Source organism: Bacillus rossius, chromosome 16 (assembly GCF_032445375.1).
Source record: "Bacillus rossius redtenbacheri isolate Brsri chromosome 16, Brsri_v3, whole genome shotgun sequence".
In the NCBI taxonomy this organism is placed as follows: Eukaryota; Metazoa; Arthropoda; class Insecta; order Phasmatodea; family Bacillidae; genus Bacillus; species Bacillus rossius.
Window position 1 is genome coordinate 26,604,075 of NC_086343.1, and position 72,089 is coordinate 26,676,163.

The following is a 72,089-nucleotide window of genomic DNA, read 5'->3' on the forward strand; positions in this document are numbered from 1 at the left end:
CGGCAAGAAACCATCTGAGCATTTGAGTGGAGTGGGTTCAAGAAACAGAATCAAATTGGCCGTATATGGATTCAAGATGTAACACTTCTTCTTCTTCTTCTTCTTCTTCTTCTTCTTCTTCTTCTTATAACGTAAATAAACAGGACAGTAATTTAACTAGCAACCACATAAAAAAATGGTTAATCAAATAATGCAAAAAAAATTATTGTCAAAAATTTTTTCATATTTATTTTGTTGGGTAGAAGACTTTATTTTATTTTATTATGCTTATTAATGTGCTCGGTGCTGGAAAGTTATTCATGGAACGGCTTACAAATAACGTTAAATATTGTAGGTACTGAGACAAAACAAAATTTAAATGACCGTTTAATAATTCTAACCCGCTATTACTGCGTAAACTATTTTGTATTGATATAGTTGGAACAGAAATATTCATGTAAAATTAAAGATATTTGAAAATTTTGTATATTCACATTTTGTGTTGTCTTAGTGCCTCCAATAGTTAAAGTTATTTGTGAACCGTTTCCTGAATAACTTTCCAGTATTAACTGCGCACATTTATAAGCATAACAAAACAAAATGAAGTCCAATTATTGAAAATTTAAATATCATTTCCATTAATTTAAAACATATATGACTTACTTTAACATCAATAAAAATATAAAATTATGCGCTAATTTTTTTAAAGAGATTAAACGAAAAACGTATTTCATATATGCAAAAATAAAGATAGACATGTGTTTTAGAATATTACAATAGCTTTCTTGTGGTATTAGAAAGTTTGTAAAATTACAGATTTTTTTCTTCTTTGTATTTTGATGCAAGCGTGGTGCAGTACTGAAACATAGCCTCTTTCGGATGAAACATGCAGCACTGTATGGTTTTTTTTTTCTGGGAAAATTTCTCAGGAAACAGCTGTTGCTCTTGGACCCCCATGGGCTCAGGCAGGGGCTAAATATTCACGTGTTGCGATGCTTCGCTCAACCACGCCCGGCTGAACAACCAATCAGAACTCAGCCTCGTTTCCCGCATGAGCTGCGCCGAAAATTGAACAGACTCCCTAATTTACACCCGTTGCAACAGCATGCCCCAGACGATGCTACACTCTCGACGATTCACCGAGACCTGTTTGATTTTCTGAAGTATCGTAAAAATTCTAACTGAAGAAAAAATATTTAAACGGGTATTAATCTCTCACGATTATATTTTATTTACATATTAAATTAGTTGAATTTGTGGTGTAACCTGGTTCTATTAGCTCTACGTTGTGCATTTATTTTTGCACTACATTTGCAAAAATAATACAAATGTTTAATAAAGTTTTGGATGTTTACTGTGTTTTGCCTATGTTATAGATTTTACCAAGGTTATTTTAAAGTCTGCAAAATCACTACAAACTCCTATCAGATTTTAAACTGTGTTTATTGATACTGCAAAACTAAATTGTCACGTTATTTATCATCCATAGGTCTAGATGTAAAAGAAAATCATAGCTAGGTATAAAAATACTCAAAAAGTGATAATTTTTGCTACCACAGAAAACTGTGGATTATTATAAACATGTAACTTTTCATGTCACTAGTTTTGTTGGGATGAATATAATTAAAATTTTATATATAACAAATATTATAATAATAAAACTATTTAGTAAGTATAAATATTTTGTGGATTCTAAGAAACTTTTTTTTCAGTAAAGCTTTAATGTATGTACTCCGACATACTATGCATGTTTGACGTTATTTTAAATCACGTGAAAAAATATTGCTTTATTTGAAGGTAAAAGATTTATATTTCTTGGAAATATATAAACCGAGACATGTAGTTAAAGACTCGATGCCTTCATAAAGTACGTACTTTCCCTTTGTTTCAAGGGTATTTGTGCAGTTTATTATCTGATGTATTCTCAAGCAAACAGATGATCCATGATCGGTGATGTGCCTGTACTTTATTTAAATACTAATTTTTATTTAATTATATATCATTTATTCATGTAACAATGTTATAATTTATAATAATTTATACGTTTTTTTGTAAATTTATAAAAAGCTCATTTTAACTTTCATCCTTATATACCTAATATAAAATTTCTTAGGTTATATTTTATATATTTATTTCTCAGTTATTATTCATTTACAAATGTTTACAATCGTCAAAATACCGCATGTAATTTGAAGTGACTAGATCTAATCACATACAAGCTTGCTTTCGTGAGTGCTAAATTTCCTCGTTAATTAAGTGAATATTTTTAACAAAGTGTAAAAAAATGGGAAATAAATTATTATTATAATAATAATTATTATTATTATTAGTTGATATGCTCCTCGACGCAGAACATGCATCTGGTGGTGATGGAAGAAAAAATCACTACGAGGAGCCAGAATCTGGCGCAAAAAGGGGCAATTAACTCCAGAGTAGGTCAGGCCACTTTTTGAGCGTAATCACACTCAAGTCAGAACTAGTTAAAAAATTTTAATTTGACGTCAGCGAGGACGTCAAGAACTGAACTCGCATCGAAGCGTGCGAGTGCGTTCGGCGAACGGGCAAGTACACTCGGTCTCTCTCTCTCTCTCTCTCTTCACGTCCAAAAAATTTTCCCCGTCGCGGAGGTACGAAGTTAGTCTCTTCAGTCGAGTGCGCGATGAATTTTTTTTTTTTTTTTTCATATTTTCATTGTGTCGACAACGCTGACGTCACTAGTGACGGTCGCTGACAGCTCTTGGAGAGCGACATAGCTCGTGCATTAGTCAGCGAGTTAATCTGGTCATAGCTCCACACGTAATAAATGGTACACGGGAATGCTGTCTACCTCGCCGGTTTTGGGCATCAGAAAAAAAATTTTTTTTTTTTTCCACAGTACTTTTATAATACTCAATGTCCACGAAAGAACGTACCAGTTTCAATGGTATATTACAAAAGTTTAATTCTGACTGTTAACAAAAAATTAAATTAAAGGTAAACTAACTTAGTTTTCCTAAAAGAAATTATTAAAAATATGTGTACCTCTAGTTATACGGCACATATCCTACCTAAATTTCCAATTCTTCCCACACTTTAGTTAACATGTCCGGAGTAATGGAAGCAAATAGCCTCTTGAATTCTGTGTCTCAACTCCTGCGAATCATTTGGTAGCGGCGGAACGTAGGCTAAATCTTTTATGAAGCCCCAAAAGAAAACAAAAAAAAATCACGTTCTTCGTAATGGATTTCATGGTATTTTGCAGTTTGTGAAACTTTTCTGTAATGTCGGTTTACGGGCGATAGTTTAAAGTAACGTCATAACAAAACATTGATGAAATTATTGCATACTTTTATGAATAAAATTTAATGATTTCTATTGAATTATCACTATTTTGTATGGATACAAAGCAGGCGTGAAACGAAATCTACATTTTAATTGATAAATTTACTTTTATTTGCACTCATTAATTCAAATATGTTTATTACGTTAACGAACAGATTATTTTAAATATAACTTTTATACATGTTTGCTATTTTACTTCTTCCAATCTGTGTTATTCTGTTAAGGATAGGACGATGATAGGACAAGTAGGAAACGAATGGGAGTGTTTCAAGTTTAATGTGCCTCGAAAAAGTCAATTCGATGGTTGTTCCAATCGAGTGGAAGAGAGATAGATGCGGCGCAAGCATACAATGAGCGTAACGGGACAATGTGCGTAACGGGACAATGTACGTAACGGAACAATGAGTCATACTTTTTCGTGCGTGAAACCAGCGTTCATCGATTTATTAGACGTTGTCACGTCAAAAAAATACTCGCATGGCGTTATGTCAGGTGAAAGTGCAGGCAGGCGAACAAGAGCTCTGACGTCTCGAGGCCATTACGACCAATCCAACGGTCAGGGACTTGGACGTTCACCCACTCTCGTAAAAACGATACACACTTTGAACTGAAATTGCAGAATCAATCTTAGCGAATTGCAGAACACAAAACGCTCTACAATCAGGAGTCGCCGTATTGCATAGATGACACTGCAAGCAAGAAAACAACAAAAAAATAATTAGGTACTCACGAATGTGCTTATCTAAAACTGTTTGAGTTACTCTTTAATTGTGACCTTGAACCAAAATGCTTACAGTTGATATCATCAAAATTTATAACTGGGACATTTTTATTGACATACTGTATTGCGTGGCAACATGTTAAATAGTGAAAATTATTAATTTTTGTTTTACAAAGGAGTTTAATGGAATAAATTTCATAATAACGCTCAAATAATATATGATTTTAGTTCCAAAATAAATGATTGAATGAAATAATACTCAAACGAACTAATGTGGGGAGAACTGGGTTCGTAAGGGATAGCCAAATAAATATTATAGCCATTTTATTAATTACTAATATTTACATTACTAATGCAAGATTGTACTTAAAAATGTTTATGCGCAAGTCATTCAATGTCTATCAAGTTCCACAGTTCGCACTCCTCACTGGAGCTAGGCTCAACAGTGGTATGCCCCTTACCTCTCGCCTGTCCACACACACAGTCTCGCGCCACTCAGTCGCACTCTCACGGTCCCGTCGCTTCTCGTCGCGCCACTCTCGAGGGGGTCTCTCACTCTCTTCACCGATGTCGCACTTCCCTTTCACTCGCGAAAATGTCCGAACTCTGGGAAATCGTTTGGAACTCGCGGAACTCCCGCGGAGGCCGGCGTCGCTGCTTAAATACCAGAGGAGGTCTTCTCGAACCGACGAGAGCGGCAGTGACGAGTCGCGTCATCCCGGGCCGACCCCGCGCCCGAAACATCGAGAATTGCAACGCTTATTCACGCCAATCCACGCGGCGAACTCTGTAAGCCCGGAATTCCCAAGCTGATAAATGTGATAATAGCCTGTTGTGGGAGGGTGTGCGGGGAGCGGAGGTTTAATCCGGCCAGGCACGCGTGGCATGATTTACATCAATGGACGGCGCGTGACGTCATTGGCCGTGTGAGGCCGCCAGCCAGCTCCGAACCTGGCGCGCACCGCGGCCCTGTCTCTCGCGTTCATAACAATACTATACTTTGTGAATTTCTTTGTGGATCCCAACAAAAACTGTTAAATTTTCTTTAGTTTTAAATCACACTTGCTACCTAAGATACTCTGTCAAAATTGACGGTAATAAGAATGAATTGAATTGGCTTGAGCTTCGAATAAATAATGATTTTATCTACACAGTCAAAGGTTTTTAATGTACCATTGAAAAATTTAATTATTTTTGCATAAATTTAGGAATTTTTCTGAATTAAATTATAAAGTTTTATTGTTTGGAACAAAGCCAAGCTTGTTTATTGGATGAATATCAGTGACTAATCCATAAACAAGATTCACTACATTAATTTAATACACTTAATAAAGTATGTGAAAATTATTATCAATTAGAAAAATGTTTACGTGGTTAATCATCTTACATTTTCAGAAATCATTCAAAAGTGGTCCACATAATTTCTGAAAAATTTTTATTTACAGGCTAATAATACCTAATGAAGTAATGTTTACGATTTTACTTTGACGAGAGAAATGTTCTTTTAAAAAATTGAATTTACTGTGTTCATAAATCTATATATGGCACAGCCTAGATAAAAACCAAATAACCAGTGGCTAGCAATGTTGTTCAATGAGAAATTCACATAAAAATAAGAGCAACAGACACAAAATCAAAACCCACGTATGCGTGACTTATAATAATAAATTGGTATGAGTAGTATGTAAATGGGGCTACTAGATCTGGGTTCTGGGTGCGGATTGTGATTGTCGGTCCGCCATCTTGGATTTGTGACGTCACGGTGGCAAAAATTCCTCTAAATTCCTCAAAAATGACTCAAAATGACTCAAAAATTCCCGTTCGAGGGAAAATTTCCCGTTTTAGTCCGTAAAAATCCCAGCAGCTAGAAATGTCCTTAAAGAGGCTTAAGCATCCTTAACTCAAGCCTCAGTTAAGCCTCTATCAGGACTTGACCTTGACCTCGACGGCCATCTTTATCCGGGGACAGGCTTCAGGCTGTGGAGCCGAGAGCCGAGCCACATCTCTGACGTCACGCCCATCTGTAACGTCACGTCGGCCATCTAGGATAAGCGTAACGGGACACAGCGTAACGGGACATAACGTAACGGGACAAGTAGATCACGGCGGCCATCTTGGATCCGCCATCTTTAAATCGAGCGCCCCACACATTATGATGAAATTTTCGTCTCTGTCGTCATATTGATTTTTTTCTGTTCCGATGGAGGATGCCATATTGGATACCGTCGACTTTGTTTCAGCTGTTTGTTCCTAGATAGAGCCAGCGTCGCTCTTGACTTTTTTCTGTTCCACTGGAGGCCACCATCTTGGATACCGTCGACTTTGTTTTCTCGAACATTCCGGCATTGTGTTATCCGCCATTTTGAATTATGACGTCACCGTTGCAATTTCCGTTACGGCCGCCATCTTTAAATTTATTATCCGATTTTAATGAAAAAAAATTAAAAATTATAAAAAAATTAAATAATAAAATTTTTAATAAAATATTTAAAAAACAAACATTTACGACACGGAGCTCGGAGTCTTCGGTTCAAACCCGATGAGTGCAAAAAAATTAAAAATGGCGACCGATCCTTCCCCCGCGGTGGCTGCAGGCATGCTGACTCCCACCACTTTTTTTTCAAAGCATATATATCGTCAGGTAGTATGACGTCATGTCCGCCATCTTGTCTTCGTCTGCTGGAAGCCATCATCAGTGTATCGTCGGCGAGAGTGCGCTGACGCCATGTTAGTTTAATTCTTATCCGCTAGAGTGCAGTTATCATTTATTATTGCTGTGACACCCGCCATCTTGTCATTTGGCCGCCATCTTGAAAATCCATAATTATTTAGCTAGGAATTCGGGAAAAATTCCAAAATTCATTAAATAAATTTGTAATCTATATACTGATTGATTAGGTCGACTAAGGTCCTTGGTACGATCTAGGACGATGCAAAAAAATTAAATATAACATCAATTTAACATAATAGTAACAGGTTCGAGGAATTAAACACCACAAGTTCTTTTACAAACATAATATTTATTACATAATTTCTATTCTACTACAGGATCATTTGCGAAAGCCAGCAATCTTATAATCATTTAGTTCCGCAGCGGTGTGAAATGACTAATTCTTAGCTCCAATCGGTTTATACTAGACAGAGTCCAGCCAGAACTTTTACAGACATAGTCCACCTCTTCTTGACAGAGTTTCTGGATACCGTTTATAACAGTTTGCTTCACATCGTTAGAACTGTAAATTACTGCAGCCGATGTCTTGAATGCACACTTCTTCACTTTGTCATCGAACGGATATGGCTTTCCATATATACAGTCCAACCACAAGTTATATTTCAAAGGTCCGTTTGTTGCTACATCATCAGTAAGCTGATTGATTATGTCCTCTCTGATATCATCAAGAAAATTACAAATGTCTTTCGACTCACCTAACGTATTTAAATAATAGTAGTCCTTCAATGTTCCACGAAATGCAGACTGCGCTAAGTAGAAGCCATTATCGTTCAACCAACGTCATACCAATCGGTTGCTGCACATCGGTTTTCTTGCTTGTACGCTCACGAGCCTTCAACCTAAACCGAGGAGTCGAAATTTCTGCAGGTAGTTCAGCAGTAGGCACACGGACTTCACCTTTACAGTTTTTCGCATGCCGTCGCAAATTATCAATTCGAGTAAACCATTCATGACACTCATCACATCGAAACTTCATGCGAGATGGATTCTTCGTGCATTTGCTCCGCTCATGTCTTCGTGCATCATGAGCAAATGCGAACGACGTATCACAGTAGCTGCAAGGATACCGTCGTGATGAAGACGAACCTTTCAGACCCGATCCAGATACAGGCGTTGCAACAGTAGTACCATTTCCAGGCATTCTCTTATGCACATCGATGCATCGTTGTTGCGCCGAAACCTTTACTTTCTGCCGCACAGCAGGACCTTTGCCTTTGTCATTGACTCCAAATGTGCTTCATTTTCGTTGGTGGTGCTTCCTTTTCTTTGTCGGTGCTTCCAAATGTGCTTCCTTTTCGTTGGCGGTGCTGCCTTTTCGTTGTCGGTGCTTCCAAATGTGCTTCCTTTTCGTTGGCGGTGCGGCCTTTTCGTTGATGGTGCTTCCTTTTCGTTGTCGGTGCTTCCAAATGTGCTGTCTTTTCTTTGGCGGTGCTGCCTTTTCGTTGTCGGTGCTTCCAAATGTGCTTCCTTTTCGTTGGCGGTGCTGCCTTTTCTTTGTCGGTGCTTCCAAATGTGCTTCCTTTTCGTTGGCGGTGCTGCCTTTTCTTTGTCGGTGTTTCCAAATGTGCTGCCTTTTCGTTGTCGGTGCTGCCTTTTCGTTGTCGGTGCTTCCAAATGTGCTGCCTTTTCGTTGTCGGTGCTTCCAAATGTGCTGCCTTTTCGTTGATGGTCCTTCTTTTTTTAATGTTGTTTTGACTCTAGTATTATTGTAAATGATTCTTGATTTGACTAGCGTATTATTCCATCCGGTGCATGTATATAAGCGAGTCCTAGACAGCAGGTCGCTCAGTTTGTTACTGACGTCGGCGGTGTAAGGATCACCTAGATTATTTCATCTGGTGCATAAGTCGCGTAATTACCTGTTCTTGAGAACTCGATGGCATCTTTACCGACTTTAACGCCGAACTCGATGGACGTTGTACCATCGTCTACGGGAACCTTGACGTCAGCGACGACAATGGTGGAGCAGATCTCGTTGGCAACGACGACGACGTCAACATTGGAGGAGATTTCAACAGATGTGATACCACCAGCAGAAGATAGCTTAATGACTACTGAGCTGGATGTGCAGGAAACCACGACGATCGATGATACGACCTCGATGGAGACTTCAATGGATGCTGATTTGACAACTAGCGAACATCGGTGCTGTTACTGCGACAAGATTTTCTCAAACAACAGCAATGCTCGGCGACACGAGAGGAGCGAATGTGCCAAGAACCTATATCGTAAAATGTTTGTTTGTGAGAAATGTCATAAGCAATTTGCCAGAAAAGATAATATGAAAACGCACATGAAGGCATGCAAAGGTCCTGCTGTGCGGCAGAAAGTAAAGGTTTCGGCGCAACAACGATGCATCGATGTGCATAAGAGAATGCCTGGAAATGGTACTACTGTTGCAACGCCTGTATCTGGATCGGGTCTGAAAGGTTCGTCTTCATCACGACGGTATCCTTGCAGCTACTGTGATACGTCGTTCGCATTTGCTCATGATGCACGAAGACATGAGCGGAGCAAATGCACGAAGAATCCATCTCGCATGAAGTTTCGATGTGATGAGTGTCATGAATGGTTTACTCGAATTGATAATTTGCGACGGCATGCGAAAAACTGTAAAGGTGAAGTCCGTGTGCCTACTGCTGAACTACCTGCAGAAATTTCGACTCCTCGGTTTAGGTTGAAGGCTCGTGAGCGTACAAGCAAGAAAACCGATGTGCAGCAACCGATTGGTATGACGTCTGAACAGGAAAATAAACCTAAGACTGTGTTCGGCGCATTACAAGTGAACGATAATGGCTTCTACTTAGCGCAGTCTGCATTTCGTGGAACATTGAAGGACTACTATTATTTAAATACGTTAGGTGAGTCGAAAGACATTTGTAATTTTCTTGATGATATCAGAGAGGACATAATCAATCAGCTTACTGATGATGTAGCAACAAACGGACCTTTGAAATATAACTTGTGGTTGGACTGTATATATGGAAAGCCATATCCGTTCGATGACAAAGTGAAGAAGTGTGCATTCAAGACATCGGCTGCAGTAATTTACAGTTCTAACGATGTGAAGCAAACTGTTAAAAACGGTATCCAGAAACTCTGTCAAGAAGAGGTGGACTATGTCTGTAAAAGTTCTGGCTGGACTCTGTCTAGTATAAACCGATTGGAGCTAAGAATTAGTCATTTCACACCGCTGCGGAACTAAATGATTATAAGATTGCTGGCTTTCGCAAATGATCCTGTAGTAGAATAGAAATTATGTAATAAATATTATGTTTGTAAAAGAACTTGTGGTGTTTAATTCCTCGAACCTGTTACTATTATGTTAAATTGATGTTATATTTAATTTTTTTGCATCGTCCTAGATCGTACCAAGGACCTTAGTCGACCTAATCAATCAGTATATAGATTACAAATTTATTTAATGAATTTTGGAATTTTTCCCGAATTCCTAGCTAAATAATTATGGATTTTCAAGATGGCGGCCAAATGACAAGATGGCGGGTGTCACAGCAATAATAAATGATAACTGCACTCTAGCGGATAAGAATTAAACTAACATGGTGTCAGCGCACTCTCGCCGACGATACACTGATGATGGCTTCCAGCAGACGAAGACAAGATGGCGGACATGACGTCATACTACCTGACGATATATATGCTTTGAAAAAAAAGTGGTGGTAGTCAGCATGCCTGCAGCCACCGCGGGGGAAGGATCGGTCGCCATTTTTAATTTTTTTGCACTCATCGGGTTTGAACCGAGGACTCCGAGCTCCGTGTCGTAAATGTTTGTTTTTTAAATATTTTATTAAAAATTTTATTATTTAATTTTTTTATAATTTTTAATTTTTTTTCATTAAAATCGGATAATAAATTTAAAGATGGCGGCCGTAACGGAAATTGCAACGGTGACGTCATAATTCAAAATGGCGGATAACACAATGCCGGAATGTTCGAGAAAACAAAGTCGACGGTATCCAAGATGGTGGCCTCCAGTGGAACAGAAAAAAGTCAAGAGCGACGCTGGCTCTATCTAGGAACAAACAGCTGAAACAAAGTCGACGGTATGCAATATGGCAGCCTCCATCGGAACAGAAAAAAATCAATATGACGACAGAGACGAAAATTTCATCATAATGAGTGGGGCGCTCGATTTAAAGATGGCGGATCCAAGATGGCCGCCGTGATCTACTTGTCCCGTTACGTTATGTCCCGTTACGCTGTGTCCCGTTACGCTTATCCTAGATGGCCGACGTGACGTTACAGATGGGCGTGACGTCAGAGATGTGGCTCGGCTCTCGGCTCCACAGCCTGAAGCCTGTCCCCGGATAAAGATGGCCGTCGAGGTCAAGGTCAAGTCCTGATAGAGGCTTAACTGAGGCTTGAGTTAAGGATGCTTAAGCCTCTTTAAGGACATTTCTAGCTGCTGGGATTTTTACGGACTAAAACGGGAAATTTTCCCTCGAAACGGGAATTTTTCCCTCGAAAACGGGAAATTTTTCCTCAAAACGGGAATTTTTGAGTCATTTTGAGTCATTTTTGAGGAATTTTGAGGAATTTTTGCCGCCGTGACGTCACAAATCCAAGATGGCGGACCGACAATCACAATCCGCACCCAGAACCCAGATCTAGTAGCCCCATTTACATACTACTGGTATGTATTCACTCAACAGTTTTTTCATGTTGAATTAACGAGTTCTAAGTTTTTGGCAACAAAGAAAACTTCTCAGGTTCGTAGATCCCAGTTATAAGATTTATTTGCCTATCCCTTAACTGAAATTATATTTCCTTGGTAGACAAAAAATTTAAGATCATAGTTAATTCAAAAGACTGACAGTTGAAGAAATAACTTTTTTAGTTTAATTTACGGCTAACAGTATCCAATAAAAATTTTTGACACATCTTACACTATGACAAATTCTTGGCAATAACAGTCTTAATTCAAATACTTCCAATGTCAACTTCTTTTTACGTTCGAACACTTGAGATTGTAAAATGTTGTATATTTTTTCATCATGTGGGAGTGGCTTAACGTTGGACGGCTAGTTCACTAGTTTATTTTTGCAAAATTATTGTATGGCACCTTATCGAAAAAAATAGTATTATGTTACCTCCAAAACTAAAATAGTTTCTAAAACTAATTGAATATAGATTTGGATATCATTAAATCATTCAAGTCATAAGAATGAGGACAGATGTTTACCTGTCCATATGAGCTTGAAACCTAAGCAATCTTAACTGAAGACGCAAGAAATTTTAAAAAATCTTCTAGAGGTAGCAACGTGCATTTTTTTATAGACACGGTTTTTAATAATAATTGGCGGACGACATCTCAGATATTTACTTTTGAATTTCCACGAGTACACACATATATGCGTGTATTTTCTATATAACCATAGTAAAATAAATTAAATCTCACAGTGCACATGTTATAAAAAAATAAAATAATTAGCTCTTTATATGCAGAACGTCATCAGCAACTACTTAAGTGGTTTATTAATAACTACGAGTAATAAAATAGGTCAAGTAGTTTGTTTAGTTGTAAAGAATTTCAAAAGCCGCGCGTAAGGAACTGGGTTGGTTGGGAGTGTTGACAAAAGATTTGCCCCTGAGTTCTTGGCTTCTCCGTACTGCCCTGCTTGGGTCAACCAGAGAAGATCGTAGCACACTCAGGTTTTCATTTGGCTTCACGACAGCCTGTTCCCATTGTAGATGCTTCACGCTGTGGGACAGCTTCCGTGGGAAAAGAACACCAATCCATTTTTTATTTCAATTCGTTATGCCGGTGGTCATCTCTCCTTCCAGGTTTCCAAAGTTTCACACTTCTTCGCCCAGGTTTCGCACGTATGGCTGTGCCTCGGTCGGAATTACATTAAAATCCCTTCACCACCTCCATTTCCCTTATTTTTTTTTACTCTCTCTTCAAGTGAGGATTTATATTTGAATGAGATGGAAATAGGAGGGAGGGAAAAGAGAATGCGTGGGTGTTAAAAAAAAAGGAGGAAGGGAGAATTCGGCTGTCCGTGAAATACCGGGTGGCTAACAACGGGTGAAGCGATTGGATGGGGGATGGAGAGTGGCGCAGGTTCGGAATCACCCTTGTGACGGGGGAGGAAAGGGGAAGGGCGTTGGTGGTGTGGTGGTGGTGGTGGCGGTGGTGGGATGTTGGAGAAAAATCGGGAGCGTCGAGATTTATGCCCCATTTCCATCCGCTACCCCTTCTACACCACTCCCCACACTCAGCCCCAAAAGGCATCACCGGACCACCGGTAGCCGAGAGGGAGAGAAATGGCAACGTCGTAAATCGCTGCGCTTCCCTCGGTTGCCGCAGCGGTGAAGATGCCCCGCAACAGTTTTAACCGCTCCTGTTCTTAACGCCCGCTGCTTGCTTCCCTTGCAAGCCTGTAAAAACGGAGCCGTCATGGTCCTACCTACCCCCACCCCTCCCCTTTGAAGCGCCGAACTAAAGCCGGAGCTCTCGAATTAGGTGCAAACTACCCGTCAAACGTCCTCCCCACCGGCCGTCCCCACTTCCTAAATAGCTCTTCCTTGATGTTGTCCCCCCCCCCGATAGTAAAAAATACGGCCCTTGCCTCTACAAAGAAATAAAAAAAAACAGTAAGAGCTAGTATTTCGGTTCTCGCAAGAGACGTGTAACAACAAACTTCTTACAGAAGTAAATTTATGCGTCCTCACGTAGCACGTACACTTATGATGCGAAACTCGGACGCGAAATTTAAAATTATAATTATTTAAAATAAGGCCGAGCAAAATATGTTTTCAACTACATTTCTGTACGCGAATCACGCGTAGTTCCCGCGCCCGCCGCTAGAATGCGCTGCTGGAGAAAACCGAATTTTTAAACTATAATATGAAAACCGCTCCAAATAAAATCGAAAAAGACTTTGGACCTGATTTTCTATCAATTATTTTATTACAATACTAAGCATCATGTTAAAATTTACTAAACATTTAATACTATGAAGTTTACCTTTTGGTTTTGTGAACTTAGGTTAGCGCCATCCGCCACAGGGTTAAACATTTCTGTTCCATGCGACTTCCGTTTCATTCACATAATTAATCGTAACAAATACCGTATACCAATAGCTAAGATGTTACACATCAGGAAAAAATATAATAGATTATAAATACCTATTGGGGTCGAAATGTGATCATTAAAGCTAGTCTGTCTCATGTAACTTGTTTCAAATTTCACGGTTTTTTAAAGTATTGCCAATGGTCTAATTATACTTCTGCCAATGTTGTACTGTCAAACGTATTTGTGAAATAACTTCATGCAATTGTCAGTGTTAATAACTAACATCATGAGAAACTTTGCAAATGACGGTTTGAAAACGGGTACCCATGGTACATGCTAGAGGCGTGTCGGGAAAGTAAGTACCTACCGTTTGGTCATTAAAAAAACATAAACTCATGAATTAAATAGTTTTTTATTGTAAGTTTAATTTTACTAGATATATACATCACATTTTCACATAGTCGCCGTTCAGTTTCAAGCACTTTTCGCAAAGCTTTATCAGTTTATTTAACTTCTCTGCATATAAGTGCGCCGCCTGGAAATTAAACCAGTTTAAATTCGTTGTTTTGTACATTTAGCTATAATTGTTGACTCACGTTTCATTAAATCAACAAAAATGAAGCCCTTTTCTTCCCAGAAAAAACGGTAACCATCATTTTTCGACTCACGTACGGATAATGCGTAAACTTTTACCGGAGGTGTTCACTAAGCGCCTGCACTTAGGCTACACGCATTGCGTGTTCGAAGTCCATAATGCCTATGGCCAAAGCGTCTTAATTAGGTATTTCTGTAATTATATTTGCCATCATATAAAAGGCTAAATACGAATATTATGTGTGTTTCTGTGTGTGTGTATGTGCGTGTGTAACTTCACATGTATTAAGGTAACAATTTTTAGTATGTTAATTATTAAAATAAACACGAGGTGTTAAATATCTTTATTTAACCTTGTGAATCACGCCGTTACTGCTAGTTAAGAAGTATAGTTATCTGCATTTTATAAAAGGAGCGGAAAATTCGCGTGCTTTAACAGTTGCAATAAAAACAAGGTTTTTTTTATCTTCCTTTTGACGTGCAAGAATCAAAACAATAAATTTTTTATCAAACTGATATTTCTCAATCGAAGAAAATCGCCTGAATGTCAGTGTCTGTTGGGTCCGATTTTTCGTCTGGCAGCCGTGAGTTGGATTATATGATTTCTTATAAATTAATTTACTGCCGATATTATTCCACTAGTTCATGAAGCATCTTGGTACTCCTATGGGAAACTCTCAGAATTTATGATCGCGTCGATCACCATGCATAAGGTGGGATGCCACTTTGACAAGACCATATTTTCAAAACAAAATCGTGAAGTTTTACTTCTAAGTCACGTAGAAACTATGCACCCAATTTTTTAATTATTTTTTTTTAGTTTCGAAACTATTAAAGGTATGTGACGAAGCAGATGACACAAGTCAAAAACATTTTACTATAAAAAGTATTGTCTTAAAAAAAATTATTAGTTATTAATTCCAACGGAGAGTAAAGTTCTGTGAAATTAACTTTAAAATACGTTAAGCAAAAAAAAAGTATGAATTAAGGAAGGTGGTTATTTTTTTTCACAGTCCTGCATATTTTCTAATATTCTCTTTCTCGGTGACAGCGCCTGTCCTATTTTCCTTCCTCGCCGTGTCTCTGCAGGTCGCCAGACACGGGACGCTATAACTCAGTCACGTGATGTCGTCTGAACACGGAGAGAGAAAGAGAGAGAGAGAGAGAGAGAAAGAGAGAAGGGGAGATACAAATTAGAGCTCCAGAGGAGACGCGATGAAAAACGAGCATACTTCTCCCCGTTACGAGACACGAGAGCGCCCGGTGGCGGAAGCCGGTACTAGCATGCGGGAGACGGTCCGTTAAAGGCTTTGAGACACACTGTAAAAAAAATTTCAACCTATAATTTACGAAGATCGCTGGTTAAAAATCGTCGAGGGATCTTCGGAAACTTTTCAGTCGCCTTCGTGATTTTACGGTTGCTGATTTCATTTAATTTGAACATAAAACAATAATACTCATACTCTGTAGAAGAAATTAAAAACATGCTAAGTCTACTACGAAAATATTTTTATTTTATTTTACGTGTCCGTTTACCTGGTTTACGAATAAACACAGAACTCAGAATACAGTGAAATATCTACGAAGATCCAGTAATCTGAGATTACATATGTAGAATTATTCGTTGAAAAGTCGTTAAATTTACTCTTATTTATAACAGTGCACACGCAATTTTAGTTATTACATTTTATTGTCACTTTGATATTTTTAAAGGAGAATTCTATAAATGTATAAGATCATGTTTTTTAAAATTTATTTTTAATCACAAATTATGTCAAATGATTTTTAATAAGTTTATTATAATAGTAGTAAAACATTCAAGCAATTGTTTACAATCATTATCACTTGCGTGATATCCTACAGCTAAAAATTAACTTTTCGTGATTATATCGTGCCAAATAATTGCGTAAAAACATACCAAGAGAGCCATCCTCGTACATTTACAGAACAGGGCTTAAGAGGAAAGTCGTGTCAGAAAGGTATAATCATCAACATGCCACGCGATAACGAGTGGTAAGTATGCCGTCCAGGGTGTGAATATTTTTCGCGTTCGAAAGCTAAAAACACAAATTTGGCATTCGGGGTTTATACAAACCGGCCAAATGCGACGGTGCTTCCTGAACTACAAGTCCACAGCCACAGAAACGATGAGATATTAACTTCGCCACGGTCACACACATTGCTTGTGCGTTTGGTTTGCTTGTACCAACAATCGTAGTGAATCGTTCGATCATTTTTACTGGTCTTCACCAAATAAGTTAAACTGATTTTATAAAGTAGCAACTGTGTTTTGTCTGATTTTCGAACTAGTTAAAAATACGTAGCAATAAGGAGGCCTGAGAAGCTGGTGAAAGAGGCTTGGGGAAGGAGTGGTAGATACCGGTGATTTTTATTTGTAGTATTTAATTTTAGTTTAATGTATTCCGCATGTCGCTTAAGAAAATATGGGATATAACTCCTACTATAAAATAAATTTTATTTTTATTACATTTAATGTGTCAACTTCGAAATAACTGTAACTTTAGTATTTATGTAGATAATGTCATAAATGTACAATATCCTAATTTCTGCTGTAGTTGATTAAATTATATAATTTTTTATCACACAAATTATTTTGCCTTTCAACCTATAAGTACGGTTTTCCATAAAAAGGGTAAAAAAAGGTAAATTTTTCATAAAATTAAACTTGAAAAATTGTTTCTCCCTTAGAGGCAATAGTAAAGATAATTGAATAGTTTAAAGGGATGTCATCTTTAATTATTTTGCTTACATAGAGTCACGTCTTATTAAGCTATCGACAATTGCTTACACAAATTATTAAGTCCAAATTTTATGTCAATGCTTGTATAAACTAGGAGCGTGTAATTGTTTTTATATAGTTTAAAATTAATAAATTTGTTTGGCCTTCGACATGTATTACTTAATTGTTTTATTTAATTAATTTATAAATTTTAAAAATAATCGATATTTTCTATAACCATGCTTTAATACGATAAATTCATTTTTATAATGAATGTATTCAAGGTATCTTTGTATTCATCATAAATGTTTGTAGTAAAAAGTTTTACGAGTATTCAGTATTTAAAACTCTGCAATACACCTGGGTTGAACGGCACACTTCTCAAGATGCAGCGATGGTGTTAGTTGTCGTTGTCTACCTTTGTATTTCCTTCTGGCCAATTGGGAAGCAGCATTTCAAGGATAGTCCAATATTAGATGAAAAAACATTTTCAAAAACATTACACTAAAAATTCATTCCGATTAAGGAACTGCATGTACAAGAGCGTGAATGTAAAAAAAAAGAGAGGAAAAAACTCTGGCCTAAAATGTGTAATTTCGGCTGCGGGGGCGGGGCTTAAGTGTTTGGATGAGTGCTGATTGGTGGACCGGGAGAGCTGTGGGCCACTGAACAGGTCTCCTCGAGAAACAATGTGCGGCGAGTAAACGGGAGTCTAAATACGTCCTAGAAGGCGTAATGACGTGTCCGAACTTCGAAGTGTCGGCCATGTGCACTTCTGGGGCCTCAAGAGTAATTGCTGACCACTCAGGGAATTGCATCGGCGTTTGGAGCGCACGAGATGTTTCGATTTACTGGATCGTAAGTCCGTCCGTGATTCACGACATATTCCTAATAGTAAATGAGTAATTAATGTTTTAAGTTCGTCATAAATTGAACCTCCAGCAGCCACGTTTAACGAGTAGCCATTTTAGCATTAAATTTTATTTCATTCATCTGATCTCAAAACCACAGTTTTGTTATTTAACCCTTAGTCCAGCCGGAGAAAAGAAAAGGACTAATCAAGGAACTTTATTTGTGGCATTCCTTTAAAAAGGGTGGGTTACACTACAAACCTGAGTATATAATGTAATCGCATTAAGAGCCCTTCCATTTTTCTCAGTTAACTACCTTAAAAATCTAACAAATTTGTTTTATGTACGTAAGTTATCGTGAACAGTAACTTAGCGAAGTTACGCATAGCATAGCATCTTGAAAGTGATGAAAGTAGATAGTGATGGTCCAAATCCCAATTTTCTCGAATACGAATCTCTAATTCAAATCCCAAAGTTTACCTCGAATATATCTTTAGAATCCGAATCGAGGTCTGAAGTATCAAAAATAAAATAATGCACAATATATAAAAAAATTAAATTACGGTGTTGAAACAGTTTACCCTTTAAATGTTTGATTGTAATTCATAAAATTAAAAGGTAAATTGCAATATATTGGGGATCAGTAAGAGGATACGTATGAATAAATAAATATTACCTAGTAAACTTCACAGGTTATCAGTGTGAAATTTATTAATTTTCTTTATATCTACTTAATAAAACGCTAACACTGACTAACTGGTAGACAATGCACAGCTTAAATCTGTGGGTCTAGATACATGAATTTTGCATAGTAGTTCCTTATACAACGTAGCTAAGCACTATGAAAGGATTTTCTTTTTAAATCATCCCCTATGGAGGTTAAATAAGGAAGTTTGTATGAAAGTTTGTCATTTTAGAAGTTCTGCTTTTAAATAAAGGTCAGTTGCATTAGCGATTATTCATAATTCATTAAAAATTAGAATCAAATACTCTGATATTTTTTTATAATCTTTTTCCTCCAAAAATCGAATCCTTTCGAATACCAAAGATTTGATGTTATTCGAGGATTCGATGTTTCGATTGACCCAACCCTAGATTGAAGTCAAAATTTTAAAAAAAAATATTTAAAACCCGCGTGTCTTAGAAACGGATTCTCTATACAAGGGCGTCGCCAGCCGATGGCTAGCCGATGGCCTAGGGGGGGGGGGGCAAGTTCTTGGAAAAGTATGTATTTTTTTGAATCTCTAGGGCTCTAGTTGGGGGGGGGGGGAACTGCCCCCTCCTCTACCCTCCCTCTGGTGCGCCCTTGTCTCTATAATAAAAAAAATTACTGATGCAGAGGCAGTTTCTTCAGCGGACACTGAAAACGGCGAGGGTCGCGTGCAGTACGATGATGAGGACACGTGCGTTCATCGTGCTGAGAGACGACGAGGAATTCGGTTTGCGTGTGGTGGAGGGACTGCTGAGGTTTGTCGGAGACCCTGTGGTTGTCGAAGACCCTGTGGTGTTTGAAGACCCTGTGGTCGCCGAAGACCCTGTGGTTGTCGAAGACCCTGTGGTTGTCGAAGACCCTGTGGTTGTTGAAGACCCTGTGGTAGTCGAAGACCCTGTAGGTTCTGAAGACCCTGTGGTTGTCGAAGACCCTGTGGTCGTCGAGACGCCGAGCGACGAGCTCAGGTCCAGGCGGCCGGCGGCGATCTCCCCTCGCAGGACCTTCCTCGCCGCGTCCTGCAGCCCGCCGAACACGAGGTCCTCGAAGCAGGACACGACAGCCTCGGAGACCTCGTGGGCCAGGTCGCCGCCAGTCAGGTTCTCCGCGTAGCTTACGTTCGTGGTGAATCCCTCCCTGCACAGGAGGGAAAAAAAATTGGTCTTCTGTAAAGTCGGTTTACGGACGATAGTTTAACGTGACGTCATAGCAAAACATTGATGAAATTATTGCATAATTTTATGAATAAAATTGAATCATTTTTATTGAATTATCACTATTTGTATGGATACAAAGAAGGAGTAAACTGAAATCTACAATTTTATTGATAAATTTGCTTTTATTTGCACTCATTAATTAAAATATGTTTATTACTTTAACGAAAAGATTATTTTAACTATAACTTTTATACGTGTTTGCTATTTAACTTCTTCCAATCTGTGTTATTCTGTTAAGGATAAGACGATTATAGGAAAAGTAGGAAACGAATGGGAGTGTTTCAAGGATGATGTGAAGGAAAATGGCTTACCCAAAACCAAGATGCAGTCAAAAATTAATGTATTTGCGCCACGGACTCTGCAGAAATGCTAGGAGGAACGGGTTAGCAAAGAGCAATGAAAATGTTACATTGAAATGCATGAAAACAGAATCACGCCACGGACTCGGTCGCAATGCTAGGAGGTTCAGGTTAGCAAAGAGCAATATAAAATGAGCGTAACGGGACACAGCGAAACGGGACAATGTGCGTAACTGGACACTTTTTCGTGCGTGCAGCCGGCGTTCATCGATTTATTAGGCGTTGTCTCGTCAAAAAAAATGTAATTTCTCCGCACTTCTACAACCAGTCGCACAAGAAAAAGTCGTAATACTACAAGAAATATATTGCAACTTTGCGCAGCACATGGCTATTGTTATTTTTTTGCAATTATGAAATAAGTATATTGAGTAATTTTCTTACGAAAATTGGCATATGATGTTATATTAGAATTTACATTTCATTCAAACTAAAAAAATTTAACAATGGAAAAGGCAATTGAATATTCAATAATTTTACTTTGTTTTTTTATTTTACTTATCTACTAATAATGTGTGCAGTTAATACTGGAAAGCTATTTGGGGACAACACAAAGCATACGTTCCCGGGTAAGAATCCGAACGCAGTATAACTGGCAACACCATTTTTTAGTGATACAGTTGTTTTCGTATAAATTTACAAAATTAAAAATATATTTGTTTTTTACCTACATGAATACTTCTGTTTCATTTACAGCGTGAAAAAATATGTGCGAAAAACGTAAAACTAGGCCCGAAAAACTTAAAACTCATAAGGAAAAACCGATTCTTATAGAAAGAGCTGTAGGAACATAAGACAACGTCTACGGTTTTCAACAATTTTTTTATGCCTTCACAATTATTTATCGTTATATTTTTGGCATTTACCTTCTTTAAGGCAAAGGTCACTCACAGAGAGATTTTGAAATATTACTAAGTAGTGTCTATAACTTTCTTATTACTGTTGTGGTAATTCTCTAAATAATGGTCTCGAAACCCCCTGAAATTGAAAGAAAAAAATTAGGGGCTTACTAAAAACTATCTCTAAGTTAAAAAAGTATAGTGGGGTACTTTCTCATACCACCCCAGCCGTAACCCCCCTCCCCAAGGGACACAATTCAGTTTAGGGAGGTAAGGTCACTCGAAATAAATACGTGTACAAACATTTAACTACACTAAACTCAAGACAATTAGACTATTTCAAACGTGCATTAACTATATTTGTAATGTAAAGACGAATGTATAACTTAAATTGGTTATAAAATCATCAGAACTTAAAATACAGGAGCAAAAAATCACACAATGAAATCTTCACGTACCAACACAATAAAATACTAGACCAAAATGGCTGCTATATTTGAGCAGTAACAGGTTGGTCTGGTTATACTTATTGCCTCTACCTGGCAGGACCTCCTTGACTTCATTCTTCATTCCGTCCCACTACCCTATTTTCCCTTAATACTCCAACGGCATCACAATGTAGGTCTACACTATTAGTATCAGAATATCGCTTTAAACTTCATTAAATAATGTACAACATTAACAAAGCAAATTTTTGAAAATTATTCGAGAGAAAAATGTTATGGTCCAAAAATTGTTGAACCAAGATGTAGTTTAACACACTTTAAACAGTATGCAGGTTCCACAATGGTTGAGTAATCACATCATTCGCTTCTTCCATTAAGGAGATCCGGGTTTGATTCCCTACAGAAAGACAACCAGAAATTTCAAAAATGTAGAAACTTTAGTGGACGTAACTTTGAGCCCGTGTGTTTCTTTGGGACACTTAAGTCTCCTCTGCCCGTATTGTACCGTTTATATTCTATACTATATATATAGTTCCTCTCATCACTGACTTAATGATCGCGTTAACGCTGTTGGCTATATAATTTTCATTGCTCTTTGCTAACCTGTTCCTCCTAGCATTGCTGCCGAGTCCGTGGCGCAAATATAATATTTTGAGTACATCTTGCTGTTGGGTAAGCCATTTTCCTGCACATCATTGATGAGTTAAGTTTCTTAAATGTATGATTCTGTGTGTTGGTTGATTTGTGTAATTCTGTGTGTTGGTTGATTTGTGTAATTCTGTGTGTGAATGATTATGTGTTTGACCATCATCTTCCAAAAATAAATGACCATACCTGTATGTATGCCCATTATCTTCCCTTATATCGTTCTGTGTTTGAATAATTTATGTCATAAGGTAGATGAATGGTCTTTACGTTTTTTTTTTGTGTTGGTGTCACCTTCATATGCAATGAAATACGAAATACATATTTTATTGTTCACTATATCTTCACACGACCCAATGTATATGGCCTTGTCAGATCAAGAGTTGCAAGTCAAGCGAAAGTATATATTTAATCAATCAACAGCAAGGAAGATTGTTGAATCACCAGAGATAAATAAAACGCTTGCAATGTATTTAAATATATAAAATATTATAATTTCAAATAAATATTTCGGTAAATATGAAATTAAAGAGTTTATTCATCATTTTTCAACGGGTGCCTTAGGCACCTTGCAGCTAACTGGTACTTTCGTCTTACACGGTTGGCAGCAGCTGGAAGCTCTTCAGCGCGGCGGTGACGGCCGCCGGGTCTGTCAGGTTGGCAACGAAGCTCAGCTCCCCGCTCAGCCTGGTGACGTTCCCGTGAACTGTCCCGGACACGTTGGCAAACGTCCTGCTGTTGGCGGCGAAGTTGAAGAAGTACTGAATAGGCAAAAGAAAAAAAACATAATTTCGGCCTTTACGTTTCACAAAAATAATCGAGGCGGAAAGAATTTTTTTTTATCTTTACTGCTTCTCGTAAATAAATACAAGTAATTTCACCGCAAAAATAAAACGTGGAAATATAGCGAAAGTTGCGAGGGATATAAATTTCAAAGCAGAAATAACAACCTCAAAGCAGTTTCCGAATGTATCCTTACGTGGTTTTCCTGAATGATCCTTCAAACGTGCACCTTAAAGGGTGCCAGCCATTTTTTTTTGTTGACCATCGAATAGTTTTAAGGAATATTACAGAATCGCTGATGCAGATTTTTTTAGTGAAAGGACGAGTTTCGTGCGTCCTTTCGTGCAGCCTTGTGGTCCTTCGGTGGTTTGAGGCTCTATATTTTGGTAAATATATTACGATAGTCTGTTGTTTAGCCAGAAAAGTGCTCTCTGCATCGATTTATGTTTATATATAGTATTATCAAATGGTTAAATTGAACGCTTAAAAATTTATAAATTGCCTGGTAAATTAGTGTGAAATGTTAATACACTGTTAAAAATTATCACTTTCAATTTACGAAGAATGCTGGTTAGACACTATCCAGGGATCTTCATAAATGTGCTAACACTGAATTAACTCACTTTGAACATGAACCAAAAGAATATATACTTGGTGTAATAACAAAACATGCAAAAACCTGTTAATATTAAAGTAAGAAAACCCTCTTATTTAGTCCACATTTGTGTTACCTTTGTTTAGAATTTTCACGAATAATCAGTTATGTGAAATTGTAAAGAATTTTTTTTTTAAGTTAGATTCTTCGTTGAAAAGCACGTTAATTTACTGTGATTTCTAACAGTGAAAACGCAAACACATGACTGCCGAAAAATATTCGTAGTACCCATGCTTCGCTACGGAATTCTACAGGCAGAACACACACTTATTTATTTTTATACATGAAGATCCCAAAATATCCTTTTCTTTTTGCTGATTTATGAATGAAGACAAACCTGTGTACCTACGTCAACTAGCAAAGCGTTTTGTGTTTAGAGATTCAATTATCATTCAGTTATTGAAAGGGTTATGGGTTCATTGTAAGTCTAAATAATTGGGCCTGAAGACGTACTTTTGTTTTGGAATATATAATGGTTAACATTTTCTCAATCCTAATTTCTAAAGAAGATTAATTTATTTTTTGGCTACAAATAATTTAAAATAACAATTTATATGCTATGCTGAAGTTAAACTACTTAATAGCTACCTGAAGGTGACTCAGGAGCCTAAAATAAGACTATAACACAAAATGTTAGCTTTATATTCATTTAAATAATCAATTTAAAGCATATTTTAAACCACTCAATAATTGGAACTTTTTTCAATCTGTTTTTGCAAGTTTATGACATACGGTGAACTTTGAAACAAAATTTAAACGCTTTGTGTACTTTTAATGTAGAGACATCTTGAACAGTCAGCAAGTGATTTATGGCTTTAATTCAGGGGCGCAACAACTAAATTTCCAAAGGGGGGTCAATATAATTTTTTATAAAGAATCATCGATCCCCTCTATTGAAGCGGGGGGTCTGGGGGTCCTCCCCCGGGAAAATTTGTATTTCAAAGTGGAAAATTGTGCTTTTTAAGCAGTTTTATTATTTAAAAATTGATTACACAAAACTTTCTTTGCCCCCGTTTGCCACCACTTCAAGGTTTCAGAAGGGGGGGGGGGGGCAATATACACATGCCCCCCCCCCTTGTTGTTGCGTCACTGCTTGAATTGGTATCAAATTGTATTTCTGAGTATTGCCTAGAATTATATTCAGTTGTATTACAGAGTATTGGCTTGAATGGATATTCAGTTGTATTACTGAGTATTAAATTGAATGGGTATTTAGTTGTATTACTGAGTATTGAATTGAATGGGTATTCAGCTGTATTACTGAGTATTGGCTTGAATGGGTATTCAGTTGCATTCCTGAGTATTGGCTTGAATGGGTATTCATTTGCATTCCTGAGTATTGACTTGAATGGGTATTCAGATGTATTACTGAGTATTGGCTTGAATGGGTATTCAGTTGTATTACTGAGTATTGGCTTGAATGGGTATTCAGTTGCATTCCTGAGTATTGGCTTGAATGGGTGTTCAGTTGTATTACTGAGTATTGGCTTGATGGGTATTCAGTTGTATTACTGAGTATTGGTTTGAATGGGTATTCAGTTGTATTACTTAGTATTGGCTTGAACGGGTGTTCAGCTGTATTACTGAGTATTGGCTTCAACGGGTGTTCAGTTGTATTACTGAGTATTGGCTTGATGGGTATTCAGTTGTATTACTGATTATTGGCTTGAATGGGTATTCAGTTTTGTTACTGAGTATTGGCTTGATAGGTATTCAGTTGTATTACTGAGTATTGGCTTGAACGGGTATTTAGCTGTATTACTGAGTATTGGCATGAACGGGTGTTCAGTTGTATTACTGAGTATTTGCATGAATGGGTATTCAGTTGCATTACTAAGTATTGGCTTGAATGGGTATTCAGTTGTATGACTGAGTATTGGCTTGAATGGGTATTCAGTTGTATTTCTGAGTATTGGCTTGAACGGGTATTCAGTTGTATTTCTGAGTATTGGCTTGAATGGGTATTCAGTTGTATTTCTAAGTATTGGTTTGAACGGGTATTCAGTTGTATTCCTGAGTATTGGCTTGAATATGTATTCAGCTGTATTACTGAGTATTGAATTGAATGGGTATTGAGCTGTATTACTGAGTATTGGCTTGAATGGGTATTCAGCTGTATTACTGCGTGGGTATTCAGTTGTATTACTGAGTATTGGCTTGAATGGGTATTCAGCTGTATTACTGAGTATTGGCTTGATTGGGTATTCAGCTGTATTTCTAAATATTGGCTTGAATGGGTATTCAGTTTCATTACTAAGTATTGGCTTGAATGGGTATTCAGTTGTATTAATGAGTATTGACTTGAATGGGTATTCAGCTTTATTTCTGAGTATTGGCTTGAATGGGTATTCAGTTGTATTACTGAGTATTGAATTGAATGGGTATTCAGTTGTGTTACTGAGTATTGGCTTGATGGATATTCAGTTGTATTACTGAGCATTGGCTTGAATGGGTATTCAGATGTATTACTGAGTATTGGCTTGAATGGGTATTCAGTTGTATTACTGAGTATTGGCTTGAATGGGTATTCAGTTTCATTACTAAGTATTGGCTTGAATGGGTATTCAGTTGTATTAATGAGTATTGACTTGAATGGGTATTCAGCTTTATTTCTGAGTATTGGCTTGAATGGGTATTCAGTTCCATTACTAAGTATTGGCTTGAATGGGTATTCAGTTGTATTACTGAGTATTGGCTTAAATGGGTATTCAGTTGTATTTCTGAGTATTGGCTTGAATGGGTATTCAGTTGTATTACTGAGTATTGGTTTGAATGGGTATTCAGTTGCATTCCTGAGTATTGGCTTGAATGGGTATTCAGCTGTATTCCTGAGTATTGGCTTGAACGTGGTGACCCGGTGGTTGTTCTCACCGCGACGCCGAGGAAGCTGACGCCCGCTGAGACGGCGGCCGCGGCGCCTCGCCTCCTGACGGTCAGCTCCGAGCTGAGCGCCAGGGTGTTCAACCCGCTCAGCCTCCCTCCGAGCAGCTTCACCGAGCCGTCCGACGTCTGGTCCAAGCAGCGCAGGAACACAATCACAGCGCAAACACTCTCTTAGGTCTATCTCTGCACGCTGTCCATCTCTACACCTGTCATTTTTACTAAGAACGCTAGTTACACATTATCTTAGTAAATGCATCGTAATCTTCGTTGAATTGCGGTTACCTAGTCCACCCTACTTCGAAATTTAATCCAAAAAAATATATACAAAGTGTCTCATAACTCAACGCCAAAACCAGTAAATCTGAAATTTTAAAAAAAATCAAAATGTAATATAGTTGTCGAGTTATAGGCTTTTACCATCCCCCACCCTCCCCATAAATTTTTAATTCTCCACCCGGCTCTCATTTAATAGAATCTGTGAATAAATATTTTTACACGCATTAATAAATAACCCTGCTATTAATATAATTTCTAAATAAAATCATACATGCAGTAGTTTCGAGGGGAAAAACTTGTAAGACTAATGTGTGAAAAAAGCAAATAATATCTTTCCCCAAAAGTATAGCATGATAGAGTTTTTTTTAATTGGTATCAATAATAGTGTTATTTATAATTGCATTGCCAAAATTTTTAGTTACAGATTTAATTTATTTGGTGCAAGGTTGGAACATAAATAATTTTGAAAAAACTGTATACAACTTGAAAACTATGATACTTATGTATTTTGGTTTCTTAAATTCACAACTGTAATTAATGTGTCTGTTAACTGTTCTCGGCTTGACGTGTTACGTTACGTATGTACGAGGCGTGTTGGGAAATTAAGTACCGTTTTGGAAAAAATCGTATAATTGTTTTCAACAAGAAATTTATTTTTACATGAAAGAGCATTTTTAAACTATTTTTCTACATAGTTACCACCATTGTTCAGACATTTGTCATAGCTGGAAACTAACTTGTATGCACCCTCTTCAAAGAAAGATGCTGCCAGTGAAGACAGTCACTGCTGAACACAGTTTTTTTGATTGTTTGTTTTCATCGTCATCGCTGTCAAAGCTCCTCCCTCCTAAAGCACGCTTCAAATACCGGAACAAATGGTAGTCTGCAGGTGTTTTTCACCATAAATCACAAAATCCTTTTTTTTCCACCATTTTTTCTGCATAAATCGCCAAAAAATTCGCCATAAATTTCACCATAAATCTCTACAAGTTGACGATGAATTTCAGCTGGCTTAACATTCTTTACGTTCAAAAAAACGCATTAAATAACGTGGGACCGGAAATCGTTTGGAACTTTTTTAACGCTCACTTAACAGGGAAGCCTTCTTTTTACAGACGAGAGAGCCAAAACCCGAAGTTCATGCTTTTTTTCCGTATCTTTTATGTAGCTATTAACCAAATCAACCTTCCACAATTTTTTAAAGTATTTATAATGTAGCTAACCTAACCTAATTGACCATTAGTATCGTTTTATCAACACCGCCATATTTATTTACAATGAACAAAAAAAAACGAAGATGCACGATCGGGCGTTTGGCTCTCTCGTCTGTGAAAAGAAGGATTCCCCACATAACACACGTGAACACAACACATCCCGGCTGTAATGGCGTCAGCGGACAGGCTGAGACACGTGTGCGCATGCGCGGAGCTGCAACACTACCGATGCGGTGGCGGTGAAACGAAACGGTACTTACTTTCCGGCTTAAGGTGGGTTTACGATTGAAAATTAAGAATTAAGACTTAGTCGTGTATTTACCATATGACTCTATGTAAACTAGTGGAATGGTTTATGATTGTCGTGTGTGAATTTTGACGGGTCGTGTGCGAACCATATGATGACTTAAAACTTAACAGAAATGGTTATATTTTATATTTTTAGTTAAGACTTAAGGGAAGCGACCAATCACAACAAACTGGAACCTTTCAACCGGAAGTTTATGTCTTATTATTGGACCGAGCGAGGCAGTATTTTGGGTTGAATTCGTATATTTATCATTTGTAATCATCATCCATTTCGAAAAATAGATATCCCATTTGTTAATAACCTATTTAATACCTGCTTCTCCGTTTCGAACAATGGCCGACCATGTGTTTTGTGCTGTGATTGGTTAGAATTAACGACTTCTATGTCAATCATAAACTGGAAAATGTAGTTTTGACTTAATCGCGTGCTCGATGTTAAGTTATAATTCTTAAGGAAATCAATCGTAAACCCAGCTTTACTTTCCGGACACGCCTCGTATAAGAAAAACATTCCAAAACTGTAGTAATGACAACTGCAAAATAAAAATTTATCATTTCTTCCACTTGTATGCCTGCCGTGTTTATACCGAAAAATAAAACCTGGATGTTCAAATACGGTGTCGTTTCTGTAAAGACACAGTTATACGAAATTATGAAGGGCGCTTCGTTTATTTGTGAGAAATTCTTCGTTGAATATTCCGTTATTTTACTGTTTTCACCGACACCTGAGTCAGTTTCACGAGATTTGATTTTCAAAGTGTCGTTTTGCTTGTTAAAGGGTTGTTTATTAACTAATTATTCACTTCTGTGTTTTTGTTAGTGATTTTGTCAACAGACTTAAGCTACACTAATTCAAACATTTCTGAAACGTCAGGGAATTATTTACAACTAGCTGCGCTCCACGGTTTCACCCGCGGTTTCACAGTTACATTTAAATTAAAACAAATTCCATTTCGAGTCGGAATCCCGCTCGAGTCCGACACGCACTTGGCAAAAGTTTATTGCTAAAAAAAACTCGAAGTAGTAGGGTTAATTTAAATTATATCACACTACACATTAAAACTCGTTTCAGACAAGAATCATAATGCACTTCCTTAAAAATATGTGCGTGTATCAGTGAAGAGACCGTTACTTTGAAAGAATAATTTTAAAAATCATAAATTGAGCATTAATATATTTCGAGATGTTATACTTACTTTCAAACATTAAAAAAAACAGAGGGGAAATGTTTATTTCCTTATCGTATTTAAATGCATTACCCACGCTTTTTCATGCGTCAAGCCGTTCGGTTAAAAAAAAAAGTTTCCAAAATCCTACCTGATACAGCTCTTCCTCTTCTCCTGGTACGCCGTAAGGTTTCGGGTTCTGAAGTGCGAACTGGCGGTCCGTCTTGTTCAACAGAATGTCGAACAAATTGTTGAAACAAGTAGTCAGGGAGTCTTTCGACGCTGATTTTTCGCCAGCGACCAAAGGCTTTGTGTCTGCTTCTGAAGTTGGGTGGTTAGCGTAACTGAAGAAAATTTTCCTCGTGCTGGTTTTGTTATTTCTATATTTTTCAGTGGTGCGTGTAGTGCCACAAGAAATATCTCTCCCGCTGGGTTTTACACCTTCGTGACTTGTGTTTTCCCTTGGGGCGAGATAAATGTTGACGGTCCGATTTATTGTGGGCTCGCTGTGATAAATTCCCGCATGGCCGAAAATTGCATCTTTTAAAGATGTACTTTTACTGACGAGCTTGTTGGGCGCTTGCCGAGTTTGGCATTGTTCGCAATCGATTCTCTCCGGAGAGCTGGCGTTGCATGTGCCGGAACTCACGTTGAAACTCATGTTCGCGAGTGTGCTGTTCAACAAGTTCACGAAACGACGTTCGAGAAACGGAAATATCTCTTTCTCCAACATGTTCTCGATGGCGACGGATACGTCCTCTGAGAATCGGCCGTATAGGTTGACTAAAGACGCTTCGTCCACTTCCAGCACTCTGAAAAATTAGGACAGTAAAAATTATTAATTTTTTTTTTGCAAATTTATTGAATTTAAATAGGCTTTGAGAAACATACAGAGGAGTACATGTAGGACGGAAAAAAAAATTTTTATTCATTTGTTTGTGTTAACCATTATAAAATTTTTTATAAAAATATGTTCACAAAATTATGGTTACTTTTATACTTGTAATTTGCTACAGTTAGCATAATATACTGGATGTACCTTGAGATTCATTAAAATTTGGCTAATACGATAATAACCGATTCATAGATATATGCAGTGTAGTATTATCAGACCGTATGGTTGGGCATCAAAATTTCGTTGCTCCAAGCCGACATATAAACGCTCAGAAGTGTTTCCCCTTTGCTTCCACACACCAGGCCACACGCCCCATGTACCGCACGTGTTCCTCTGCGTAACAGCGCAAGGCTGTCTTTAACTGCAGCAGAGGCATGCGTGATACGTGTTTGTGCAGTCCTTTGGATGCCACAATCCATCCATTAATACATATACACAGTAAGTAAGCAATTGAAATGCATTGATAATTTGTCTCCGGCAATAGTTCGCTAATTTTTGTGACGTGCTAGCCGCACCCGCGATTTCACACGCGGTTTTGCATTTAATGAAAAATGGAAAACCGGTCAAGTGTGAGTCGGACTCACACACCAACGGTTCCGCACCATCACACTATGCAACGCTTAGCTCGAGTCAGACTTGCTCTTGGCCAAAATTTTATTATTTGCTGTTATGCTTTAGAGCTTGGACTATAATCACACTCAGATTGACTAATGCATGTATTACCGTTTTACGATAAAACTAAAATGAACCAACAGTCGAAAAAAAAAATTCAGTTACAACCGATTTGTTGGAAGACATTTCGCGCACGTTTCAAGAGGTACTAATGTTACAGTATGATACAGGGAACCTCAACGTGGGGTAAAAAGACTGTTATAGCTTCGGGGTGTTTTGATAGCCAATAATTTACTTTAATACGTCTGTAAACACTGTTTCGAGACTTACTGTTTTCTGCGTATATGTAGAGATATTTTGTCTCTAGTGCTAATACTATCTTGCAGGAACCTTCTTTTTTTTCTGAATGAAGGTATTCATATTTTTTTAAATGGATGAAAAGAACCTCATCAAATTTTAAGCTGTTACGTTTTAATGACTTTTTAGTGATGTTGGTCATTCCACAAAAACAGGCAATTTGTTGGAATGAAATGTAGCCTATGTGTTAAAACAGCGTGAAGAAATAACAAAAATACTCACTCACAAACTTCTGTAAACCCTAGGAAAAACGTGACGGACGCACCAAACGATAGCGCATTGAAATTGCAAGGCAATGTCATCTATTTACGAATTTCAGAACTAAACTGTTATTTAGCACCGTTGATTCGCTAGCCGCTGCGAGCTCCACTAAGCGGACGGGTCTCGCCAAGGAGAAGAATATGAAGTTTCCAAACCTTACTGTATAACCATGTGGCAGACATAGATTTATGACAAACACTCACTGTTTGTTTATCTGTGACCTATGATTTTCTTTTATAAAAATGAATTCACCCCTTTTTTCACTCCATTAAGGATGGAAATTGATAGTGATACGTATAATATGAGATAATCCAAGTTATGAGCTAGCTATAATCTCAAAAATTGGGTGTGGCTGTGTTACGGACACGGCCGTGTGTTGTATGTGAATACGTGTACGTATCAGGTAGTATTTTCTATACAGAATATAAAATACGCTATTTTATGTATGTTATAATCATGTTTGAACACTAAGAAGTCGCGTATAGGCCGACATGATATAATTTTTATTTTAACACAATATATATTCACTGTAACTATTTAACACTAATGTTTTATATGTGCAATCAATATATTTTGACGAAATCTGACGATTGAAACCAGGTGCGCAACAACTAAATTTCCAAAGGGGGGCAATATACCTTTTTATAAATAATCATCGATCCCACCTATTGAACGGGGGGGGGGGGGGGTCCTCCCCCGGGAAAATTTGTATTTCAAGGTAGAAAATGGTGCTATTTAAGCAGTATTATTATCTAAAAATTTATTACACAGCACTTTCTTTTCCCCCGTTTGCCCACACTTCAAAGTTTCAGGAGGGGGGGGGGGGGACAAACGCCCTTGCCCCCCTGTTGATGCGCCCCTGACTGAAACTCAAAATAACGTCGTAGCTTCTCCGAGTCAAAAGTTATACGAAATGGAAATCTCGAAACGCAGCAAAATGACTTCAAAATGGCTGTGCTTCCCCCTCCACCACGCGCGATGCGTCACAGTCCTCACTTAGCGTAACGAATTCTTCAATCCTTTAGCTATCCAGTGGTGTAATTAAAATTTTTGGATGGAGATGATAGATGTGTAGCTACAACACCAAACTGTATCCCCCGATTTTGTTATCACTTTTTTTTGACGTGACGTCTAATAAATCTATGAACGCCGGCTGCACGCAAGAAAAAAGATGACTCAATGTCCCGTTACGCACATTGTCCCGTTACGCACATTGTCCCGTTACGTTTAGTCCCATTACGCTCATTGTATGCTTGCGCCGCATCTATCTCTCTTCCACTCGATTGGAATAACCATCCATTTGACTTTTTCGAGGCACATCAAACTTGAAACACTCCCATTCGTTTTCTACTTTTCCTATCATCGTCCTATCCCTAACAGAATAACACAGATTGAAAGAAGTTAAATAAATAGCAAACATCTATAAAAGTTATAGTTAAAATAATCTGTTCGTTAAAGTAATAAACATATTTGAATTAATGAGTGCAAATAAAAGTAAATTTATCATTAAAATTGTAGATTTTATTTCACTTCTTTGTATCAATACAAAATAGTGATAATTCAATAAAAATGATTAAATTTTATTCATGAAAGTATGCAATAATTTCATCAATGTTTTGTTATGACGTTGTCACGTTAAACTAACGTCCGTAAACCGACTTTACAGAAAACCAATTTTTTTTCCTGGTTGAAGATTTTCATATTTTGTAAAATGTATAAGAAAGAACCTCTACATCTATGGCATGACGGTTGAAACTCGACCTCACCCGGGCCCGCTCAACTGCAGGCTGCGCGCGCAGGCCGTGACGTGTGAGGTGTTGCTGACGTCAGCAGCGACCACCAGCCGCCCGCGGAGGTCGAACAGCGAGCCGTACAGGCAGCCCGACGCGTGCGGGATGCTGCCGCTGTCGATGGAGAAGTCGTACGTGAACTGCAAACCATAGATGTCGCACACACACCAGTTGACACGCGTGCTGCAGCCACAGATGTGATGTGCACCATTAACACGCGTAGAATTCCCGAGAGAGTAGGGAAATACACAGATGGAGCATGAGTAGGGACACCTGTATTTCGCGAATACATTTCGTGTCGAGGTATTTCACAAAATACTGTAGGTTTTCTCCTGTGGTTATTGGCTGAGGTCGGTGAGAGGTGTCGTCCCACTCTTGACGGGGCCAATGAGAATGTGGTCACCGTACTGCTGCACCCTCACAACTTGCCATGACTCTTAGAAAAAGCTACAGTGTTTTGTGAAATACTTTGACACGAAATGTATTCGCGAAATACAGGTGTCCCTAAGCACGAGGTTCAACTCTGGACGAGAAGCATTTCAGTGTACTACACACACCAATACAGCAACCATTTTTTTACAAGTTTATTAGCTGTACCTGTACTGGAGGTTAAATTGGAGATAAATGTAAACTCCTATCATTACATTTGTATTGTGGAGATTCGTTTGGGACTTTTAATATATATAATTATATAAACCAGTACTATTTGTATCTAATTTTCTTCCGAACAGTTTAACTAAGTTCATTAAAAAAAAAAACAGGCTAGAACCGCTGGTATAAATATATACAAACTTCTGCCAAATTGGTATGTGAAATTCATTAAAGAAAATTTGTGGAATAATATGGTTTTGCGTATGAAGGCCAATGCTCCATCTGTATCCTTTCCTAAATTCTGGTAATGTATCAACCTTAGATGTGATACACACCAGTAACACAAGTATTGCCAACATAGATATATATACACCAGAGACATGGATAGCCTTCAGTTCACAGGGATCAAAGCCAAAACCACAACCCGAGCAGTTCCGAAGTTAACCGAAGTAAATGTTAGGTTAGGTTAGTTTCGGTCATTTTATTAAAATATATTTTTTTTCAGGAAGATAGGGTAGGTTCGGTTATTGTAAATGAAATAAAAGTGGTGTGTTGCCTGACTTGCCTCCCCTCGCTCCTGAGCACAACGAGCTGTGTGTTGCCTGACTTGACTCCACCTCGCTCCTGAGCACAACGAGCTGTGTGTTGCCTGACTTGACTCCACCTCGCTCCTGAGCAAAACGAGTTGTGTGTTGCCTGACTTGACTCCACCTCGCTCCTGAGCAAAACTAGTTGTGTGTTGCCTGACTTGACTCCACATCGCTCCTGAGCAAAACGAGCTGTGTGTTGCCTGACTTGACTCCATCTCGCTCCTGAGCACAAAGAGCTGTGTGTTGTCTGACTTGACTCCACCTCGCTCCTGAGCACAAAGAGCTGTGTGTTGCCTGACTTGACTCCACCTCGCTCCTGAGCACAAAGAGCTGTGTGTTGCCTGACTTGACTCCACCTCGCTCCTGAGCACAAAGAGCTGTGTGTTGCCTGACTTGACTCCACCTCGCTCCTGAGCACAAAGAGCTGTGTGTTGCCTGACTTGACTCCACCTCGCTCCTGAGCACAAAGAGCTGTGTGTTGCCTGACTTGACTCCACCTCGCTCTTGAGCACAAAGAGCTGTGTGTTGCCTGACTTGACTCCACCTCGCTCCTGAGCACAAAGAGCTGTGTGTTGCCTGACTTGACTCCACCTCGCTCCTGAGCACAAAGAGCTGTGTGTTGCCTGACTTGACTCCACCTCGCTCCTGAGCACAAAGAGCTGTGTGTTGCCTGACTTGACTCCACCTCGCTCCTGAGCACAAAGAGCTGTGTGTTGCCTGACTTGACTCCACCTCGCTCCTGAGCACAAAGAGCTGTGTGTTGCCTGACTTGACTCCACCTCGCTCCTGAGCACAAAGAGCTGTGTGTTGCCTGACTTGACTCCACCTCGCTCCTGAGCACAAAGAGCTGTGTGTTGCCTGACTTGACTCCACCTCGCTCCTGAGCACAAAGAGCTGTGTGTTGCCTGACTTGACTCCACCTCGCTCTTGAGCACAAAGAGCTGTGTGTTGCCTGACTTGACTCCACCTCGCTCCTGAGCACAAAGAGCTGTGTGTTGCCTGACTTGACTCCACCTCGCTCCTGAGCACAAAGAGCTGTGTGTTGCCTGACTTGACTCCACCTCGCTCCTGAGCACAAAGAGCTGTGTGTTGCCTGACTTGACTCCACCTCGCTCTTGAGCACAAAGAGCTGTGTGTTGCCTGACTTGACTCCACCTCGCTCCTGAGCACAAAGAGCTGTGTGTTGCCTGACTTGACTCCACCTCGCTCCTGAGCACAAAGAGCTGTGTGTTGCCTGACTTGACTCCACCTCGCTCCTGAGCACAACGAGCTGTGTGTTGTCTGACTTGCCTCCACCTCTTCGAAGAAGACATCCGTGGTCACCACAGCCTCGTCGCCGTCCACTTGCACCGTGCAGTCTCCATTTCGCGACATGTTCTGGAGGTTCTGCAAGTGTCCGTGGTCCAGCAGCACCCAGCCGTCGTCGTCCTGGAAAAAACGTCGGCGACTCTATTCGTGTCGTAGGACTGTTCTGCTAAACATTTAAAAACATCTGTACTATGTGCGTTTCACCAGATATTAAAGTTATTTTAAAAAGTTCATATTTTATTTTAAAATAAATATTACAATTCTCCTTCGAAGTATGAACCTTGGGAAGATACACAGTGGTTTATGCGATTTTCGCCTTTATACAATGTAATCGGCGACGTCTTTTTTTTTTCCTGTAAGTATCCGGAGAAGATTTCGTTACAGCCTGTTGAATGCGTTTGATTTTCCCCTTGAGATCCAATTCGACAGAGCAACTTCACCACACTCGGTTTTGATCATTTCCACCGTTTACGGTCCAAACTTATGGAGTTTCACGGATAACTTTAATTGCATCGCTCTGTTCGAGGGAAAAGCTGAAACCTTGCCTTGTGACGACCAGAAAATAGAACACACAAGCGTTATATTTAAATTACTCGTCTGAAGGTCACATAGCTACCTGTGGGTAGCCGAAATCTCTACCTGAGGACACATACCCCCCCCCCCCCCCCCCTTCAACTAGGTCTCGATGTAACTCGCCGCAGCGCCTTTTGGACAGTACTTGGATCATTCTCATTACTTTTGGAACGCACCTTGTATGTTCCGGAGACATAAGATTTCCTCTATGTAATAACGCGAAAGTGCAGTTAATTAAATGGACAACGCTGTGTTGAACTTTACAAGTTATTTTTCTCTTTTTGAAACGATAATATTTCTGAGCGTAGCATTGTCTACATTAAAGGCCAAACTTCTGAATTACAGTAAAGTCTCCAGCTAAACTTTAACCTGACCACACAGCGAATCCGAAATTGAAATCTGTTTAAGTGATATGCAATGTTTGCTAGCAAATAATTTGATAATAAATCTGTTAATTACTTTTTTTATATGTTTTAGCTATTTTACTGCATAATATTTTTGTAATTCTTTTTAACATTCAAAGCATAGCGTAGGTCTATTATGGACTGAAATGTCTGGAAAGTGTGCAGTTATCAGTTATTTGAAAGAAGTTTATTTTAGTAGTTGGATAGGTCTGAATTTTTTTAACTTCTGTATTATTTATATATATACTATTGTATTGATGTAACAGTATTTTATTATCGTGTGTAAATGATAATTAATAATACCCAATTCCGTGGCTAATATTTTGAAATTGCCCGTAATATGCGTTTGTATTTTTATTTTTTAGATATTATTTTCTCAATGCCTTGTAATATTATGAAGATATCAGTAGTCAATTTACATACTCTTAATTTTGTCGCAGTATCGAATTGCAAAGAGGTTCAGCAGCTTTTTGTTATAATGCACCACGTCTGTTTTAATATTGTGATTTTGAAACCTATCATTATTATTGACGATTTGGAATATATTATTATGAATAAATGCGTGTTCATAGTTAAAAACCTCCTCTATCATTTCGAGTTTTGACTCGAGACTCACTTAGTTTACAGGTCAAGGCAACACTATAAGTTACACATTAAAGTTTTTAAAAAGCTGTGGCCGGCAGGGCCACATTTTTACTTGTAATTTATTTTTGTTGCTGGTCTCTAGTTTTATATGGTTTTTTATTTCACGTATTTTTACGCCTTTTTTAATTAATGTTAATTTATCTGTAAATTTTTTTAATTATATTTGTTTCTGTTAATTAGTTATACGCCGTTTGGTAGCTATCGATTATGAGTTTAAGAATATCGATTGTGTTTTACGTAAATACCACTTGGCGAGCGCCCGGCGGTTGGCTGATGACGTCAGACATTCGGCTTGCCGGGAAGAAAAAATCAGCTGGGGCCGAGAGAGTGTGGCGAGCGACCGTCGAAGAGAGAGCCATGTGACGGCGCGGACTGGTGTGCCGGATGGCAACGGGCGACGAAGAGTATTGGGATGGAGGCTCCACGCTGGGTGACAGGGCAATGGTTTGCCCTGTGATACTGGACTTATCAAGGTAAAGAGAGGCCGCAATTTTGATTTTTACCCTCGTGGTACTGCAGTGGTTTTTGGCAAACCTAGTGAACTGTGTATTTTCCCATACTAAATTTTATTTGGACGGAACTTTTATTAGCCAGTTTGGTGAAGAGGCCCATTTGTTTTCACACGTTGTTCCAGTGTGGGATTTTCTTAAAAAAGGTCGCCCGTTTGCCTGTAGTTGCCATAAAAGTATAAGTTTGGAAGAAACGAACATTTTGCAATTTGTTTTTGAGACTTTGTCATCGGAATTTGCATACTTAAAGTTGGCTTTAGCTAATATAATCAGCTTGTGCAGTATTATTAAAAGTATGCGATCGGTATTGGACTACATGCGCAGCCTGATGTTGGTTGGTGCGGCCATTCTACGTTTTTATGAAATCATTGGCAAGTTAATAAAGGAGTAAGACTTTATTTGAAGTATATGATAAATACTTCTGTGGTAACATAGTTATATGTTATGTGAAGAGTTTTTGCTACATTTCCCTTAAAAATAAGATAATTTTTTTTTGATCATCGTTCACGCCTTTGTGAATTCGTACCTATGGCCCGGCGTAGCATTAGACTCTGGAGTTGGTGAGGAAGGTCAGGAAGCCAGCGCACGCCTAGGATATTAACTTTGTTTTTTGGCAAGTCTTTTGCAACGAACATCTGAAGAAAGACTAAACCGTTGATTGAGAGTTTAAGAACTTTATTTAAATAATTTGTTTGTACTTCAGTATTATTTTTGTAGATTTTTTTATATATTTGTATTGATTGTCTTATTTGATTTTTGGTATTAGGGCAGTCAGTAAATTTTGATATTTTATAGTGGCCACGCCTCACGCCCTTATATATTTTTATACTTGTTGTTATCAGTATTTATATTTTTACGATTTTTTAAAAGGTTATTGTTAGTATCGCAAATGGGGATAAGATGCTGCCATTATTAACGTCAGCTTTTGTAACTAAGCATGTATGGTTATGTATAGTAAAAATTATTTTTGCAAATTTCTATTTTTTAATAACATACGTCCAAAGTCTTGCCTCTTGTTTGTTTAATGGTTACTCTGCTATTATATCCTTTGATTTTTTTGGCCTGACCCCTGGGCAGTGGTGTGGGGAATTTATATTGTTTAGCTTTTTATGCCTGGTTTTAATATTTATTTTTTCCCTTCGCGCCCAGAGTGAGTCGGGGACGCAACCCCTCTTCCAATTAAGGAGGAAGAAGGGTTACAAAGCCCAAGTTTTTAAATTGACTGAATTTCGAGATTCCCGTAATGTATAAGACCGAACGGAAGATTAGAGAAACAGTTAAGCCTGGTAAAATAAAACTGTAATTATAATAGTTCTGACCACCTTTACAAGAGTCTCTTCAGCGCTGGGAACGGTGTAGAATTCCGGCCAGGCTCCATTGGCTTTTTCGCAGACGTCATTCAGGAACTTGTGGAACTCTGAAATCAACCTGCGCAGAAAAAATACACAGCCCAAAAACATGTGATATTATAATAATAATCACCGAGAGTACCATTGTACGGAATTCATTACTTTTAAATAAAAAGAGAATTTTGTCACTAAATTAAAAATATCTCTAAAAAATGTATAGAATACTGTAATAATAAAATAACATTTTGGTAAGTAATAACAATAAACTTAGGGTATTTTATTCATTCTCATCGAACAAAGATCCATAAAAAAATGGGGAAACAATTGTGAAACAGTAGAATTACGTTTTTTTTTTTTTTTGTTATTTCACGTTATCATTTAGTTTGCAAAGTCTTTTGTTCTGACAAGTTTTTTTCCAACAGTACACCCTAAATTTATTGTGAGAAAGTGTTAAGCAGCACATGTGGTATTTTTAATATTTTAACATTTTCCTGATACCATTTATATCACACCAGATGTACTTTCGGCCTTTTGAATATTACATGAAATTTTCTTGCAACAATTAAATAATTAAATATATTTTATTACTAGTGTAGTTTGATTCCTCCGAGCCGTGAATTCGGAGTGGTGGAGGTGGCAGTGGCAGTGACCTTGACCTTTAACCCGGTCATCATCTTGGTTCCGTCATCTTGTATCAATAATTTTGGATCCACCGTCTTGGATTCCGTCATCTTGAAACTGCCATCTTAGCTTCCGACATTTTGTTTTGCCACAATTTTCAATTATGATGTAACATTTTCACTTCACGTTACAGTAGCTATCTTTTATTCTACAACGTTGCAATTTTCGTTATGGTTGCTATCTTGTATTCTAGACTGATGCACTTTTCGTTATGCCTGCTATATTTCCTTTTGACTCTTGAATTCTGACATCATGTTAAATTATGATGGCAAGTCCACCATCTTGTAGCTGATGACACAACCACTTTTTCTATTGTAACATCATCTCCGCCATCTTGTTTTCATCTGCTGAAGGCCGCCAACTTGAACTCTGTCAGCTTTGTTTTTGGTGTTTGTTCCTAGAGAACACCAACATCGCGCTGTCTCAGTCACATAAAGTTGATGTTCCTTTACTTACATGGGCTGTTATGGTCCTTATCGACATATTAAATTAAATGTTTCATACGAAGTACATTGGAAGCACTGTGATTCGAACCATGACAACTTTGATCCCTAGGTTAGAAAACAAGCTCCTTTAATCGCACGGCCAATAAGACATTTACCAGACTGAGAATTAAAAAAGGAATATAAAATAACACGTATATTTGGAACTGTAAATATTTTGAATTCGAAGAAATAATAGCATCACCTGTTATAATCAGAACTATCAGCTTTTATTTTTCAATACTCGTTACCAGGAGCACTAGTGTCATGTAGTTCACACATCGTATGCTAGAAAGCGCTGCCGCCATCTCGGATCCCACCATCTTTTTTTATCCAAAAAATCGGCAAAAAATTTAAAATTTATAAATATAGGCCTAATTAATCAAATGTGAGTGATCCCGACATTTGTAAATTATAACGTCACGTCCGCATCTTGAAATTCGTAATTATTGTCCAAAAAATTCGGAAATATTTAAAATAAAATTAAAATATTTAAATACAATTTTATAAAATTTTCACTCAAAAACGCACTTACACCTTTGAATCCCTGTTTAAACACAGTGAGAACAAAAAAATGGTAATGGAATCTTCCTCCATGGAAGCCACCGACAGACTGATCTACCACTAATGCCCAGAATAGACATGTCGCCAGCCATTGTTTCACAGATCTACAAGCCGAACTCATCTGTCTCTCTCGGTACCTGATCCGCGAGGGCATACCCGAGTAAGAGAAGTGAAGTGGTCTTTTACATGTCCGAGTTAGGAAAATCATGAATTGATGTAAGTGTTTGGACATACGCCATTGCTAAGCACATGAATGTCTGTAGAAGAGAACTACAAAAAACCCAAAAACAAAAACACAAATTAGGCAAAAAATTTCTTTTGTCAACGGGATATAAACACCACATAATATTCCATAACAGGAATACGGTCAACAAACAAAGAAAAAAAGACTAAGAGAACGAAAAAAAACAACACAAATTTTCGTTCTGTTAGTCCATTTTTCTTTGATTTTCTTTGTTTGTTGACCATATTCCTGTAATGGAATATTATGTTGTGTTTATATCCTGTTGACAAAAGCAAGTTTTTGCTTAATTTGTGTTTTTGTCTTTTGGGTTTTTTTTTTGTTTTCTTCTACAGACATACATGTGCTTAGCAATGGCGTATGTCCAAAAGCTTACTTCAAGTCATGCACTCCCATTGCACAAATCTTTCAAATATAATAGGAAAAACATATTTCCAGATATGGCCACGGGCTCCGGGGGAGCCAGGAAACGGTTACACCGTTTCAAACCGCGGCATGGTTCTGACAGCTGAACAGCTACGTCGAGATGTTGAGGATGCCCGTCTCAACTTCTGGCGCCACTGAAACAGCCGCGTGTACCCCCAGGTAGCTGACTACCAGCGCTTATCGTCAGTCAAGTCTCACGCGGTCTACAAAACCACGCACATCCACTCCCCCCAACCCCCCCCCCCCCCGTTAACTATTCCCGTCAGGGCAAAAACCCAAAATCCCCTCTACTCCACCATTTTTGTTCATACAACAAAATTAAAAAATTGCATTGGCCATACACGCCTACTTACAAATTTTTTATGAAAATACAGTAGAAGTTCTAAATTTATCGCCGGACAAAGTCACATCCCCGCATACGTACAAACGTCAAGCGCATTATTACATGTAGAGATCTCGGTCGATTGACGCACATCAAAATGTTCAAACTGTAGTGAATGACTGTAGGGGCAGGCATTTTTCGCGAAAAGATCTGAACACGTATTAGACTGCAACAAGGTATACCCGCACCTGTGGTCACTTCCTTGTGATTGGCGGCCGTCTGCGAGAGAAGTCGTTGCCTTGCTTGAGCCACTCAGGACGCGTTTACTTCCGCACTGAATCATTGTGATTCGTGTTGTTACAATCGATACGTACCTGGGAGAAACTCTACCAATCACGAAACACAGACGATGCTACGGTGTTTTAACTTTCATCTAGTCTCGGAATCTTTTTTGCGAAATCTGCATGCCCCTATGACTGAGTATTTTTTTTTTCAAACGCTGGGCGTGGGTCATCTGTGATCTCAGACAGTGGGTGGTTGTTAAAAGTGCTTTCTAAACCTTCGATGGGGACTTACGGGTCAATCAGAGCAGCCGAGCTGATCAGGGGCACAGTCGCACAACAGCACAGAAGTGTTAGCAGCTTCATGTCCGCCGCTGCTGATACCGGGCTCTCGACTGCTCTTGAAGGACCGCCGGCAGATACCGCGGTTCAATTGGAGACGTGACCTTGAAATTTCCCCCCCCCCCTCAACTTCATCGTACGTACTCTATAGACAGGAAAAATTTTCTGTACTTTTTACAAAAGATTCCTTTGGGAACAAATTGATATAGAAATAGTCTGTAATACTAAAAGAAAAATATTATAAATACGTAATACTTAGTAATGGCAAATGATATCATATTTTTAATTGATGTTTCATTCAAGAATTTTTTTTTGATCCATGGTAAAGACAATCGAACATTTAATAATTAGACTTAATTTTTTTTTTACTATCTATGCGTATTAATTCGCGAAGTTAATATTGGAAAGCTATTCAGAGAACAGTTTACAGCTAACTTAACAATAATTTCAGACACTGGGACAACACAAAGCATAAATGCCTGGGTAAGAATCCGAACACAGTATTAATGTAAACAATATTTTTTAGTGATACAGTATTTTTGTCATGTAAATGTACAAATTTACTAATATCTGTAATATTGCATGAAACAATTTTTTTTCCGTTTACAAAAAAAAATAGAATTGTGTGTTATCATGTATCTCTACAGTAATAAATTAAACTTTTGTATTTTTAACCATCCAAATTACTGTTGAAGATAATTATAAATGTAAATCTACAGATAAAGTTATTATTAAGGGTCTTGTATTAGTGAAAATATTTGTAGATAGACTACAATAGTACTAATAATGATTATATAGATAGTGAAATGAATCTAAGAGTTGTTATTTTTTTATTTTACAATATTAAATGACAAGACATCATCAGTGCATGACCTTAAATATCAATAAAAGGCCCTCAATAATAGACCGTAAACAATTTTTAAGTTAAGCTTACGCTTAAAAATATTATCTCACGAGCAACATTATTGTCGTAGAAAGATTTTTAAAATTGTAAACCTATCGCACATAATAACGACGTAAGAGTTACACAAAAACCAAATAATTTCCTAGATTAATGTTTCAGTAACCTCAGTGATATGAAATTAAAACGATCACGAATTATTGCGTTTTAAATTTTGTGCATTATTTTACCAACAGACAATGGTAGTTTTTTATCACCTTAGTTTGTTAAAGCAGAAGTACTAGTAACGATAGTGTTAGAGTTACTGGTAAGATAATTTCTAACTAAAATCTAAACAGTGTGTTACACTGAATAGCACAAACTGACCAATTAAACTAGTACGTACTTAAATAAAAGCTGGCAAATTTTTTTATTACATTATCTCATCACTTTTTACCGTTTCTATGTGTTTCCAAGATGAGGATCTGCTAATTTTATTTCAGTTCGTTAGTTTAGTAAAATAATTATTCTGATTTCATTAAAAGTGTTCCTCCTGGATCCCTGTTCGCTCTGTGTGACAGCCCAAAGTAACGAGTGTCAACATTTTACCCTGCGAAGATTCCGGCAGCAGTTTATCTGCAGTCTTGGGACAACTCCAAGAGCAAATGTAAGTTTGACTCTTTAACTGTGGAAGGAAAGTCTGGAAGCAAAGTTTATTCGCAGGGTGGCTTTTTTTTTTTTTTACTTGGAACGCTGTCCTGCTTTAATTACTTGGGCAGACCTGGTGTCGTCACTCCGAACTGCGAGAAGAGAAACGAAAGGCGTTCCTCCCTGAAGTGTAGAAAGTGCTGAGTTTCCCGAAGACATTGGTGTCGTGGAAGTAGAAAGTGCATCATTCGCTGCACAGGAACTGTACTTTTGAAAAAAGATTCCTTCGGAAACCAGTTACCAAGAAATAGTTTGTATTACCTTAGGAAAGATATTGTAACTTTGTAAAACGCATGACAATGGTAATTTTTGCATATGTGAAATACGTTTTATTTTTTTTTTAGATAATACTGAGGATTTCTAAGAAAAATTGGCGCATAAATTTTGTATTTTAATTGATATTTCATTCGTGTACAGTTTATTAAACCATGGAAATTATAATCTTATATTAAATAATTTGACTTTAATTTGTTTTATTATGCTTATTAATGTGCACAGTTAATACTGAAAAGCTAGTCAGGTAAGGATCTACATATAACTATAACTATTGGAGGTCATGATAAAACACAAAACATAAGTGCCCCGGTAAGAATCGGAAACCAGTATTACTGCGAACGCTATTTTGTAGTGAGACAGTTGTTTTCATGTAAAAAGTACAAACATCTGTAATTTCACACGAATATATCTGTTCCACTGACAAAAAAAATTTACAGTGTGATAATCGCAGGATTGTGAACGACCATTTGCAAAGATATTGGTATATCCGTGCACAAACTTTATTTGTCAGGTGATGGAACTTTCGCAATATACTATGCTTTATTTTCATCACGGTAGACACTCCACGCTGCATTTATTGAATTTGAAACACAAATTATCTTTATGTTACGTGTGGGAAAACGCTGGTTCGGAAAAATTTCACCGTTAATTACATACAGTTTTATTTGTTATTTTTTACTACTTTTAATTAAGTTTTAAAATTTTAACTACCTATCTGCATAGTAATCGCAACAACAACATTTTCCCCTTCGTTTAAGCTCAGCTCGACAGTGTCTCTATGTTTTGCTCGACTTGTACCACGAACCTCCGTCCCAACACACTGCCTCGCAGTGCCCACCCGTCCGCCGCACACACAACACCTGCGTGCTTCGGTCCCCGACGCACGAAGTCTTTGCACACACACGACGTCCGTCGCTCGTCACCCGCTATCGCTCACCAAGGGGTCTCTCCCCCCCCCCTCCACAGGTCTCTCCACCAGCCTCTGTCTCTCTCGCACTTCTCGCCGCGTGCAGTCCCCCCCCCCCTGCCGGGTCACGACCTTGATAGGGCTGGAAACCCTCCGAGGTGTCCCCGACCCCAACAGTTGAAGTTTCCAGAACAGCGGCGTCCTAGTTACGCCACTTCCGCGGGGACGGGGCTCCCGGAACGTGTGGAACACTCGTGTAACCCGGGGGGGGGGGAAAGAGGCATAGCTCTGATCGGACTACCGATCTGCGTCGTTACCTCACACCTAGTACCCTAAGTATTAACACAAAAACATTTACTTCATCTGGTAGGTTTCAGTCTTTCTTGGTAACTTGGTAACTTGCATTATTGCTGTGTTTTTTTCAGTTACTTCAGTCACGAAACATCCTTTTTTAAGAGAAAGACGTGCTTGCAGCGAAAAACTAAATTCGTCAAAAACGTGGTCAAAATCTATTGGGTAATAATAAATATATTTTTTTGAAACGCGAGGAATGTCTTTAAAACGGAGAAACTGATATGTCTAAATTATGAATCCACGCGAACACTTATTGAAATGTTGGAAAACGCTTGATAACTATAGTACAACTGAGGCGTTTTTTAAATGTTTCTTGCGATGGGGAATATTTATACGAGGTAGTTTTTTTTTAACAAATGCAATTGCCGGCTACACTGAAACTTTTTTAGTTTTACGTCAAAACCATTTATGACTTGTAAATAATAATATTATTTGTATCCTTTTTTAATATAGAAATTTCTGAACAACAGAAATAAAAAGACATAATTTTCAAAAATTTGTAATTGTAATAATATTGATACACAAAGCAACAACAAGAAACTATTGCAGGGTTGTGGTTTGAAGTTAAATAATATTGATTGTATTTCTTGTGTCAAAATAATAATATATTCATTATTTATTTGTAATATACATAATCAATCAAGGATCTTCTCTTCAAAATGTCCAATGCAAACATTATCTGAAAGTGATATTGTAAAAAGCAGTTGAAGAAAGTGCAAAAAAGTTCATTGTATAAAATCATCACAGCACATGGCTGGTTTTTCAGTTAGGCAGAACATCTAAGGCCGCTTTTTAAATTATAATAACTGGCCTTTTCAAAAAAAATGTGTTGGCAAGTGTAGTCACTTACGAAAAGTCTCTTTTGAGAATTCAGTAGACCCTATCATTTAGCAAATGGCGTAGTGCACTTAAGTTACATACAAGATCAAGTATTACCTACATCTCATTTTTAAAATAATGTAAAATACATTAAACAAATTAAAAATGTTTATTTATTACATTAAAAACCATGTCTTATAAAAACCAGATGTTATATATTTCCCTGAGATAAAGTTTAGCTACTGCCATGGTATAAAATTACAGGAATTGAAGTGGTTTTCATTAGTAACCTGTTATCTACGCGGTATCCTTTGATGTGCTCTTAATCCTTTAATGGATCCTATATATGGCTTACATTTATGTAAAAGATAGTTTTAAGAGATCGTTATTGTATAGATATGATAAAGCGTGAAGTTCAGTTAAGTAAAAGATTGGTTGGAAAACATTTTGTGATAAAATTTGTACTGACTGATAGCATTCAGGAGTTTTTTTTTTTTTTTACTGAACTACACTGTTTTTTTTTAATCGTTGAAGTATTTGTAATTATACTGCAGATAAAAAAAAATTTGGTTGTCTGTAAAGTCGGTTTACGGACGATAGTTTAACGTGACAACGTCATAACAAAACATTGATGAAATTATTGATCCAGAAGAAAAGGAAATATCATATTCGGCCTGAGACTGAGCCGTAATAGGTTTTTGCAACCAAACCATTTAGGCATTAAAAATATTATATTCTTTGAGGAAGAATTTTTTTTTAAATTTTTCCATCTTTTGTATGATAAAATCTACCTCTGCATACTTTTACGTATAATTTTTTTTTATTGAATTATCACTATTTTGTATGGATACAATGAAGGAGTGAAATGAAATGTACAATTTAATTAATAAATTTACTTTTATTTGCATTCATTAATTCAAATATGTTTATTACTTTTGTAGTGTCGCGTGCGCCGTATTAATTTTTACAAGTACAAAAAAAATATTTACACGTGTTGTTAATCGAACCGACAACCTTAAGATTAGAAATTAGCGCCGCTTACCACTCAGCCACGAGGCTATATTTGATAATTGATAGTTTCAGATGGTAGATATACCTGTATAAAAATTTTGTTCACGGTAGGGGAATAATATTATTTCGTTTTAATAACTCGATTTTATAACAAATACGCATCCCAAATACACCAAATTTATTTACAAGGTGTTACAATATTTTTTAAAACATTGTGCAAAAGATCTCGGTTGTAATTTGAATTATTATGTGTAACTCAAAACACGATTGTTGGTTCAAAACGTATTTGAATATTCAACATTACTTTTAAATAACCGTACCGATTGTGCTGAAAATCGGTGGACGATCGTTAAATTACATAATATTAATAATTCAAACGACAAAAATATTGATTGAAAAGTCAAATCGATGGTTGTTCCAATCGAGTGGAAGAGAGATGCCACTCATGCGTACAATGAGCATGAAGAGAGATGCCACGCATGCGTACAATGAGCAAACATAAACATCCGTAGTGGGACACTTTTTCGTGCGTGCAGCCGGCGTTCATCGATTTATTAGACGTTGTCAAGTGAAAAATTTCTTTTTTGACGTGACAACGTCTAATAAATCAATGAACGCTGGCTACACGCACGAAAAATTGTCCCACTACGGATTTCCCACTACGGATGTGTCCTGTAAATTTTTTTTTTCCTAACCTAAATTATTACTAAGTATGTTTGGGAGGTGTCTGGGCTGTTTTTTTTTTCCTAACCTAACTAAAACTAAGTGTATTTTGTTTGGGAGGGTCTGGGTTAGGGAAGACTCTAGGTGCGTCCCAGGCCGAAGCCTTTACGCCTATTCATGCTGGGTTTAAGCCATGCAGACAAGGGAGCATGCATCGTGTGCTTGTTCGGGGATTGGCCAGCCATGGCTGCAATTGGCGCCATGACTAACTCCCCTTCTTAATACTAGACTATAACTAGATAAGTTGGGCCCAGGTAAAACCTCCATAGACAGAGGGAAAACCCTGGGCACTTTCATGCGGGATGCAAAATTTCATGCATTAATTACGAGCAGGTTGGTTACAGGAACAGAAGGATGGTTCAGGAAGAAGAGTTGGTCAGAGTAGAAAGAGTCTACCATGCGGGGGTTGGGCGCTTGGACGATTGTGTCCGCTTGTGGTGTTTAGGGGCACTGGTTTTTTGAGGGCGACTTAGTCGTTTCCCCTGGGCTGTTTTTTTTTTCCTAACCTAACTAAAAACTAAGTGTGTTTGGGAGGGGTCCGGGTTAGGAGGGACTTAAGTGCGTCTCAGGCCGAAGCCTATACGCTCTACTCATGCAGGGAGTACCATGCAGACAAGGGAGCATGCATATTGTGCTAAGGAGGGGATTGGCCAGCCATGGCTGCGATTGGCGCCATGACTAACTCCCCTCACTTGACTATTCTAGACTAAAACTAGAGATAAGTTGGGCCCAGGTAAAACCTCCATAGACAGAGGGAAAACCCTGGGCACTCACATGCGGGATGCAAATTTCATGCATTAATAGCAAGCAGGTTGGCTACGGGAACAGAGGGATGGTTCAGGAAGAAGAGTTGGACAGAGTAGAAAGTCACTACTAAGCAAGTTTGGGAGGGAACTTGGACTTTTTGTCCGCATTATGCTGTATTTGGTTGGATACTGGTCTTTAGGGGGCGACTTCGTCGTTTCCCACCTGGCTGCCAGCTAGCTTGGTGTTTGAGAAGGGGGAAAAAAATTTAGTGTTATGTATATATATATGCACAGGCATATATATATATACATACGCATACATATGGTTGGTATGTATGTTGTGTGTGTGCGATGTCACACTGGTTGCAATGGTAGCTGGTATTCAAAATCTCATGCCATCAGAAACACAACCGGCACTGGAGGTGAGGCCTGCCAGGCGAGCCATGCCCATCAGGCATAAAGAGTCAGCCCTAACAACACAGGCAGTGAACCCTGAGGCAGGTTAGTACATACACCTGCGTGCTTCGGACCATTTTGAATTATTATAATCATGTTTGGTTATTACATAATCACATAATTAATTGTCATGTATGATAATTAGGGTGCTTATGTTCTTAAATTACTTAACTTATAACTAAGGGGGTGAAACCTTAAATTTATATTAAATTAACATTTACTTATTTTCTAAGAGCTGCCAGCACACATGTGTATTGTGCGCAAGCTTTGTGTCATTTGTCATGCACACACTGCCCTTAATTATGCGGAAGCATAGGCAGATTTGTTTTGCCAGCCTGCCACGAGTCCGTGGAAGGCCGGCGCGGGAGGTACTGAGCTGCTCCGTTTTTTTTTTTTTTTTTCCCTAACCTAACTAATTACTAAGTGTATTTGGGAGGGGTCTGGGTAGGGAAGAATCTAAGTGCGTCTCAGGCCGAAGCCTATACGCTCTAAGCATGCAGGTTATGAACCATGCAGGAGAGGGAGCATGCATCATGTGCTAGGAGGGGATTGGCTCCGGCAACTAGTTTTGTTTGGAGGGGGTCGCGCGCTGATTGGCTGGCCAATCAGAGGGCGCCTCGCCGTTGCGGACTGTACAGAGGCCCACAGCTACGGCGGGCGGTGCGCGAGGATTGATTTTGGGCGTTTGTATTTTTGTTCTACGTCCGAATCATAATTTCCGAGAGTAGAAACAAATGGGTTTTGACTATTTATGCATTTATCATAAAAAGTTTGGGCTGTACGAATATAAAAGTCTTGCAACGTTTCCGTGTCTGTTTCGCGATGCAAGGCTTCTACTGGGCAGTATCTCGGGGCGTCTGTAGCGATTCGGATGCATCTATTCTGAATTCGCTGCAGTTTTAATAAGTGTGAGTTTGCTGCAGTGGCCCATACAGGGGCTGCATATGTTATTATAGGGCGAATGAGTGCTTTGTAGAGCAGGAGGCCTGTTTTTACCTTGCTGCCACATCGTCTACTCATGACTGGGTACAGTGTGCTAATTCTAACCTGAGCTTGCTGGCGCTTGGTGTCAATATGATGACGCCAGAGCAGTTTTCTGTCCATGTGGACACCTAAATATTTTACCACGTCCTTGTGCGGGACATTTTCCGCAAACAAACGCAGCTGGGGCCTAGTGTCTGTGGGCGGGAGATTTTTTCGTGTAAACACGATAGCCTCTGATTTGGCTGTGTTTACCTTAATTCTCCAGGTCGTACACCACTGTTCGAACTCAGTGAGTGCTACCTGAAGCCTGTCCGTGGCTAGTTGGAGGTTATGAGATCTGCTATACAGTACTGTGTCGTCTGCATAGCAGCCTAACTTCACTAGGCGATGTGCTAGGCGTGGCATGTCGCTGACATACATGTTAAATAACACAGGGCCTAAAATGCTACCTTGTGGCACTCCGGCTCTGATTTGTTTGATATTGGATGTAGCACCTTCTGTTGTTACTCTGAAGGTTCTGTCTGCTAGGTAGGATGCTATTAATTTGATATAGCAATCCGGGAAGTTAGTTTGATAAAGCTTGTAGATTAGCCCCGCATGGAATACTCTGTCAAAGGCTTTCTCTACGTCTAAAAATGTTGCTACCACGTAATCTTGTACATTAAATGCACTGGTAATTTCCTCAGTGATTCGTACAAGTTGGTGTACTGTCGAATGTGCTCCGCGAAAGCCGAACTGTTCGTTTGGGAGCAGGTTATTTTCGTGAATGTGTACCTTAAGTCGGTGTAATATAATACATTCAGCGACTTTGGAAATGGTGCTTAATAGACTTATTGGCCTGTAGTTTTGAGGCAGTGTTTTGTTTTTGCCCGGTTTGTGGAAAACTATTACATTAGCTTCCTTCCACTGGGCGGGAAAAATATTTAGTCGGAGCATTGCATTAATGCAGGTGGCTAAATATTCTAGGGCTTCATTAGGTAGCTGTTTCAGGACTACAGCCTGAATACCATCATTACCAGGGGCTTTGCGTGGCTTCATTTTTTTGATGGCACGCTTAACCTCCTGTGCTTGTGTCAGTAGGGGTTCTGATGTAGTGGGCAGGCGCAATTTTATCCTAAGTTCGCGATATATTTGTGCTGTGAATTGCCTGTCACAAGGCTGCATGTTAGGTTGGAAGGCAGTTTCTAAGACGTCAGCGAAAGCTTGTGCCTTGTCTTGTGGTTGGAAGGCCAGTCCATTGTTTGTTTGGAGTGGCGGGATTTTTTCCGATTTATTTAAAAATCGTCTGGTCATATTCCAGGCACTTCCGTCCTGAATGTTGAGTTGGGCTATTTTTTCTTCCCATTGGCTGCTGCGCCATAGGCTTATTTCGTCAGAAATAACCGAGTTTAACTCGTTTATTCTGTGTTTTGTGGCCCGTGTGCGTCGCCGGGTGTATTCACGGCGCAGTCTGTTTTTTTGCGATATAAGATCGCTTATGTATGCTGGCAGCTCGTCGTGTGCTAACCTAACCTCCTTTTCTGGGATGCACTGGTTTATACCGGCCTGGATTTGATTAGTTAATTCGGTTACTGCGCGATCTAAGTTTTCGCTATTTTCAATATTAATTTCGGCCGCGTCCGGTAGGTTTATTGTGAGGAAATTTTGAAAACCTTGCCAGTCTGTATGTTTGTAGTCTCTGATTTTTCGAGGCTGTTGTGAGCTCGTGGTTGTGTCATCAAAAATTAGATGCACGGGAAAATGATCAGAAGACAGATCATGCACAACTTCAAGTTCGAAACCTGTATTAACTCGTTTATTTATGACGATATCTAAAACATCTGGTAGAGTATTCAGTCTCCCTGAGTCGTGAGTGGGCTCAGAAGGAGCATGAACATGATAATTTTTATTTAATTGGTGGGTGTAGAGTAGTCTTCCATTTGCAGTTGCGCGCCTGGAATTCCACTCTAGATGCTTTGCATTTATGTCCCCGACTGCGAGGAAGCTGGGGGCTGCATTATATAGGGCGTCCAGGTCCGCAACAGTGAGGGGCCTGCCTGGGATCGCATACATTGAAATTAATTTAATTTTCTGCCGATTTATTGTGAGATTTATGCCTATTGCTTCTAAGTTAGGGAAGTCCGGGAGCTGACAAATGGTATGTTTAATGCTATTATGTATTGCCAGAGCTACGCCGCCGCTTCTGGTATTTCTGTCGCGCCTATAGATAACATAATTTAAAATTGTTAATCTATCTGTCGGAATTAGGTGCGTCTCGTTTATTGCCGCGATTTTAATTTTATATTTATCCAGGTTGTTTATAAATTCCGGTAATTTAGATTTAATACCGCGTGCATTCCAGAAGAGGAGGGACTGCAACCTAAGACTATTGGCCAGGGCTGGTATGAATCCCGGGACCTGGTTATTCGCTGCCAGTGAGCTCGTCAGCAAGCGCAACACAGCAGTCCATGGTCGCACGAAGCTTGTCGGCCATGGTCTTGGACGGGTCACACCAGATGGCTATCAGTTGGCACAGTGGTGCCAGAGCCTGCCTCATGTGACTGCTGGCCTGAAAGGCCTTCCTCGTTTGGAGGATATTTTGCATATCCTCCATTTGTAGGGGCTGGGCGCTGGGGGCGGGAGCAGCTGGGGCAGTTGGCACCACTGGAGCTGCGTCCACGGCCATGTGCTCGGCCGCGGGAGGCGCAGGCTGCCTCTGGGCGGGCTCCGCCTGTCGCGGGGCGGGCTGGGGGGCCTACTTGGGCGGGACTGCAGCTGCAGCCTGTGTGGCCTGCAGCTTGTCTTGGGCGGGCTGGCGTGGCTTGCCATTGCCATTTTTGTGCCCAGTCCAGTTCTTTTTGGGCTGGGTCTGGCGCTGTCCGCGGGGGCGGGGGTTGTTGGCCAGGGCAGGGTAGGCCATGTCATCATGACTGGCCTCCCAGTGCTGCTGCAGGGGGGCGTAGGTGTTGACGCCCGCTCGCAGCATGTAGTCCCCGAAGGTGGGGGGCGGGGGGTGCCTCGGGCCCCAGGGGTTTTGCCTCGGGGGGCCTGGGGGGTGAGAGGGGCCTGGTTGGGGGGCCTGAGCCTGCGCCTCGGCTCGCTTGTTGGCCCGGATGTCGCGGCGAGACTGCTGCTCGCGCGCCTTGCGGACGTCCGGGGGAAGGTGCCTGCGGGTCTCCTTCTTGTACTCACTGCACCCCCTGTAGTTGGCGCAGTGCTTGCCCTCACAGAGAGCACATTTTTTGTGCTCCGGGTTGCCACCATTTGGGCACTCGGTGGCCTTGTGTGGGCCGCTGCACCATCGGCAGACAACTTTTGCAGCGCAGCCCTTGCCAACGTGTGTAAAACGCTGGCAATTGCTGCACTGGGCAGGGCCTGACGGGCGTCGGTAGTCGTCGACGCGGATTTTCATGCCTGCAAATTCCTGCAGGGCTTGGATGGTCTCGGTCGGGCATGACTGGGGCACTTCTATCACGAGTGCGTCACATTTTTGGCGCCGCTGCCGGTTCTCCAAGAACCAGCAGTTTTGCACCGGGAGGCTCAGTGCAGCGAACTCCTGCTGCAGGAAGTCCTGAGGCGTGTCGTGGTGGATGCCACGCAACACAAATTTTTTGGGCACTTCGTCCCGCTGAAGCAGGACGGAGTGCTGGGCGCCTATGGCTTGCATGGCTTTGACTGCCCGATGGTAGTCAGTGATGGACCCTGTGTGGACCATTAACTCGTTTCGGCCGCGGTTCTGGTAGATGAATTTCTCTGCCAGCGAGTCCTTCAGTGCCTTGTAGACACGAGGGTATTGGTGCCCCTGGTTTAAGCATGCGTGGCATCTCTCTGATATGTTGCGGACGGTACAGAGAACTCGGCCGGCACGTGGTGGCGTACTGCTCAGGTTTCACCCCGCCATGCTGCAGGGATAGGCGGGTCGCGCCGGTTGGGACACGCCTGCGCATGTCGCCACACACGGCTTAACTTGGGGCAGACGACAACACAACAGGGTTAGAGGTTATTGTTGTGCACCAGGCCACGTGATTATCTTCGCAAGGAAATGGCGTTCTTACAAGTACGTATTATTTTAATTACTAGTGTAAATCAGTATATTTGAAAGGTGTTGTATGAGTATTGTTTTAGCTGTGTAACTATAATATTTATTGCTGGTATGATACTTTTTACGCTTTAGTTTGACATTGGTAATTATTTGTCCTCATAAGTTATTATTTGATCAACTTAATCACACACCGTATTATAGTTATGAGCCCACGAGCGTGTAAATATTTCGAGTCCAACAGAGAACAAGCTAGTTAAAAGAAATTCAAACAAATATCCTGCCTGGGATATTATTAATTTATAACATCTGAAACAATTGTTTGCAATATGGCCTCGTGGCTGTGCGGTTAGAAACGCTGACAACCAAACGGCGGCCCATCCTGACCGGCTATCACCTCGGTCTCCGAACGGTCCTGGGCCTGCCGCTGTCCACTGCCGTCGCCCAGCTCTACCACCTCGCCGGCGTCCTGTCGCCTTCCGAGCTGATCCACCGCATTGCGACCCGGTTCCTCATGCGTGCTGCTCGCCACACCAACCCCGTCATCGCTGGAATCGGCGCCTACGACGTGTTCGGCCCGCACGTGCATCGTCGTATCAAGGACTTTGCGCTTCGAGATCCGCCCTAGTGTAGTGGACCTTCTTGTGCTGTGTCCCATGCCCGTGCTTGGCTTGTGCTGTGTTCCATGCCCATGCATGGTCTGTGCAGTGTTCCATGCCCGTGCATGGTTTGTGCTGTGTCTCATACCCGTGCATGGTTTTTGTTTATGTACTGCTACGGTGTGTTTTTGTTCTTGCCTTGTGCTTGTTGTATATGTTTTGCATTAAACGCTTGTTTCTCGTTCCTCCCACTAGCGGCCTTCCATCTGGAAGCAAGATGGCGGCCTGGTTTTTAAACTTTTCTTTCCGACCCTCCCTGATTCTTTAAGTTATTTCGGGTCGTCTTTTGTTATATTCTGTTCCCTTTTTGTTTGCTGTACTCTGGGTTTTTTGTTCTTTTTCCTAGAACTTTTAGTGGTGATATTTTGTACGATAGTGTTGTGTTTTTATTGTAATATGTATTTCTTTAAGCACGAAAGAGCTGAGTTAGCTGGAGCGTGCTCTTTTATTTTTTGTAATGTGTATTTATGTGTTGAATAAAAATAAATACAAATCTAAATCTAATCTGACTACCAAACGATAGGTTAACGGGTCAAATCCCGGCGGCTGATATTTTTTTTTGTACTTGTAAAAATTAATACGTCGTGCACGACACTTTAAAAATAATAAATATATTTGAATTATTGAATTCAAATAAAAGTAAATTTATTAATTAAATTGTAGATTTCCTTCACTCCTTTGTATCCATACAAAATAGTGATAATTCAATAAAAATGATTCAATTTTATTCATAAAAGTATGCAGAGGTAGATTTTATCATACAAAAGATAGAAAAATTTTTAAAAAAATTTCTTCCTCAAAGAATATAATATTTTTAATGCCTACATGGTTTGATTGCAAAAGCCTATTACGGCTCAGTCTCAGGCTTAATATATTTCATTTTCTTCTGGATCAATCATTTCATCAATGTTTTGTTATGACGTTGTCACGTTAAACTATCGTCCGTAAACCGACTTTACAGACAACCAATTTTTTTTATTTTGCCGAGGTCTATATAAGAACATTAAATAATAATGCACAAACATTCTTATTATGCAACTGTATTTTCGATTTTCGAACAGCTGTAGAGTTGGGAAATATTTTTATGATTCGTAATATATGTTCCTGAATTCCCATGTAGGCTACACAATAAATTATATTGTAACTTCCAGCAACCAAGAAAGCCGGCATCCTAACTTTTAAATGTGCAGGATACCCTCTTGAGTCTCTAACAGTGCTTCAACAACATTTCGAGAGGACAATCATGTTATCTGGTTTTTTCCCCGACAAAAATAGGTTCAATTTATAACCACACTAAATAAACAAAAAAATTAGAAATTGTATTTCTGCATACACACAGATGCCAAGTTTCTAGTCAAATTTAAAACAGCATTGTCAAAAATTGACATGTTGACTGATATTATCAATCACCACCAAAACAAACAAATCACAACATTTGTTAACCATACATACGGCGTATTTTTGCAAGCTTTCTCGTAAAATTCAGAAATCAGGATCAATGTACCTAAAATATGCTTTTCCTGGACTCGTACTATCGGTCTTCCATAAACATGGAAAGAAAATGACATAGTCTAAGTAGAAAAAAAATCACTTTCTAGTTCTTGATGTGTTTAAAAGAAAGTAATGAATGCATAAATGACGACGACATAACATTGAAACATATTAGTAATACGTAAATGGGGCTCCGGCGCCTGGCTTCTGGTTGAGGATTGAGGTAGGTCAACGCCATCTTGGATTGTGACGTCATGGCGGCCAAATGTTATTACCTTGACCTAGACCCCGGCGGCCATCTTGAATCCGCCATCTTGGATCCACTATTTTGATTCCTAGAACTTTCCACCAATTTGAATTCCGCCATTTTGTTTTCTAGAACTTTCCGCCATTTTGAATTATGGCACCATTTAAAATCCTTAATTATGATTCTAGAAAATCGGAAATTTTTAAAAAGTGATATCATATTTAAGTTATCAAATTTTATTAAAATATTATTTAAAAACACTATTGCGTATTTCGTTACAGTCACCATATTTGATTCTAGAATCGTTGCAATTTTCGTTACGCCCACCATCAGGGATGTGTATGACGTCATCGTTACATGTTGAGGTACGGTCGCCATCTGGAAACTTGGACACCATCTTGGAAATTCTTAATTATTTAGCAATAAATTCGATAAAAATTCCAAAATTCGTTTAAAGAAAGCACTCATTAATATACTGATTTATTCTATCGATTTCTGTCCTTGGTTCGAGCCTTAGTCAATGAAAAAATATATTTTTGACAACATGTACTTATTCAATAAATCAGGTTCAAAATACTAAAAGCAGCTTGAAATCCTCTACTACCAGCATCTAGTATGCTGATGAGGACATGTTGATCGCACCACTGCCAATGATCTCTCTGCTGTAGTAGGCTGCGCTGATGTCGTCGCTGGTGTCATCTGGATCCGTGATGTCAATGGTAGATCATTCATCCAGGTCGACGTTAAAGATGCCATCGAGTTCTTAAGAACAGTAATATCAAGTTTTTAATAAAAACATTATTTTATTACGTCTTCTTACAGCTGGGAAATATCTAAAATTGTGACTCTATTTTGTTTAAGTACCTTTTTGCAATAAAACATATGATTACAGGCAGTATCACACTTAAAATAAATAAATATTTTTAGCACACAATAAAAAATAGGGTAAGTACAGTGCAGACATTTGTGGCCGTTGTCTGATAAACTATCTCAACTTTAAAGTCGAGCCAATTTACGGTGGTGTTGCGTATCGACGTTTCGTTCCACATTGCAACAGGCCTCTTCTAGGGTTGTTTGTCAACCGATAATCATCATCAAAAGCTTTCATCCTGCGACCGAGTCATCAAAGTAAAATTCCTCAATCTTCCTCTGTCTTCCTTTATACTGTTCCATTTTTCCCTTTTTAAGTATCTGCTCTGACCCACCTTTCCCGTGGTCTTACTTGGTGCATTCTTCCTGTGTAATTTTTCTTTATTTTCTTCTTCTCTATTCTTCAACCTTTCTTTCCCCATTCTCTGTACACGGCCATACCATCCCGTTTTTTTCTTTCCCCGAGATCTCATTCACGTCCTGTACTCCTGCTTCATGGCCTTCTTGGGTAAGAATTTTAACAACAATAAAGTCATTTTTTGTATAATTTCACTAAAGTATATAATAAATACCTCAAAATGTACTAAGTACAAAATTCATTAGTGATGTTCTTTTTTTATCATCTGCGATGTGCATTTGAATGCCAGTTGCCTACGGGTTGGTGTTCCCTATCGTTCTGGGAGGAAATGAACTTCCACTTCCACGCTTTTTGTGCCGGTGGTGCGCATCCCGTTCAGGTGAACACGAGCGCACTAATTTCTCATCTCCTCGGTATTCGTCACATCCATCCTCCGCAGCCTTCGTTATTTTCCTCATTTTACACCACCACCACCCCCTTCTCCCTACTTTTTTTCCCCAGCAAACTGTCAAATTGCGAGGAAGAGAAGCGAGAGCACAATAAATTTCGGACTGCGTGCCCGCCAGGCGCGAGGCGTGGTGATTCGGCCTCGCTCCGCGCAGGGCGATGAGCTACGAATGAGAGCTACGAAAAGGAGAGCGAGATAACAAATGGGGCGGCTGTGCCCTTTCCTTCCTTCCTCCCCCTACCCCCTTCACTACAACCCTCTCAGGGCACAAATGGGCGGGCGGACACAGGAGAGCGCTCGGCGGCCGTGACAGGAACTAACTGTTGTCCCTCACCTCAACAGTACTGCAGATCCTTTATTCTCTCATGTTACCTCATTGTGGGGTCGTAGGTCTGAAATGCATTCATCCCCCTCATTGTTAAAAAAAAACATGTTTTTTATGAGTTTCCAGTAGTATGTGATAAAGATACTTATGTTAAGTGCAGTAAAAATTTCATGCAATATTTTACGAAATTCTCAACCAATTCTATAAAGTTAAGTTTGGTAGGTATGTATAAGCTGTATTTTTATTTACTTTTATATTTATATTCTACGCTAAGTCAGCTTTGCTTGTTTTTCCTTGTGTATTATTGTTTTGGTTTTACATAAAGGTATGAGTGTTTTTTTTAATATAATATTTAAACTTTTTACATCGTATATGGATTGAATGTTTGGGAAGAAAGATGGCAAAAAAAATAGATTCTTAGGTAAAACGAATGTAGCTACACAACGATAATACAGAAACGCACATGCAAACACAGATATGAAATTAAAAGATGTTCTAAATTTCTGTGTTTTTGGCTCTTCAATTTTATTTACTTTTGTTTTTAAAATTCTTATCCAAGGTCATGAATAGGAGACCAAGACGTGAATGAGACCACGGGAAAGCAAGAACGGGATGGTATGGCCGTGTGTAGAGAATGGGGGGAAGAGTGAGGCTGCCTACGGAAAATGATGAAGAAGAATTACACAGGAAGAATGCACCAAGAAAGACAACGAGGAAGGTAGGAAGAGCGGATACTTAAAGGAGAAAAAATTGAAATAGCATGAAGTGAGGAAGAACAGTGCAGTGACTGTGGAAGATTGAGGCATTTCACTTTCATGAATCGGTCGCAGGATGAAAGCATTTGATGATGGTTGCATCTACGAAACACACATGGTGTAAACTGGCAGTGGGGAATGTCCCTATTAGGAGAATGATTCAAGAAACGCAGTTGTGCAAGAATTTCATCCCGTCGCAGACGCCGGGGGACACAAAACTGGAAAAGGTTCCTCCGGTTGGGAATTCTGGCATCGGGGGCATCACGGGGTGTCAGCAGCAGCTGTTTTAGGGTGGTATGGACCACAGAGAGATTCCACTTATCGTTTCGGTCTTTTTTCTCCAGCTGGCGGGCGAATGCACGAAGGCATGTGTCGTCGCAGATGCCTTCCGAGAGCACGTTGCCCACCGAGCGACTGTGCGTGCGTTATAATGTCAAATTGTGTGTGCGTCTGTGTTTGCGCGTGCGTGCGTGCGTTGTCTGTACAAAAAGTTATTCTACACAGCGCCTGCTCTGATGAACTAGACGTGACATTTCAACTACTTACTGCATTCTCACTCGGCAAATGCGGAGAGCTGGCCTTCACATTTAACCTGACACGACAAAATGAAATTTATTCCTTTTTGAGCCTTTATAAAAGATCGTCTCTACGTTCCGCCGCTGCCTAATGATTTGCCAGAGTTCGGACTCAGAATTGAAGAGGCTATTGCTGCCATTACTCCGGACGTTTTTAACAAAAGTGTGGGAAGAATTATACTTTAGTTTGGATGTGTGCCTTATAGCTAAACGTGCACACATTAAACATTTGAAAAAATAACTAGGTTAGTTTACCTTCTATTTGGTGAATGACTTTTTATAAAAAGTAACTAATGAAACATTAAAATATACCATTGAAACTGGGACATTATTTGTATAGACATCCAATATTTTGCGTATTATTGGGTACTTCTTTTAAATAAAAAAAAATCAATTCTTGAAATAAAGAGTTAAAAATTTTAAAAAAAGTCGTTAACAGCTGAGGCAGCTCCGTTATCACAAAACAAACCTAAAATCAGATGATGTTTGTAAAACTCATGTGGCCACACTTGTCCTGCTGACCGCCACTCCTTGTGGACACAGCTCACTGGAAACACGGCAACAAACACTCTCAGGGCGTCTTCCAGCTGCACATTTAGTAGACATAATGACATTTAGTATTAGCTTGGAAGGCTGTCGTCACGTAGTCCAGCGTTCATTTCGGATTATAATTTAATGTCATAAAATAATAGCCTTAGAAGGAAATTGGTAAAATTGCTGTATAAATATTTACCAAACACACGACTGGGGAAGAAATTAGATTCAAAATGAATGTGCTTCATGGAAGCTGGGTTGTACTAAAAGGGAATTTTCGCTGATCGTAATAGCAAATAGAAGATGCTTTAAATGCTGTAAAAAAATACACTCTCATACTTTTATTTTCGGAAAAGTCTCCCAGTATCATGATTTTGGTTAGAACCCGTGGAGGTTAAAATTCCGGAGTTTTAGTCGAGTCGAGGAACCATAGTTACTGACTGTTCATGGATTTACAATTTGCTCGCTTCTACTCCATGCCCATACTGTTGTACACTACTTAGTACAATCGTATCTCAACATCTGTTGATATTCATCGTTGGGGATTCCAAGGATGATGATATGGTATTCTACGAAGTGAACCACTTGGTCTAGCGCCTATCTCCGTCGCGCCGTCGTACGCGCATCAGCTTGACAGTGTGAAGTGTTCTAGGATCGACTCCCGGGTGAGAACTGTAGTGAATTTGTGTTAATGAAACTGGCACTTCACAATCAACTAAAGATCCAAGCAAACGACAGGAAAAAAAAAATTGGCCTGGAATCCTGGCTGGACCTCCAGAGTTCGAATACCGGGTTATTTTCCCAATGTCGGCGGAATGTGTTGGAGAACCACCCCAAAGTCAACAAGTACTTTCACTACCACATCGCTACCTTGGGTCACCCTGCTCTGAGACCATTAAGAATTAATCATCCAAATATTGTGCCACTTATCAAATTAAAAACGATAGTTGCCAGGAAACAAGCAAACACTGATTGAACAAAAGGGCCCCGGCAGTGATGATGAATAAGGGTTTCATAATCGATAATTATTACACACGCGTGCAATATAACTAATTGCTTCTCGAGCCAATCGATGGCAATGAGGTGAGAGCACTTAGTTAAATCAATCAAAGGCGGAAACCTGTATTTTTCTTCCAATTCAGTTGGGCTTAGGCGAGCCTTGGTGGTATAACACATGGAAGTATTCTGTGACACAAGATAAAGTACTTGCAATAGTTAAAGGCTATGAGCGTTTTTTTCTCAAAAACTTCTTCAAAGTGGAACAATTTAATATAAAAATTTAACAGTTTTATTGTGCTTATTGAAAGACACTTGCGTAACAGACCATACATTGACGTAGAATCATCTTGCACAACTGCGTAAATCTAAAGGGAAAACTGCAATGAAGATCTTCGCATCCCCAAACAATCTTTTCTCTGCTATAAAACCATTATTTATTGTTCTCAAGATTTTTGGGCTAACACCAATCAAATATCGGCAAGAAAATGATTCACAAATTCACAGGACGCGCATTTGAGGCGCTGTGCAGTTTGTGACATACGTTATTTTCATCATCACCACAGGTATGCTTTTTTTCTCAAGCATCTACCGTAAAAGTAATGATAGTTCAATCTTGGGCATGCTCACTTTCTGGCCCATCGCTGTCATTGGTATTGTACTTCCTGTCGTTATTCTGATCTCGTGTGCAAGCTCTCGATTCAGCGACATTGTTGGAAGGATATTTCACATGGATAGCCTGCTTCTTCCCAGGTCCTGGGTCAGTTATCAAAATGTCAACGTTTTTGTATGGTTTCAGTTGGTCTTTACTGTGTTTTTCCTCTCCTGTGTTTTCTGCACGCACTTATTTTTACGATCTGATTCCGTTATTTTGTGTTTCATATCCTACATTATTCATTTTATTTCAAAATTTGGGATGTGGTTATACTTAGATATGCTTATTATCCTTGGGAAAATCATGAATCACGTAAATAAGAACATCGAAGATATTTTGGGGCAGGACGTGTTTAAGAATGGGGAGATGGCGCGCAGACATTGTGAATACAAATCTGACGGAATTAGAATTTTACCAAATATACCTATACAACCGTATTGCACCTTAATCTGTTGTTCGAAATTCAATGGATAGAATCCAGGAGCATACTTGTGAGATAACTGTCGGGATGCTGAGAAAGTTAAGAAATATATTCTACTACTTACATGAAACAATGATAATGGTGGACCAATTTTTTGGAATTTAAATATTGATTACTCTGATGTCTAGCTTCAGCTTTATAATGTATAACGCCAATAAAGCAATCGCTGTTATGAAAGGCACCGAAACCATTAACAAATACACGGATTGGTCAGATGCGATTTCTGGAATATTTTGGAGTATGGATCACTTCTTGACAATATTTATATTAACGTTCTTGCCGCAACATGTAGCTGACAAGACACAGAAAACTGTTACCCTACTACAGAAGCTAAGCTTGAAGATATCTCTCAGTCTATCCGCCATGATGGAAGTGCAGATATTACACCAGCACGTGTCCAGCAGACCTGAAATCTTCACAGCATGGGGGTTCTTCAGTTTGGATCGCCGTACCTTCTGCTCGATCGTAGGATCCCTGGCAACCTATGTGTTGGTGCTGGTGCAACTGCACTGAGTTCATGGCTTGTTTCAGAATAGTTACGTTGTTTCATTGTAGTTTTTTTTCTTTTTTAGAAAGTGAGTTAAACCTTTTTGGTTTGTTATTTTTACAACCAATTCTGTGCTATGGAAACTCGTCAAAAGTTTATAAAGTAGTTTTGTTAAAGAAAAATATTTTAATTTTTTAATATACATCATATTTTTTTATTTGATTTATATATAATGTTACTCACAATTCATTCTGTTGTAAATATGTTTTATACATCGTTGGCTAGGAGGTTTTAAGGCGCCGGGAAGCCTTCTTTTCACAGACGAAAAAGCCAAACCCCGAAGTTACCCGATGTTAATGCTTTTTTCCGTATCTTTAATGTAGCTATCCTAACCAAATCAAACATCCACAATGTTTTAAATTATTTATAATGTAGCTAACCTAACCTAATTGACCATTAGTATAATTTTATCAACACAGCCATATTTATTTACAATGAACAAAAAAAAAACCGAACATGCACGATCGGGCGTTTAACTCTCACGTCTGTGAAAAGAAGGCTTCCCTTAAGGTGCCTAAGGTGCCCATTGAAAAGAGATAAATATAACAAGCAATTTAATTTAATGTGGATAAAAGTTTTTTAAGAAAATTACCTTCTTTAAATTGTGCAAATGAAAATAATTTCTCCTATAGATAAATAAATGTATATAATTTGATAAAATAAAATATTGGACTATATAAACGGGTATATGTGCTATTAACTGATAAATATAAGTACATTAAAAAATAAAGATTTCTGAGACGATATAACTATAAAATTGAAAATTTCATTAAATATGTCCAGTGACACAAACTTGCATATCCAAAAAGGGAAAGATTTTCATCGGTGGTCGTTTAGAGCTAAACTTTCTAAGATATAATCTATTAAAAAGTTATAAGCATAGTATGTTGTAAGGGGCCTAATGCACCATTGAAAAAAGATGATTAAATAAACACTTTAATCAGTGCTATTAACCGATTATTCAGGCAGTAAGAAAATAAGTAACCAAAATAACAGCTCATAATAATATAATAATGTTAATGGATGTAACTTAAAAAAATCCAATCTGCCAAAAAAAACTTTCGGAAAAAACTTATATATAAAAAATAGATTTAAAAAAATATTTAACTTCAATATATAAGCATTTTTAAAAAATTAAACAAAGATTTTTGAAAGAGAATGAGTAAAAATTCAAATACATTGAAGCGGATGGTTTCATCGCCGATTCCGATGATAGCGCTCCTTCCCCTCCTTTCCCCTTCCTCTCCGAATGCTTTTCCCCTACATCCCCTCCTTTTCACCTCTCCTCCCCCTCCGGCCGCGACACCAGCGTTCCTGGTGTCATGGTTTCGGAGGCCTATATAAGCGCCGCGCAGCCTAATACAGTCACTGGGAGCTGACTGGCAGCTTGGTGGGAACAACAACATGTTGCCCCTAAAGACCAGTGCCCACCAAAACAATTGCGGACAAAAGGTCCAAGCTCCCAAATTGCTTAGTAGAATTTTTCTATCTGCCCGACTCTTCTTCCAGGACCATCCTTCTTTTCCTGTACTCAACCTGCCTGCTAATAATGCATGATATTTTGCATCCCGCTTGAAAGTGCCCAGGGTTTTCCCTGTGTCTATGCAGGTTTTACCTGGGCCCAACTTATCTAGTAATTAGTCTAGAATTAAGATAGGGGAGTTAGCCATGGCGCCAATTGCTGCCATGGTTGGCCAATCCCCGAACAAAGCACACGATGCATGCCTCCCTTTCTGCATGGCTTAAACCCAGCATGATTAGGCGTAAGGGCTTCGGCCTGGGACGCACCTAGAGTCTTCCCTAACCCAGACCCCTCCCAAACAAAATACACTTAGTTTTAGTTAGGTTAGGAAAAAAAAAAATTAAAAAATTACAGTCACCGGCCTCCTCTCTCTCTTGAGAAGGGAATCAGTCCGTCGGCACGCGTGGATTAGCTTATGGCCAGCACTCGGCGAAGCTATGCTTCTCTGCTTATTGAACATTTACGTCTTCATTTAACAGTTACATCATTATGACGCTATGTTATCCGTCGAGAGACTTAAATGCTGTAGGTGTCGTGTGACGATAGTTCGGGCCTTATTGTACAATTCTACCGCCGAGTGGCTGACATATTAAGGCTAGGTTACATCTAGTTTCAGTCTTGTGCGCAGTCGGAGGTGCTTACCGCCCGGCTCTATTACACTAGCTCTGTTCCAGTTTATCGCATGGCTCCTGCCTGGTAGTTTAGGGTGTTACACTAGCTCAGTTCCAGTTTATCGCATGGCTCCTGCCTGGTAGTTTAGGGTGTTACACTAGCTCAGTTCCAGTTTATCGCATGGCTCCTGCCTGGTAGTTTAGGGTGTTACACTAGCTCAGTTCCAGTTTATCGCATGGCTCCTGCCTGGTAGTTTAGGGTATTACACTAGCTCAGTTCCAGTTTATCGCATGGCTCCTGCCTGGTAGTTTAGGGTGTTACACTAGCTCAGTTCCAGTTTATCGCATGGCTCCTGCCTGGTAGTTTAGGGTGTTACACTAGCTCAGTTCCAGTTTATCGCATGGCTCCTGCCTGGTAGTTTAGGGTGTTACACTAGCTCAGTTCCAGTTTATCGCATGGCTCCTGCCTGGTAGTTTAGGGTATTACACTAGCTCAGTTCCAGTTTATCGCATGGCTCCTGCCTGGTAGTTTAGGGTGTTACACTAGCTCAGTTCCAGTTTATCGCATGGCTCCTGCCTGGTAGTTTAGGGTGTTACACTAGCTCAGTTCCAGTTTATCGCATGGCTCCTGCCTGGTAGTTAAGGGTGTTACACTAGCTCAGTTCCAGTTTATCGCATGGCTCCTGCCTGGTAGTTTAGGGTATTACACTAGCTCAGTTCCAGTTTATCGCATGGCTCCTGCCTGGTAGTTTAGGGTATTACACTAGCTCAGTTCCAGTTTATCGCATGGCTCCTGCCTGGTAGTTTAGGGTGTTACACTAGCTCAGTTCCAGTTTATCGCATGGCTCCTGCCTGGTAGTTTAGGGTGTTACACTAGCTCAGTTCCAGTTTATCGCATGGCTCCTGCCTGGTAGTTTAGGGTATTACACTAGCTCAGTTCCAGTTTATCGCATGGCTCCTGCCTGGTAGTTTAGGGTATTACACTAGCTCAGTTCCAGTTTATCGCATGGCTCCTGCCTGGTAGTTTAGGGTGTTACACTAGCTCAGTTCCAGTTTATCGCATGGCTCCTGCCTGGTAGTTTAGGGTGTTACACTAGCTCAGTTCCAGTTTATCGCATGGCTCCTGCCTGGTAGTTTAGGGTGTTACACTAGCTCAGTTCCAGTTTATCGCATGGCTCCTGCCTGGTAGCTTAGGGTGTTACACTAGCTCAGTTCCAGTTTATCGCATGGCTCCTGCCTGGTAGTTTAGGGTGTTACACTAGCTCAGTTCCAGTTTATCGCATGGCTCCTGCCTGGTAGTTTAGGGTATTACACTAGCTCAGTTCCAGTTTATCGCATGGCTCCTGCCTGGTAGTTTAGGGTGTTACACTAGCTCAGTTCCAGTTTATCGCATGGCTCCTGCCTGGTAGTTTAGGGTATTACACTAGCTCAGTTCCAGTTTATCGCATGGCTCCTGCCTGGTAGTTTAGGGTGTTACACTAGCTCAGTTCCAGTTTATCGCATGGCTCCTGCCTGGTAGTTTAGGGTATTACACTAGCTCAGTTCCAGTTTATCGCATGGCTCCTGCCTGGTAGTTTAGGGTGTTACATTTTGGGTTAGGTGACCGGTGGTCTTACACTCTTGTTTCACGCGTGGCCGACGTTTAGTTCTACTTATGTATTTTTTTATAGGGACGCGTCTCGTAAATGTTTTATTGTGTTAAAGTTATTTATCTGAGGTCATATATAAGTCTAGGCCCGTCACGAGTTAGTAGGGCTAAGTTAAATGTCCGTTTGAGATATCATCATGGTATAAATCGGTATTAAATATAATATCTAAGTATGTTATCATATTGCGGGAGTGCGAATTGTACATTTTTGATTTAAGTACGCCTCTATATCCTCGCGATTCATTAGTGTGCAAGAATCTTATTCACCAAAAGTATAGTAATTGATCTGAGCCTTAATTGCTCCCACTTCTATGAAATTTGTAAAACCAAAGATATATATATATATGTATATTAATTGTTGTAACTAAGAACAAGTTTAATAAAATAATCCTGGTTTATATAACTTTTATTCCTTGATGTCGGTGCAGTTATCCTTAAATTAAACAACGATTTTCCTGCTGTGTTGGGTTAGGTGTATTAACTCGTGTTGTGTGTGCGAGTTCATTGTAGTCAAACTGTGGCGTGCCGCAGTTTGGCTTCAACATAATGAAATGGTTCGCAGTGACACATACTTAGATTTCATTAGATTAAGAGCTTAACTTTATGATATAAACCTGTAAGTAATTATAAGCATAGTTTTCGTAATTATAAAAATGACATAAATCCAAATACTTTAATTTAATAAATAAGGCATGTTCTACTTATGTAACTGTATTTCAAATGTTATTTTATTGATACACTTCTTTTTTCTATTCTATACACATCTCTAAGGAGTAGACTAATACTTGTACTTCATAATACGTTTGTCTCCAAAGTATACATATCTCTTTGGCATAACAGTGTCAATAAGTAAGTAATGAGCATTAATATATACATACTTCAGCAGGAATGTTTAATTGTTAGAAAATACTAAAAGAGTGTTGGATTAATCTACATTTAAAAGAAAAATAATTAAGATGTAATTTTTAAAGTAAATTAAAATCGAACATACAATTTGTATGCTCATATAAAAAAATTCAATGTAAAAATATTTATTGTTTTACAAGATATTAACATCCAGAAGGTTAATGGTTTTGTGACTCTGTGTATTGGTCACGAGACATCAAGTGTTAATTTTCTAATTTAAAAAAAAAATTAATGATGAGAGAGAAACATAACCTTACCTGTTTACATTATTGAATCCACTTGTGACATCATAGTCATAGATAGGCTACTGATGTCTGCTGTTTAAGTTATACACTTCAAGCAAAATCATGAGGGTTCCATTCAAAACAGCTTCAAACACAGGGGTACGAACCGAGATCTTACCAAGAAGAAAAATACAACCGGAAGACTCGTCTGTGTGTCGATTATTTAGAATACGGTGAAGAACTTTCTAGAAATTGCTGTAACCGTCCCAGTCTTTCTATTTAATCGTAGAGAGTTTGAGAGCCAAAAGGAGGGAAATAGTGAGGAATTTAGGTTATAAATACTCGGGGTTTTGGGCAGTTCAGGATGGAGCAGCAAGGACCAACAAGACGATGCCACCATGAATCAATGACGTCAGAGAGAAAGAAAGGCACGAGATTATGGAGGTTCTTGGAGAGCTAAGTATAACTTTTGTGTTCGTTATTTTATTTAATGGCCAGTAATTTTTCTAAGTTCGATATGTTGTACAAATTACTTGTAAATTTCACTAATGTATTCTGACACCTATTTCCTTGATATTTTGTGTGATGCACATGGTAAAGTAAAGTAAATGTTAGTTTTTTTTTGTGGTCATAATTCTCTACATTTGTTTGCACTTTCTGCACCTTTTGTGCTGTTTACTATGTGGCCATATTTATTTCAGAGTAGTAAAAATCACTTAACTCTTCAAAGTTTAGAAATTATTTTTAATTGTAGATTGCGCTATTTTTCAGAGACTTAAAAACTTATGACTCAACGAAATTTGTTTTAAAGTAGCTTCAGATATATATATATATTTAACATTGGAAATATTTTTGTGATAATTTAGCATGATTAAAAACTATATATATAATCAATGTACCTAAAGAAAGAAATGAAGTCAGATTGATTATTTTTGTATTGTTTATGAAAATGTGTGTTGCTAGAAGTCTATAAGTGAGTGTGTGGGACCAGACGGGACTGGCCTCAGTTTTCACTGCTTGGTGTAGCTTTATATTGCCTGTCATGTCATAAGTCTAAAATTTCACAGCTATAAAAAGTAGTAAATATAGTCTTCGTAGACTTCTGACTTCATTGTTCTGTACAAGGTGCTTTAAATAACAAGGAGCATTCAGTTTACGTGAACTAATGTGTTATGCTTTGCAAGTGGCTTTGAAACAAGTTCCAAAACACAGTCAATACTTGAAAACATATTGTAATTTCTCTTAGTATCCCTGGAAATACATTTTCTATTCAGTGCTGCTTTTCATTATTTTTTCCTCTACAATTTTTTTAATTTTTGTTTATTAACTATTTTGCATGTTTGTTTGTAAAAATAGGGCCTAGTTTGTCTTTACTACTTTAACTACCAACGTTGACCACATGTGTCAATTTAATAGCTTTGTTTTAATGAAATTGTAGTCAGTATCGATAATATTTAATTACAGAGTTAACAGAAGTTATCACATTGCTTCTTCTCATATGAATCCTGTTTATAATGTTTTGTGATACTATATATATATATATATGAGTCGACCAATTCCAATCACCACTTTGTCCTTCATAAGTGATTTCCCAGAAAATAGGAAAAACCTGTATTTGTTCTCTGGAGATGTTACGACTAATGGAATGTTTACTTAGCTGTTTAGATTTAATAGGTGGCATGTACCCATAAAGGAAATAAAAATTAAACAGCTAGTTTTTGAGAAATTTCGATTTAAATGTTGGACAAAGTGGAGTTTGGAAATATCAGAGAGACAAAGTGGTATTTGGAACAGTACATGTTGGAGAAAGTGGCTAATGGAAACACGTATTTTCTTCTCGATATAGTAATGATATTTTATTGCACAGTTTTAGACACACAAACAATGAAAAACAAAGTAACAGTTGTAAATTAAAAAGAAATGTTGAAAAATCTTAACGCAATATATTTGAAGCTATTATGACAAGGTCGTAAAACAACAACATTAAAACAATACTTTCGTAATTAAATTAAAAGAAAACATTTAAACCTCAGCCCCTATTAAAGAAACAAGAATAACAATGAATATTAATGACAGTGTATGCAAATAATCAATTTCACTAAATCAACAATGTTTAACTGAATGCTACACATGCAGTTCTTCAGATTCTTCCATTGGTTCGTCTTCTGCATCACTTTCATGTTCAATGATTGTATGAACACTGTCAACACATACTGACTGATATAATTGCAAGTAGAAGTTCAGGTGGTTTTCAGATTCTTTCCACTTGCTCCCAAAGTGTTTACACAAAAGATTGTTAATGTCCTTCAGCTTACTGCCTTAAATCTGAACACTATATTCCAGAACCTCGGGTGTTAAATCTGAGAGTGTAACACCACGCTTCAAAACACTTCGCCCTTGTCCTAGGTCTGTTCTATAAAAACACTCCCCTCGAACGAGAATCAACGCTGAGTTCTTGCACGATCTCGTTAAGATAAATCTCTTACACTGGGAAAATCTAAAATGCCATGACTGTGTTGGTTTTATTACACGAGTTACAGCTTCCTTCCAGTCAAAAAATTTAAAATGTTCTGTTGGACAAAGCAAAGTACCATGATTACTAAAAATTGTGTAATATTCATCAGGAAGCACAATTGTGTCAAGTTTGTTCAATTCTCTCTCTATTCTGCCAAATATTCTATCAGGTGGAATGTAGGAGTGACCTGTGACGGGAAAAACAACAGAACTAGCTGAACGTGTTGTGGAGCTTGACTGAGCCATTTACTTGTCATTCCAATAAGGGTTCAGTTTTTATTTTGACCACTACAGCCATCAGCGAAAAGGCGAACTGTAGTAATACCCGTAATATCTGTATTTGTTAATCTATTAAACACAGCAGAGGCGATCTGGTTGGAAGATTTTGGGAATTCATTTTCAGACCATGAATAAATGAATGTGTTTCTTTGATTTTGTGGGGATTTCGATGTTCCTTGGCATACTGTGAAATTATAAATATTTAATTGACGACTAAAGTAGATAGCTTGATCAGGAAGTTTTGGCAGGATCAGATTTTTCTGACAATCGAACGAAAATGTCAGTTCACCCGGTTTTTCTTCTGCTAAAAGCAAACAGGTGCCCTCATCACTTGATAATAGAATACAAAACATAAAACACAACAGCTGTCACTATAAGTCATCATAGAAAACACAAAACACAGTGAAAACGAGACCAAACAAAATAACAAACAAGACTTTTATAGTCTAAACATGAAATACATTCATTTGGAGGAACTAGACAAAGCTGGTTTTGGAATATTATTCTGTACCCCAAAATGGCAGCTATTACACAATGTCTGGACAAAGTGTGTTCTGGAATGAAAACAGACGTGGACAAAGTGTAATGTGGAAATAAAACAGAACTGGACATAGTGGGTTCTGGAAATGTTTACAGTTTTACACATCCATTTTCTAAGGGACAATGTCGAGTTTGGCAATTCTTTTTTGCGGATTCCCATAGAAATGACTACAGAGAATATTCTTGTGGCATTATCTCAATTTTTTCACTTTTTGGACAAAGTGGTTTTTGGAAATGGTCGACTCATATATATATATATATATATATAGTTTTAATTTTAAAAATCTTACTATATTATGTCTGGTCTTAAATGTATTTATGCTCA

At 38.8% G+C, this 72,089-nt stretch overlaps 1 protein-coding gene across 1 annotated transcript; it reads right to left on the minus strand.

The window, feature by feature from the left end:
* Window positions 1-18,664: 18,664 nt before the first annotated feature.
* Window positions 18,665-42,746, minus strand: LOC134540338 (uncharacterized). Its single transcript, XM_063383001.1, has 8 exons — window positions 42,651-42,746; window positions 39,332-39,437; window positions 35,861-35,998; window positions 33,366-33,529; window positions 29,626-30,286; window positions 26,498-26,635; window positions 22,786-22,949; window positions 18,665-19,822 (listed from the first exon to the last, which is right to left on the minus strand). The coding sequence occupies exons 1-8, from the start codon at window positions 42,719-42,721 to the stop codon at window positions 19,327-19,329; spliced, it is 1,938 nt and encodes a 645-aa protein (XP_063239071.1). The 5' UTR covers window positions 42,722-42,746; the 3' UTR covers window positions 18,665-19,326.
* Window positions 42,747-72,089: the final 29,343 nt, after the last annotated feature.

Coding starts and splice junctions, on each gene's coding strand:
- LOC134540338 (XM_063383001.1), bottom strand. CDS start 42,721: ATGAAGCTGCTAACACTTCTGTGCTGTTGTGCGACTGTGCCCCTGATC. Junction 39,438..42,650: donor TCGGCTGCTCTGATTGACCC/GTAAGTCCCCAT, acceptor TTTTCTGCGCAG/GTTGATTTCAGAGTTCCACA. Junction 26,636..29,625: donor AAGAGGAAGAGCTGTATCAG/GTAGGATTTTGG, acceptor TGCTTGGACCAG/ACGTCGGACGGCTCGGTGAA.